The sequence below is a fragment of the Lathyrus oleraceus genome, chromosome 2 (genome assembly GCF_024323335.1).
Source record: "Lathyrus oleraceus cultivar Zhongwan6 chromosome 2, CAAS_Psat_ZW6_1.0, whole genome shotgun sequence".
In the NCBI taxonomy this organism is placed as follows: Eukaryota; Viridiplantae; Streptophyta; class Magnoliopsida; order Fabales; family Fabaceae; genus Lathyrus; species Lathyrus oleraceus.
Window position 1 is genome coordinate 91,350,571 of NC_066580.1, and position 72,089 is coordinate 91,422,659.

Below are 72,089 nucleotides of genomic sequence, written 5' to 3' on the forward strand. Positions count from 1 at the left end.
TGATTGAAACCCTAATTTTGGGTCAACATCCCAAGGACCCAACTTCTTCATTTTTTATGATTTTGAGGTGAGACCAAGTGCATTGGAAATCTTAAGGTGTCTAATTCAAATGTTATGTAGGACAAAATTTCATAATCCTAAAAGAAACACATGTGATAATACAAAACATTATAGGTCACTTTGGACCAAAACCATTGAATCTTGAAAAAGTCCAACTTCAACTGCCCATGACTTTCTCATAAAAAATCCAAATGATGAAAAATTTAAGCCTAAATTGATCATCTTAAAAATATATACAACTTTAATGTTGGAGGTTTTTCCATTTGAGGCTGGAATCATTGAAACATAAGGGCTTGAAGTTGGCAACTTTTGGCAAATTTCTCAAAGGCATGTTTTGTACCTCAAACTTCATGATCAGTTTTCACAATTTTCCAAACTCCAAATGGATTTCTGTCCAACATAGCTCTTTTTCCTTATGTCAAGACCTTTCCAACCATTACTCACATGCCTAAGTTTGGATTTTCTATATGGGACTTTCGAAGAGGGGAACATTTGTGACCAAATATGAAATTCACATGGAATCTTCATGCACAAGCAATTGCAATTCAAATTGCAGGTCCATTTCAATTTGGAATGATATCATCTTGCATTTGCACTTGCTTTTGGGCCTCACATGCGCCTGTACAGGCCCATGCATGGAGGACCCAAAGCTTCATGCACACGGATTCTACACTTGCTTGCTTGCAGTTCAGCTATAAATACATTGTCATGCCTCATTCAAATGCAACCTTAAGGCTACCTAAAGCTCTGCTGAATTGGAAACCCAACCATACGAAAGGAATTCTGATTTTATTTTTCTCAATTCAAGCTTGAATTTCAACAAAATCAGTTGATCTTCAAGACTTATTCCTTAGCCTTGCATTCATATCACACCTCAAGATCAAGTTGGAAGCAAAAGATTGAGTGGATCGTGCTGCACAAAGCCGCTCTTCAAAGGTAGATGCTCAAACTGTTTTGATCTAAATCTCCTCATACAATGTGATTTGCTTGTGTTCATTTGGTTTTCGGAAGTCCTCGTGTGAGAGGCAAGCCAATGGTGGCTTTGATTTGGTGAATTGAAGCATTTCAGTTTTCACACCTGGATTTTCAAGCTCATATTTCTCCTTCCATAGAAACTTTGAGCATAATACAAGGTTACAGGGGTGACGTACATCACCCCAACTTCATTTTGGTATAAGGCTCGTGCATTTTGGTTGAGGTTTGAAAACCTGCAACTGGTGGCCGGAATCAGTTAGTCCACCGAAGAAGACGGTGGTTTCCACCATCGTCCCCACATGGATGCCTTGTGTCCATTGAATCTCATATGCGTGTTATAATCTCAGCCGTGCATTGTGTTTACTTTTTTAAATCCATTGTGTCACGCGTTTGACTGATGCCTACCGTGGAAGCGCGCTTCTAGACCATTAGATTGTCCACGTCAATTAATGAGTTCCATCCAGCGCTCCCTGATTTTTCATATTTTCTAATTTCTGTTTTATTTTTCTTTTATTCCATTTATTTTCAAAAATTCATAACTATTTTATTTGGAATCACAAAAATATAAGACAAACACTAAAATTTTTCTTGAAAAATCTAGTTTCATAATCTGATTTTTAATTATTTTTGTGATTCCATTTAATATTTTTTGTGAATTATTTTGTTTTTAATAGTTTTTAATTCATTTTAAATACTTTTTGATATCCAAAAATTCCAAAAAAATATTTTCTTAACACATATGGATGATGATAAGTCTATGAAAAATATTCTCATCAATTTCTTAATTGATTTGAGATTTATTTGAGATTTCAATTCATTTGTGTTATTTTTCTTTGTTTTTAATTGTTTTAAAATAGTTTCTATTTTCAAAAAATATTGAGAGAATTTGTCAAACTTTGTTTGACCATGTTAGACTTATGATGATTCAATTGGACTTATTCAAGTTGATTTGAATTGAATTTGAAGTTTGACCATACTTTGTTCATTTTATTTTATGTATTATTTTAATTCCAAAAAATACCAAAAATATGTTTGACCTTTATTGACTTCTAATATTCATCTCTCTTCTGTTTACCATTGGTTGATGTTGATTTCATTCATATTTTGACCATTGTATTTTGAATATGTCATTTGAATTCTCATTTTGTCCATTTCATCTTCATCTCTTTTCTTCTTCTTTTTCTTTTGGCCAATGAGTTAATGATTTGTGGTTAGTCTAGACATATGAGAGGCTTAACCTTCTTTGATCCAAATCAAACTCAATTTGATCAAAGATCAAGTGAGTTGCTTTGTGTCCAAGATAGGTTGCTTCTTGGTCAAGCAAAAAACCTAAAATCCATACAAGACCTTCCTTCTTTTCTTTTGGCATGACAAGTTATAGGAGCTTGGCTTACTAGTCATGATCTCTAACTTGTGTTTATTTGCCTATAGTTTTATTGACCGGCCTCAGCTAGGTGTGACTACTACATTAGTCCACTTACGAGTGCTTAACATAGCGCTAAATTGTCTTATGACACACTAACACCAACTACTAATTACTAACTTTTAATTCAAGCATTTAATTTCTTGCAATTTACTTTAATGCAATTTAATTTCTCACTCATTTATTAATATTGCCTTTTCCTTTTGCTCACTTGAGCTCATATTTTATGTTTATGCCATTTTCCTTTTGCTCACTTGAGCTCATATTTTATGTTTATGCCATTTTCCTTTTGCTCACTTGAGCTCATTATTGTATATAAATATATGGTTGCTTTGTGCTTGTTTTGTCTTTGTTTGTGTGAACCAATGCAAAAAGGAGAAAGGACTTAGAATTAGGACCTTACCTATGCTTAATGGAGTTCAAGAGCAACTAGGCCTCATGCCTTTAGAATGCTAAATTTGTTGGAAGAGCAACTAGGCCTCATGCCTTTAGAATGCTAAATCTTGAAAGTTGACTTCCAAGGACCCCTATTCTAAACTCATTCTTTGTCCATTTCTCTTATTATGTTGTGAACCTTTTGATTGTTTGCTCTTGTGTGATAGGTATTCCAAACTTGAGATAGTAAGAAGGACCATTGTCATGAATAGCCAAGTTAAGAAGAGACAAGCCAAATGGAGATCCTAGGAGCTTGATTGAATATTTGTTTGATTGCTTGAGTTAATTGCTAAGTCCAAAGGAAAAGAGCATCTTGGATCATCTTTATGATCTCAAGAAAAGGAACTCCAAGGGTTTTATCTCTTCTCTCATCTTTGCATGTTTAGGACTAGCCCTTCTCTTCTTCTCTCCATTCTAACCCAAGTCAAACTCATTTTTGTGCAAACATTGACATTGTTTTCAAAACTAGAAACCTTGGCCATATACCTTTGATTTTTCAAACTCTTTTCATTAATACTTATTTTGAATGAACCTTAAGTCAACTTTGACTTCATTTTGTGAATACTTCTAATTTGTAAATACAACTCACTCAAGTTTTTTTTGTGGTTCCAATGGCCACCTTTGTTAAAACTTTTTTTCATAAACATTATCCATAGGTTTGAGTTATCATAGTGGTTGATGTAAACCTCACCTTATCCTTAGTGATTGGACTATAAGTCTTCCATACTTATTATAGGGTGGATCCCTCACTAGTATGTTGAAGCTCTCCTCACATGGTGGATTGTCGGTTTAGGTTGAGTTTTCTCCCTTTGATAACAAAAGACCTTAAGGCTTTTGATCAAATCAATTCACCAATATTTTGAGATTTTAACCCCGAACTACGAGGTTTTGATCATACCTTTGTGATGGTACGTAGGCAATGGGTTCATCCATTCAAACAACAAAGTTGTAAATAATATGTATATTCTTTTCTCATCCCTCCCCAATCTTGTTTGCACAAATCTTTTCAAATACCAACCTACAATACACACTTGCAAAAAGGGCTCCCTTAGAGTACTAAGGATGTTTTGGGTGCTTAAAACCTTCCCATTGCATAACCAACCCCCTTACCCAGATCTCTGACATTTTTATTAGTTTTTGATTTGATAAAACTTCTCGGTTTTTGTTCGTTTTCTAACCTTTCCTTTGGATAAATAGATGTGCGGTGGCGACTCGAATTGTATGATTTACTTTTGATTTAGTCAATAAATCTAAAGGTAATGAATACCCCGCTACACCTGGGAGGTGTGCACTGTGTAAAATAGATTAAATAACAGCTCGAGGGAAGACTTTCAAGACTTATACTCGGTACAAAACTAGAACTCCTTCATGTACGCCCCAGCCCCCGAATGAAGCTGGGAATGGGCAACCTTCAAATGCTTCAAGACGGCTACCTTAAAAACAGAAAAGGGAAATCGTAGTTCTATCCTTGTGAACATGCACTTATAAAGCAAGACCGCATAATTGTGGAAAAAGTTGCATATCTTCTTCTTTATACCTGCAGAAATAGCCTACCATTCTAGAGGGTCGTCGACCATGATACAAGCAACATATATTTCCGCTTAAATACTTAAAATGGACGAGGTACCCACAATTTATGCGTCTACCCAGTCGTACTTGACTGCATCGTCCAATTCCACTAATGTCACGCCTCTCTAAGCCGTGTAGTTGACTTTAGAATGCTCGTCGGGCATGATCCAAGAAACAATATTCGACCAACCCCGAAGCTCCAAGTGGATCCTCACTTCAGCATGGTGTAACACCTCAAAATTTGCCCTCCTCTTCTTGAGACTAGTTTGGGGCATTGCATTTCATGTTTTAGGGCATTAGGAATTTCATTTTGCATCTCATATGAAAATGAGAAGGTCATCCTCCAAAGTCTTTTCAAAAGATGGGGAAGTTAGGTGATTCAAGCCTGAGGGTCTCTATGAATTGATCATCAACCATCTGAGGGTATGGGCTCCAATTAGGGTTTCTTGATCCTTCAAAGGTCTTGAGCATCATCTTATCTGCAAGGATATATCACCATCATCATGGTTCTATCATCATCAAGGGTTTCAGAATTCATCCTCAAGTTCCTCTGGATTAGGGTTGTGACCTCTGGTCAACCCTAATCAATGCAGCTCTTCCAACTAGGGTTTCTCAAAGAGATGAGGTATTTTCTTGGGATGAGGATCACATGATTATTATAAAGAGCTTACATGAGCTAGGGTTTCATTTTGAAGCAATTTCACCAAGTGGTAGAGGCTCAAGTTGATCAAGACATTTCAAGGTCATCTGAGGACCAAAAGTCAACTGTGCAGTCAGCTGAGGGCTATGAGGTGGGGAAATGAGTTGAGACGCCTCAATCATGTTCAAATGGGGTATATTCGTCATTCTAAACATCCATCTTGAAGATTCAAAGGTCATGGCAAAAGTTACTAAAAATGGAAAATGACCTATAATTCAAAGTTTCCAAATTTGGAAAGTTTTTGGTCCATTTTCAACTTGACTTTTCAATATTAAATAAATTTCAAATGGATTTTTGGTGAACATGAAAGTTGTATATCTTTGTCTCCCCTTTCCAAAAAGTCCTAATTCATGTCCATATGATGAATGGTTGAGGAGTTATGGTCATTTAATCACAAAGTGTGCATGGAAATTCAAAATGGCATAACTTTTGATATAATGCTTCAAATTGGTTCATTCTTTTTGCAAAGTGCTTCTCATGTTCAAGGCATCTCAAAATGACATCATTTGACTCAATTTTGCAAACTAAGCCTCAAGGAATCATGGTCAAAAGTCACATTATTTCACATTTGTTCTAAGGATGGTATCATGCTACAAATCAAAATTCACAAAGAACCAAGGCAAGGCTTCACTTCAGCTTTCTTCATAGACCATATTTGGGTAAAAATGAGCCATTGTCATGCATGAAAGAGGCGCGTATGTTCCTTGTTTCACACATGTTCAAAATGAAGCAAATCTTCACCCTTCATTCTTTGCTTAAGATGCAAGCAAAACAACCTTCAAATCCTGACCCTTGGTTGCTCTTGAGTGGATTAAAATCCTAGCATGGGGCTGAGCACGTGCATTATGGCCATGGGAACTCAATTTGCATTTTTGCAATTTGCATAACAACTCACTAATCATGATTAGTAAATGGCTAAAATGATTATCAGTGTTATTAGCATAAAGTATAAGTAGAGAAACCCTAATCACAAGCCTCATAACTGCATTTTCAGATCTAGAATTCAAGAGAACTCTCTCAAAATTTCTCTCTTCGAATTTGTATTTTATTTACACAAATCTCAAAGATTATTGCAGATTCTTGATCCTCATACTTCACTGATCAAGAATCACCCATCGTTTGGTGTAATTCCTCAAGAAATCGAGCAGTTCAGGTGCATTATCATGATGATCAGATTTGGAAATTGAGGCACATTCAAGAGGTTTCAGACATTTCTTTTTGCATAAAGCTTCAAAGGAGGTTCAAAGGAGTTGATCTGGAGCAGCTGAGCTCGTGCGATCGTGATTCCAGAGATCTCCAGTTTCAGGGTTTTAATTGATGTGGTGAGCTCTTGAGCTCATTTGAGTGCTAGAGCACTTATGCATTGAATTGTGTAACTGTTAGAGGGTTTCACTGCTTGTCTTCTGGTTTTATGACTGAAGTACTAAATGCTTAGTCTTCGTACAGGTACCTTAGTTGCTTACTTGCTTTAGCTCTTGCTTGAGCATTGGATTGTAGTTGACACACCACTCAGGTAGTTAGCTTCTTACTTCATGTAGTCTGGAGTCCTGTCACCTTTTTGGCAAGCATTTTGCTGGCAAGTCCTCCTTCAGAGGCTCTGTTTGTGTTTGTTTAAAATTGTGCCCAAAGACCTCCAAGAAGAGGCATGTGTTATATTTTATAAGACCTCCAAGAGAAGAGGCAATTGACGGAAGGTAGGGATCTGTAACCGATTCCCCGTTATTCAGTGTGTCGTTCTTTATGCTCGCACTACGTGCTGATGCTTCTGAACATGTGCCCCAGATCTTTTGTCCAGAGTCTGTCAAGTGGAAAAGGATCCTACTTTCTGGATCCCCACGCTTTCTGTCTCATGAGCTCACCCTGGCCAGGGTTAAGAGCATGAGGTCTCATCCTCATTTAGACTTTGATCAGCTTCACCCTGACGTTCAATGTTAGTGGTTAAGAGCTACAGATTACCCCTTACAGTTTGGCTTGTTTGTCGAGGTTGAGCACTCCCTCTTGACTAAAGCCCACCCATTGTTTGAGCCTCTTGTATGGATATAGTGTGTGATGTTTGTTTACTTGCGTTGGTGTGTTTATTTGCTTTCCTCTTCTCGTCTCCATTTCTGTAGGAGTCGTACAATTAACTTCTGAGGAAGTTGAATGTATGTAGAGTTTAGACTTGAGTTGACTCGCTTCCAGGATGAGTTAAGTTCTTGTTAGAGACCTCAACTTAGGGATATTGATTGCATGACAACTATTAGGCTCGAGTCTTAGTCTCCCTACTAGTTTATTGTTTCCCTGGTCTCTGGTTAGGAGAGTGTTTTACCCCTGGTGAGGGGAACTACGTCACCCTGATTCTCATACCAGATGAGATACATAGGCAGGAGGTTGAGCGCAATCTCTCCGGGAACCCTTTTCTTTGTTTTGTGTGTGTTCACCCTTTAGTTGTTTTCTGTTATATTTGTGATGTTTCCTCTTTCCCTCTTCCATTGTTGAGTCTCTGTTTGTTCACCCTTAGTCCCAACTTGTGGTTACCGTTTCGTGTTTTGGTTTCTGGCATTTGTTTTCTTTGATGTGGGTACCTGGTTGTTCAGCGTGTGTGGGTGTTGTATGTTCATACCTTGGGGGATTTCTTCTATTATTATTCAGGGTTCACTAGTTGGGGTTCACTTTGGTTACCTGTTATTCGTTCGGGGTTCACCTATATTGACTTGGGGGATTTCTTCTATTATTACTTGGGGTTCATATTGGGGTTCATCTCGGGGCTCATTTATGATGATTGTTATTCACTTAGGGTTCATCTTTGGGGGGTCATTTGTGGTGACTGGTTATACATATTGGGAGTTTATTCTGGATACTTGGTTACTTTCTTGGGGTTCGTTCTGATAATCTTTTTCTTTGGTGTTTGTTGGTTAGCGTTTGTTATTGTTGGGAGTCGGGTGTAAGTCCATGTATTGGCATTCTGTTTCCTTTTGGATGTTTCTTTTGACGTCTCAGCGTCCCTGGGTGTCTTGTTTCAGCGTGCGTTAGCCGAGCTACGAGTGCTCTGATTCTCCGCTGGATAGAGAAGATACGTAGGCATAGGATGCGATGTCTTAGAGAGCATGTCTCCTTTCCCCGAACTACGTTGACTCTGATGTTTGTTTCTGACAAACTACGTAGGCCCAGGATGTAACATCCTGCCGAGTCCACTTCCTCTGTCTTCTTTCTCTCCCCCACTTGTTTATCGTTCCATTCTGTGCAGTTTCTTTGAGCAGTTTATTAGCAGCCCTTTCCTTTTCTTTGAGCTATCTTTTGAGCGTGGATCCCGTCGAGTACGGCGGACGTGAGGGGGTGCTAATCCTTCTCCTTGCGTAACCGACTCCCGTACCTTGTAATCTCTGGTCGTAAGACCGTTCCTTTCCCTTTCTTAGGTTAGTCCTGCGCTCCCTTTCCGTCATAGGATGAATAGCATCGGTGGAGGCTCTGTTTTTCCCCGCCGGTTGTTTTTCGCGTTGCGACAGCTGGCGACTCTGCTGGGGATTGAAGTTGACCTCTTGCTGGTCCATCTTCCCTAAGCGAGTCAATCCTAGCACTCTCTAGCGTAGTTTTTAGGGTAGTTTGGGTTGCTTTTACTGCTTTATTTATTGCATTTGTGATTATTATACTGTGATTATATGTATATTTGCATATATGTTTGCATGCATCATGTTATCACTGTGTTGGATTCTGGACAGGTGTGGTTCCTCTGATTTGGGGGTGGGTGTTCTGAGTGGGGCTAAAACCCAAGCCCGAGTATACACCTAGGATTAGCGTGGTCTCATGTCTCCTCTCATGTTAGATCAACATGTTGTTGCGACGTGACATACCACAACCGGACGAGGTTCTTTTGAAAGAGCTCTTCCTTATGGAGTTTCCACTATGGTTGGGTTATCTCTTTTGAGTTGTTGACTTCGGTGACTGTTCTTTCCTTTAGATGATCTTATGAGAGCTGCACGGCACTCCCGAAAGGGCAAACCCGTTGAGTATCTCATCCGATTGTCGAGACCGATTATCTGCCTTAGGATGACCTTAATAGAATTCACCAGTGAGGGGAGGGGTTTGGTTCCTACAGGTACAGGTTCTGTGGGTGACTCTTTGATGGTGACTTTGGTTCGGTTCGTGATCTGGTTTCTATTTATAAGTTGGATTTATGGATATTTATTTCTGACACGCCGGAGTTCTATCTGTGGTATTTATTAGAGGGTTCCGTTTATTTCGGATCCCCCGGGTTAGATTTGGGGGTTACTTGTTCAGATGATCTTGTTGCTATCCGTTCAGTGACTTTCTTGTGATGATGGTGATGTATCCTCCGGTTCCGTTTATTTCGGAACCCCCGAGTTGGATTTGTGGTTACTTAGTCCCTTGGATGGTTGTGATTAGTTCTGAGACCGGAATCCAGTACAGTTGATGTTTAGATGTCTTGGAGGATGGCACTATGAATTGCATTCATGCATCTGCATCATTCCCACTTTGCATTTATCCGCATCTAACTCATGTTTATCCATATGCAGGGTACATTCATGATTGAGATTATGTTTGAGAGACATCCTTGTTCCAGATATGAGGACCGACTTAAAAGATGATGTTGTCTACAGTTTCTTTGATCCAGAGATTAGCGTGTTGAAGGGCATGATAGCATTGATTACGCCTGACCATGTGGGGATGTTCCGTAAGGCTTATGGCAGTATTACGAAGATGGTTTTTAGGCTCATGGATGGGGATCGGGGTGCCATCCATACTCTTCTCCAGTTTTATGATCCGGGTTTGAGATGTTTTGTCTTCCCAGACTATTTGTTGGGACCTTTGATGGAGGATTATGCCGGTATTCTGGGCATTCGGGTCAGAAACCAGATTCCTTTTTATGTTACTAAGGAAGAACCTGATATTGTTGAGATTTCTCGTGCTCTTTATTTGATCCCGAAAGTGACTAAGAAAGGTTTGAAGGGGAAAGGAAAATTGCCCGGTTTTCATCTGAGTTTCTTGGAGGCCAAAGCCAAGGAACATGTTGTTTTGGGTAGTTGGAAGACTGTTTGTGCTTTGCTTGTCGTAAGCATTTATGGAATTGTTTTGTTCCCTAATCAGAAGAATTTTGTGGATATTAATGTCATCCGGGTGTTTTCTCAGAAGAATCCCATTCCTACCTTGATTGGGGATGTTTATTATTAGGTCCATAATCGGAACGAGAAGCGGCGTGGAGGATTGGTTAGATGTTGTGCTCAATTGTTATATAAGTGGTTCATGGGATATTTGCCTTCCAAGGGTGCCTTTGTCTTTCTTGACCATACTGTAAATTGGGCAACCAAGTTGATGGGTTTGCGAGCCAAGGACATAGCTTGGACTCACATTGATGTGGCTGGACGAGATTTTATTTACAGCTGCGGGAGTTTTCCCAATGTGCCCCTTATAGGAGTTCAAGGGTATATTAGTTATAACCCGACACTTCTTAAGAGACAAATGGGATTTGCTATGGAGGTTCCTCCCCTCGAGCGTGAGATTCAGGAGTCTTTCTACTTCCCGGTTGAGGGTAATCAGTCATTGTTGGGGCAAGTGTCTGGTGCATGGTGCAACATTCAAAGGAAAGGAAAGATTCCTTTTGGTAGAGCTAATAACAGGTCTTTTCCTCCATTTGATGATTGGCTCAGAAAGAGGGTTGAGCTCACTCGTCTGCCATTTCCTGTGGGTGATCTTTGGTATCCGTTGATTGAGGAGCCACGCTCTTCTGTCAGTATGGAAGAATTTCTTGAGATGAGGAGGGCAAGAGATCAACTGCAAGCAGAGAAGACTGAGTTAGAAATGAGTGTTGCTGGAATTCAACTGGCTAATCAGGAAGTCAAGGGGAAAGCAGAAGACTAGGCTAAGAGACATGCTCAGGAGGTGAAGCGTTTTGAGAAAGACACTGCCTATTATTGCAAGATCATCCAAGCTTTAGAGTCATCTACGAATGAGCACGACCTTACCAAAGAGCAGTTGGCTAGAGCTTTAAGGGTCATTGAAGATGAAAAGAAGAGACAAGTCCTTGTGAAGACTCAGAGGGAAGCTAGAGCCAAAGCCCTTACCACAGAGTGGGAAGCGAAGCTAAGGGTTAAGGAAGAAGAGAAAGCGAAGATTGTGGCTGAGAGAGATCACTATCTTGCTGAGAGGGAACATTATTTCCGTCAGATGAAGATTCATCAGAAAGAGATGGGAAGACTTCAGTAGGAGAACACTGAGCTCAGGTTCACTGTGAAGTTTATCGGGATGGTTGATGAGGCAGAGCCTTCTGTGGGACCTTCTTCGGATTAGACTTTTATTGCAGTTGTTATCATGTATTGGATTACCGTCAGGCATGTTGACGGAATTCACTTGCTCGTATTTCTTTCCGATTCTGGAAGATTGTAAAGATGATTTGTATTAGATGATATATGACTCTCGCACGTGTTGCGCACTTTTGCTATACAGTGGTTATTATCATTCAGTGATTGATCTCAAAGCTTTATTTTCTTTTCCGTGTTACACTTACTTAACACACACATGGTCGGGAGATATCTTTGTTGAAGCACAACTTTCTGTTCCGTACGGCAGAGCCGGATGATTGATGTCAGAATGTTGCTGTCGAATTGTTATCCGTCTCAATGAAGCCAGGATCGAAGGACAGAATGTTCCTTATACGGATAGACATTGCATTCATGCATGAATCATAATAACTTGTCCTCTATTTTCCAGGTGTCGGTTTCTAACGTGTTTGATTGTTACAGGAATCATTGCTCGTGCACGCAGAGTCATCCCTCTGCATGTAGCTCGTCCGCACAGATACTTTACCAGACGCAACAAACCCAGACTGATGGATCCATCCAACGCTGACATTCTTGAGCTGAAAGAGAAGATGAGTGAGTTGATCAACGCCATGCAAGGGTTCGCCCTGGGGAAGAAAGCACTCGCCGAGAAAGTGGAGAAGCTTGAGCTGGCTTCGATTGCCAATAATGGCAATAGTCAAGAGGGTAACTCCGACAATGGTCCTGGTGGTTCTAGGGGTGGTGGCGATCCCAGAAAGAAGGCAACTAATGGTGGTGTAGTCATCAACAATGGGGGTGGTCTTGGTTTTGCTGCAGGCAGTGGCCCAAGTTATGTTGGCAACACTCTGAAGGAAACTCAGTTTTCTCCGTTCTTTGGGGCTGTGGAGGATAAAGAAGAGGATCATTTCTCTATGCTGAATGAGCAATTCGGTCAGTATGGTGTTCAACCGCCGAACAAAGAGATTCAGGTACTAGCAGAAAAGATTAGGGCTCTGGAAAGCCATACCACTCCTGGGACTATTAACATGACAAATATGGGGCTGGTTGAGGGGATTGTGATCCCACAGAAGTTCAAGGTGCCCACGTTTGATAAGTACAATGGAAGTTCTTGCCCGGAAACTCATATTCAGGCCTTTGTTCGAAAGATATCTGCCTACACCATGGATCGGAAGCTCTGGATGTACTTTTTCCAGGATAGCTTATCTGGCGGGTCTCTTGAGTGGTACACCAAGCTGAGATCGTCAGATATAAAGAGCTGGCAGGATTTGGGGGATGCTTTCTTCAAACAGTACCAATTTAACGCTGACATGGCACCAAGCCGTACCCAGTTGCAGGGGATGTCTCAAAAGTCGAACGAGGGGTTTAAAGAGTATGCACAAAGGTGGAGAGAGTTGGCTGCCAGGGTTCAACCCCCATTAGTGGATCGGGAGATGTCAGACTTGTTCATGGGTACTCTTCAGGGGACTTTTGTTGAGAGGATGGTGGGATGTCCAGTTACTGGTTTTGCGGATATAGTAGTGGCTGGTGAGAGGATTGAAAGCTGGCTGAAAATGGGAAAAATACAAGGAAATGCTCCGTCGTCTGGAGTGAAGAAGCCCTTCGGAAATGGTCAGCGCAAGAAAGAGGGTGACTCGAGTGCTGTGTATGCCCAAAGAGGACACGGTAGGGGTCATTACCACCAGTATACTGCTGCAGTAACAATTCCTGCTGGTAATCAACCCGCACAACAGCAACAGCAATAACAGCCACCTCAGCAGAGAACACAAAGGGATGGGTACCAAGTTAGGGGAAGGATGGCAGATCGCCAGTTTGATAGGCCACCCATGACATATGCCCTTCTGTTGAAGAAGTTGAAGGATCTCAGGTTGGTACAGTTGAGGACGTTAGCTCCGTTAAGACCAGATCAGAGGCCTGCAAGTTATAATGAGAACGTCAAGTGTGAGTTCCATTCTGGTGCTCCCGGGCACAATATTGAGGGTTGTAAAGCCTTTAAGCATGTTGTTCAAGACTTGGTGGATTCCAAAGCCATCAATTTTGCACCAACGCCAAATGTTAATACTAATCCGATGCCGATGTATGGTCAGATGACGGTGAATGTAATTTCTGAGGATAAAAGTAAAATCGGGGTGACAGGTGTGGATCAGTTGAGGACCCCATTGTCTGTGGTCAAGGGTCATTTGTTAAAGAATGGAGTTTTTCCTGGTTGTGATAATTATTGTGCTGCTTGTACTGTAACTGCAAATGGGTGTGTAATGTTGAGGGAGACGGTTCAGAAAATGATGGATGAGGGGAGTCTCCGATTCGAGAAAGTTGCTTTGGAGAATGAGGATATTTCAACGATAACCATTTATTTCGATCCTGTCCACTTGTCAGTGCCGACAGATGTGGTTCCAATTTCCATCACGGTACCTGGACCTATTCCGTATGAAAGTGATGGTGATGTGCCTTGGGACTATGGTGGTGATGTGTATTGCAATGGGAAAAAGAAAGAAGACCATGATGCAGTTGATACCACCGTTTCAAAGGTGGACAATGCCGGGCTTAGTGGTTTCACTCGCAGCGGGAGGTTGTTTGCACCTAACACGTTGAGAGGTGGAGACGTAGAAAAAGAACAGAGAGATAAGGCCGAGGCTTTAGCCAGGGCAAAAGGAAAGCAGGTGGTGAATGAGGATACTCCTAGAACGGTACAGGCGCCTGTTGAGCCGGAAAGTGAGTTTGATGCTGAAGCCGAGGAGTTTTTGAGAATTATTAAGAAGTCTGAGTACAAACTTGTTGATCATTTGCAGCAGACTCTGTCCAAAATTTCGATCTTATCTTTGCTGTTGAGTTCAGAAGGTCATAGAGATGCTTTGTTGAAGATCTTGAAGAGGGCCTACGTCCCGCAGGAGATTACAGTCAATCAATTAAAGACAGTGGTATCGAGTGTTAATGCCAGCCATGGGTTGGGTTTCACTGATCTCGATCTTACTATGGACGGGCGCAATCACAATAAGGCACTACACATTTCGATGGAGTGTAAAGGAGCCGTGCTTTCGCATGTTTTGGTTGATACGGGCTCATCACTCAATGTGTTTCCTAAGAAGGCCTTGGCTAAATTGGATTGCGAGGGATTGATTTTGAGGCCTACTGATCTGGTGGTTAGAGCATTTGATGGCTCTAAAAGGGTTGTGTTCAGGGAAGTTGAGCTCCCCGTAAAGATTGGTCCTGAGGTGTTCAAATCTGTGTTTTGTGTCATGAACATTCAGCTGGCGTACAGCTGTTTGTTGGGCCGTCCATGGATACATGTTGCCGGGGCAGTAACATCGACTCTACATCAGTAGTTTAAGTATATCTTGGACGGGCAAGTCGTGACAGTTTGCGGTGAGGAGGATATTTTTGTCATCCAGTTGTCATCATTTAAGTGTGTGGAAATGGACGGTGAAATATTCGAAACACCAAGCCAGGCGTTTGAAACCGTCAAGGTGGAGAATGTCGTTTTCACGGAAAGAGAGAAGAAGCCATCCATTGCTTCTTATAAACAGGCTGTGGAGGTGGTGAAAAGTGGAGAGGCCCCAGGTTGGGGAAGAGTGATAGATGTTGCGGTGAAGAAGGATAAGTTTGGGATTGGTTATCAGTCAGGCCAAGGCTTGTCTGGACCAAATAAAGGTCGTCGCCAACCGTTCACATTCACCAGTGCTGGAATGCTAGATCCATGCCGTATCTGTGCTGTGGGTGAAGAGACTGACAATGACTGCGAGCTTGACTCATGGATAAAACCGTGCGTACCAGGGATGGAGATCCAGAACTGGAAAGCCGAAAAGGTCATCACTGTCACTCTGCGTGAAGAGTAATATTTCTGTTTGTTAATTCTGTTTACATGAAAGCCATACGTTTTTCCCGAAACGTAATGGTCCATTGTAAGGGCCACCTCATGTGTTTCATTTTGCAGTATTTGCATCATTAATAAACAGATGTTTTTCGCATTAAAAGCGGTGTTCTCTGTTTTTCATTTATTTTTGCAGTTAAAAAGAATAATAATAAAAATGGCAATGTTTATTTTCATTTTCCTTCCTTTTAATTTGTCTCGTTCCGAATCTGAAGCAACACATGAATCAACATTCATGCAGATGCAATTATTCTCCGGATCTCATTGATGACAATTCTGTTACATCCTTATATGACTTCGATAACCCGATCTGTCATGCCGAAGAAGAAGGCGAAGAAGATTGTGAATTGCCTGAAGAGTTAGCCAGGTTGTTGAAACAAGAGGAGAAGGTGATTCAACCGCACGAGGAGCAAGTTGAGATTGTTAATCTGGGAACCGAGGAGGTCAGAAAGGAAGTAAAAATTGGGGCCGCTTTGGAGATGAATGTCAAGAGCAGAATGGTAGCACTGTTGAAAGAATATGTTGATATCTTCGCCTGGTCTTATCAAGATATGCCAGGGTTGGATACCAATATTGTTGTACACAAGTTGCCATTGAGAGAAGACTGTCCTCCAGTAAAGCAGAAGTTGCGCAGAACTCGGCCCGAGATGGCCATGAAAATCAAAGAGGAGGTACAAAAGCAGTTGGATGCTGGTTTCCTAGCTGTCACTAATTATCCGCCTTGGGTCGCGAACATTGTGTCGGTACCGAAGAAGGATGGAAAGGTGAGGATGTGTATGGACTACCGGGATTTGAACAGAGCTAGCCCGAAAGATGATTTCCCATTACCTCACATCGATGTGTTGGTAGATAATACAGCTCAATTCTCGGTGTTTTCCTTCATGGATGGCTTTTCTGGCTATAATCAAAATAAAATGTCGCCAGATGATATGGAGAAAACAACGTTCATCACACCATGGGGCACTTTTTGTTATAAGGTGATGCCATTCGGTCTCAAGAACGTCGATGCCACGTATCAAAGAGCTATGGTGACCTTGTTTCATGATATGATTCATCATGAGATCGAATGCTATGTTGATGACATGATAGCAAAGTCACAAATAGAAGAGGGGCATCTGGTAGACTTGGCCAAGTTGTTTGACCGGTTGAGACAATTCAAATTGAGGTTGAATCCGAATAAATGCACTTTTGGAGTGCGGTCCGGCAAGTTACTGGGGTTTATCGTAAGTGAAAGAGGAATCGAGGTTGATCCTGCTAAAGCAAAAGCGATACAAGAAATGCCTGAACCGAGGACAGAAAAAGAGGTTCGTGGTTTCTTAGGTAGATTGAACTACATTTCACGGTTCATATCTCATCTAACAGCCACGTGTGAACCCATATTCAAGTTGTTGAGAAAAGATCAAACGGTCATGTGGAATGAGGATTGCCAAGCGGCATTTGAAAAAATAAAAGAATATTTGCAGGAGCCTCCGATTCTAATGCCTCCTGTGGAGGGGCGACCGTTAATCCTATACTTGACAGTCCTTGAGGGGTCTATGGGGTGTATACTGGGGCAGCATGACGAGTCTGGTCATAAAGAGCATGCAATCTACTACCTTAACAAAAAGTTTACCGACTGTGAAACAAGATATTCACTGCTCGAGAAAACTTGTTGCGCTTTGGCATGGGCTGCTCGCCGACTGAGACAGTATATGTTGGTTCATACCACTTTGTTGATTTCCAAGATGGATCCGATCAAGTATATATTTGAGAAGCCAGCATTGACTGGACAGGTTGCGAGATGGAAAATGATTTTGACTGAATACGATATCCAGTACACTTCTCAAAAAGCAATAAAGGGGAGTGTATTGTCGGATTACCTCGCCCAGCAACCCATTAAGGATTATCAACCGATGAAATTTGAGTTCCCCGATGAGGACATCATGTTTCTCAAATCAAAAGATTGTGAGGAACCTATCCCGAAAGAGGGGCCTGACCCTGAGTCCGAATGGATTCTGATGTTTGATGGGGCCGTTAACGTGAATGGTAGCGGAGTTGGTGTTGTTTTGGTTACGCCGAAGGGATCCCACATTCCTTTTGCTGCCCGACTAACATTTGAATGCACCAACAATGTGGCTGAATACGAAGCTTGTATCTTGGATGTCGAAGAGGCGATTGATTTGTGAATCAAGAACCTTGTTATTTATGGAGATTCGGCTTTGGTTGTGAACCAGGTTAACGGGAAATGGCTTACGCATCAATCCCACTTAATTCCATACCGGGATTATACGAGGAGATTGTTGACGTTCTTCACCAAGGTGGAATTACACCATGTGCCGAGGGAAGAAAATCCTTTAGCAGATGCCTTGGCTACTCTGGCTGCTTTGATTAAAGTGCAGTGGTGGAATCAAGTTCCTAGTGTTGAGGTGGGACGGCTGGATAGATCGGCTTATGTGTTTGTTGTTGAGACAGTGCCTGATGATGAAAAGCCGTGGTATTATGACATTAAGCGTTATCTAGAGACCCAAGAGTATCCCGAGGGAGCGTCTTGTAAGACCCCAATTTTGGCCCTAAGATCCCTCATGGCCCATATCATATCATATCATGGCCTCAAGGATCATTGCCTGCCTAGCTTCCCTCCTAGTGGGTAGATTGCCTTATGAGTTGGTTCTTGATCACCAAGCATGTTTTGCATTTGTATATCTTTGCTTTTTCATATGTTTACTAACCAAAAAGTACAAAAATATTGTCAGTCTAACCTTGTTGCTTGCAGTTGAAGCAATCATCAGCAATTAGGTCAAAGACAGTCAACAGTCAGTCAAAGCAATGGATGGTGGCCATTCTTGCAGAATTTGGGCACCATGATCAATAATCAAGAGTTCATATAACTTGGGACATCATGTGGAATCAAGTTCTCAAGTAATTAGGGTTTGGAATTCATCAGAAGTGGTTCAATCATGCAATACCCTAGAAAAGTCAACAGGAAGTCAAACTTGGTCAACTGTGGATTTAATCAGTGATTTGATGGATAGAATTGATTTGAAGGAGTTCATTCATGTCCATACAAGCCTCATGTATCATGCCAAACCTCATCATGGAAGAATTTGAAGTCAATCAGAAATTTCCCAAAATAGAAAGTGGACCTGTAATTTCAACTGCCAAAAATGGAAACTTCTTGATCTTAAACTTACATCATGATACAAGCTCCAAATGAATTTTTGCCCAACATAAAAGTTGAAGATCTTGTTCTCCCATTTCCAAAAAGTCCAAGAACTCTCAAATCCCATGCATGGTTGTCAAGATATGATCAATTCAATTTCAAAATTTTGTGAACTTCAAAGAGCCATATCTCATGAACCATAAGGCCAAATTTGATGGGGTTTTTTCCTACAAACCACATTTCATCTCCTCTTTCCTAAAATATAAATTTCATCCATCAAAACCTCACCATGCAAAATGGCAATTTTGGACTTGTTTCATTTAAATTCAAGTTTGACCAAAAGTTGACTTTTCAAATTAAAGGTTTTCAGCACATTTGGCCAATTGGGAATTGTTTGGAAGGCTATTTGCAACATGTTCCAAGCCCAAATTCGTGCTCATGCTACTATCATACCACCATTTTGGCCAAAGGTGCAAAATTAGCAATATGGCTTCATTAAAGTAAAACAAGCTTAGCACTTCATGAGCAGACATAAAACAGCAAATATAAGGGTCATTTGCAGCCTGTTTTGAAGCCCAAATTCGTGCACCAGCCACTACACCTCCACATGTGAACCAAAACCACTAATTAGCAAAACTTACCATTTATTCAAACTGTGTTTAGTTCTTAATAAGGCAACCTTAAACAGAGGTATTTAACCTTATTTTCTGTTCATTTCCAACCCTAGAGAGCAAGCCACAGCCTCCAAGCACAGAAAACACTTTCATTCTCTCATTTTGGAATTGGCATGATTTGGAATTTCTGGCCAAGGCTTCAAAGAACTCGAGGACTCTTTCATTGTTCCATGCTCTAGCCATCTTTGTGAGCCCTTTGCAACCATAAAATCCCAGCTGGAAGTCCATTATTGAGCTCTGTTTTTCAAAGGACCAACAATGGTGAATCGAGTTTTGGAAGTTTTCAAGCCTTGCTGAGCTCATTTCCTTCAAGTATCCATCATTCCAAAGCTTGGTGAACTTCTGTTTGAGCTTGCATCCTTCAAAGAACACCTGATTCTCCATTTGCTTCAAATTCAAGTAAGTGCTCGACCTTCTCTATTTACCAAATTGTGCCATGCTTTAGATAGGTCTTTAACTGCTGAATCCACTGCAACTTGTTTCGTGTGAAATGGTTATGCATTGAGTGAGAAATCTGCTTTGTAAGTTTCGTGTTCATACTTGTTTTGACTCGATGCTCTTTTAATAGTTTGATTTGTAGAAATTGAATGTCATATTATGCTTGTGCTTGGTTCGCTGATGAGAATAGTGTGCTTGTTTCCAATTTCTGGGTGTGTTGATTTTTTCGTTTGAATGTTGATGGTGAAGCTTACTGTAGTTTTCAAGAACCCTAACACTGTACGTTAAACCCTAAAAAATTTCCCAGAAAACCCTGTTTCGCGTGTGCATGTGGTTCGGCTACTGTTCCTTTCCATAACAACCAATCAAATTATTTGGTTTCTTTGGCTAAAACTGTGCGTTTTGATAAGTGATACGCTTAATTACTAAAATGCCATGCAGTCAACTTGTTTGACCATTAATCCATGTTCTTTGTTCATGTTTGTTCCCATTTGTTCATCATCTTCCAAAATCCATTTCTCATTCATTTCAACTCCAAAAATCATGGGATTTTTTGCATTATGACCTGTTGAATGTCTACTATTTTATCATGATTTTTGCTGAATTTTTGGTTGGCTGGATTTTAAATGGTATTAGGTTTCTTGACATGTATGCACATTTTACACCTTTTGCCAAAACCATTGTGAAATTGTGATGATGTATCCAATGCCCCTGAAATTTTTTGTGGTCAATCTACACTCATTCATGTTTGTTTTGATGTAGAGTTTGTGCATTTATCATATGTGGTTTGTGAGATATAATTTTTTGAAGTAGGGTGTGACAATTTGTGTCACACCAATGTTATGCTATTTCATGATTTTTGTTGACATGCTTCCTGACCTCCAATTAATGTGAAATTTTGCATGAACCATCTTTCATATGTCTAGTTTATGTGTGAATTTTCCTGGAATTAATCATGCCATTTCTTAATTGTTTGAGATTTTATCCCCTGTTTGACCAAAATGTTGACCTTGTGTGATACATCTTGCCATTTCCTTTGTGAAATTCTCATATCTTATTGGATGATCATGAAATTTTACATGTGCATACTAGACATCTTGAGCTTTGCATTGGTGTTGATCCCATTCATTTCTCATCTGTTTTCATTTTGTTATGATTTTTTGAAGATGACACATGATTTGTTGACTTCTTGGTGCATACTTGAAAATGTGTTGACTTCCTGATTTTCATTGACCATCTTCCCATGATCCAAATGAGCTGAAATTTTATATGTATGCCATATTATGGATTGTGATTGACCCTGAATTATTTCATAATTTTTGGAAATGTTTATGTTTGGTTTTGAGCAAAGTCTTTCTGTTGACTTCTATGTGCACCAATTTGCCATGTTTTGCCTTCTTTTGTCTATGAAATCATGATGATGAATGATATGCATGTGGGACCAATTGAGTTTGCTTCTTGAATGTTTAAACTTGATTTTGGTTGACTTTCATTTGCTGTTTTGACTTTCTCATTTATTTTTGACCCTAGGCTAGTCCTAGTGGTCCTTTTGGCTTATGATTGAGTTCATGTTTCAGGTTAAGCCACAAGTGCTTCAAGGAAACTTTTGCAAGTTGATTGGGTTTATCTGTTTATCATGTGCTAACCTTTGTTTTGTAGGTGGTTGGACTCATATGATTTGAGTCTTGTGCTTTGCACACTTGTCCCTCTGTGTTGACTATTGATTCCTTTCCTTTTGCTTTAAACTGTTGAACTGTGTACTGATTTGTTTGACTATTTCAGGTACCACTTAGTTGCTTAAGTTCTTTGAACTTGCTTTGCTTTGCTATTTAGCAATTCGCTTTGAGGTAATCCCTCTTTCTTCATGTAGTCTGGAGACCCGGCCTGTTATTTGGCCGGGCAAACTGTCTGAAGTCCTCCTTAAGAGGCAATGCTTGTGTGTGTTTAAATTTTGTCCCAAGCAGGAAAAGTCCTTCAAGTAAGGCAATTGGTAGATCAAAGGGGTAAGTAGCCTATCCCCTACTATTCAGTGAGTCTTCTCATTGCTCCCATTACATGGTTGTAGCATTGAGATCAAAACCCAAGATCAATCGAGTCAATAATGTGGAAAGAGTTCCTACTTTCTGAACTCCCACACTTTCTGATATGCTCTCCCTGATCAGGGATAAGAGCAATGAGGCACACCCCTCATCTCCTTTCATCTGCTTCACCTTAGCCTCTCAATGGCAAGGTTAAGAGCAACTTTTTACCCTATTCCAGTTGGCCTCAGTGCCTAACCCTCTTGTGTGAGCCTCCTTGTTTGGCTATAGAGTGTGCTGTTTGATATTGATTGATTGATTGATTGCTTCATATGCACATGCTTGCTTGTATGCTCTATGCATTTATCATCATTAATTGCTCATTAATGCATAATCATCTCATTTGTCTTTGCGATATTGTCATTGTTGCTTACCCATTGAGGACAATTGTAAGACCATTCATTGGCCATTGCTCCTATGATATGGAAGTGAGTATAAGACCATCACCTTGGCCACTCATCTTATCTTTGCCTGATGCATTTATTTGATTGTATGTGAGGTTGCAATTGTAAGTCCCTGTAAGCTGGCATTTGCTGTCCTATGATCATTGTTGCTTTTGTTCTTGTATGTGAGGATACAACTGTAAGTCCCTGCAAGTTGGCATTTGTATTCCTAGGACCATACTGTGGAGGTTAGAGTAAGCCCAGACAGATTGGCATCTGACCTCCATGTTTTGTTTTTCTTTGTATGTGAGGATGCAACTGTAAGTCCCTGCAGTTGGCATTTTCTTTCCTATGATCATATGTTGGATATTGGTGTAAGCCCAGACAGATTGGCATCCGGTATCCAAGTTTCATTTTGTTTTAGGAGATTAGTGTAAGTCCATTGAGTGGCATCTGATATCCATTTCTGTTTTAGGAGACTGGTGTAAATCCATCTATTGGTATCCGGTATCCACCTTTTATTTCTTTGTTTGAGGAGATTAGTGTAAGACCATTGAGTGGCATCTGATATCCAGTTTTATTTTAGGAGATTGGTATAAGCCCAGTGATTGGCATCCGATATCCGCTTTTGCTGACTTTCTTGTTTGTTTGTTATTATCCATTGCCCATTCCAAAGGACACACTTGAGTCATCTCCCATATGATTTCAAGAAGTGAACCTTCTAAGAAGTTTTACTATCCATACCCATCCATTCATCCATTATGTCCTAAACCTTTTCACACTTTGATTTCAAACTTGACATAGATATTGTGCAAACATCTTCACGCTTTTCTAACTAAAAACCTGGACCCCAAGTCCTTGACTTCTTTTTCAAACTCCATTTCATAATACTTCCTTAAATCAATCTTAATCATACTTTGACTCCATTTTCATAATCACAATCAATTAACTTCACTCATTCACTTGTTTTGGCTTTGTCCATTGTTAATCTTTTCATGCATTAGCCATAGGCTTCAATTATCATTGTGGTTGATGTAAATCTTGCCTATCCTTAGTGAGTCGACAGTAAGACTTCCGTACTGAAAACAGGGCTAACCCCTCTAGTACGTCGAAGCTATCCTCGCATGGTGGATGTTGTTTTTGGTCGAGTGTTCTCCCATTGATAATGAAAAGCCTCAGTGCTATTGTCTAAAACTGAATCCACCAACTTTCGGAAATCTTTTAGCCGAACTACGGCGTTTTGATCCTTACCTTTGATGGAAGGTACGTAGGCAGCGGGTTCATCCGTTCAAACCCGATAAAAAATTGTATATTCTTTTCTCATCATCCCAATCATGTTTGCACAATCTTTATGTCATAACAAATAACAATCTTTTACAACAAGTGTGAAAAGGGCTCCCTAGGAGTACCTAGGACGTAGTGGGTGCCTAACACCTTCCCATTGCGTAATTTACCCCTTACCCAGACTCTCTGATCTTTTATTAGTTTTCTACGTGTAAAACTTCTTAGGCTTTTGTTCGCTTTTTAGCCAGTCCTTTGGATAAATAAAAGTGCGGTGGCGACTCGAAATTTCATTGTATCCCTTGCTTATGGTTTAATCGATAGATCATATAGCGACGAATACACCGCTACAGAAAAGTGGCGACTCTGCTGGGGATCGAACCCAGAATCTCTGGTTGTATTGCCTACTTTTCACCCTTGTTGTGATATATATTGTCATTTGTTATTTGACATATTTTTGTACAATTTGGGATCACTGTATTGATTGTAATGTGTGAATTGCTTGATATACAATTGCTGTTTGCTTTGGTGATCTGTGAGATGAGTTCTGTACCCGAACTCGAGTGCACTCTAGGATAGGAGAATGGCATAGTCTTGTCGATTGGTGTGGAGTATTCCTTAGCCAGTTGACTTGCGAGTCCATTCACTTGGTGGAGGTCATGTTGAATTAATAATGTCACACAAGTTATTTGTGGTTAGGCATTATTCTTTCAATCATGTTCCGCAGAAGCCAAGGACCTTAGTTTACCAAACCCATCTGGGCCTATTTTTAGGACCGTAGTGCGGAGGTCGTTCAGATGTCAGTTCTGATACGATTGTTACGCGATGCTACACTCATAAGAGTTTCTCTTGAGAATATTCTTGGAATACGAGTATTCGTTCCTCCGATAATATTCGAAAGATGGAACGATGATTATGGGAACCTCTGATAGAACATGTCTGGCAGGTTTAAACCCTAGTACACTCCCTTTGGGTGGTTCTCAACCGAGACTTCATGCTCGTGACTCTCAACAAACCCGTGATTCGTGGTTGAGTCGTTCAAACATTGTTAATATCAATGGATCCCGGATCAGGTGTAAAACCTAAAATCCATCAAAGCGGCTGGTTGATATTAAGAATGTCTGAACCGGTTCATGTACCGTTAATATCAATGGAACTTGGGTATTGATAAGGTGAAAACCTAAATCCACCAAAATGGATGATTGATATTAGGGATACATAGAGCTTTCCCACGACCTTTGTTTGGTGTGCTTTGCTTGATCCTTGAGTGTGATTGTTGCATTCATGCATTCATGCATTCATCTGCATCCATATCATCAGAAAAAAGAAAATTTTCAAGGAACTCAAAGGAGTTTATTTGCAAAAATTCTCAAACATCAAAAAACCGGGAAAATTTTTTCACCTGATATATCTGATGAGATATTCTCATATAAGATCAAAATGCTTAAATATTTCAAAGTTTGCAAATAAAACTCTCGAGTTTCTTTGAAGAAAAACAAGCATATGCATAAACACTTCATGCATCATTTGCATAAGCAGGTGTTTTGTTCCGGTCTCCCGTCCTGTGGTCCGACCCTGCGATCTTCATTTATTTTGAAGACGCACTTTGCCGGTATTATACCAGAGCCAACTCTGCCAGATTGATGGATCATCTCGAGCAAGAGAGTTGTGAATTCAGAAAGGATTTTTGCCAGACTAAGTGCTTTTAATGGATTTATTCCTGTTGATGGATTTATTCCTGTTGATGGATTTATTCCTGGTTAATAGATCCCGGGCTGGCATTGGCTACTGTTCTGGGGCACTTAAGAAGCATGGTTTATTCAAGTGGATGATTCATCCATACTGATCAACCTGAAGAAGAGGCTGTTGCTATCTTGGAAGAAGACGCAGAAGATTTGAACAATTTCATCATTCCTGGTGGTGTCTTGCCACAATTGGGTCGCTGGGGATGTTCCTACGGTCATTCATAAGTCAGCGTGATTTGTTCACTTTGTTCAAAACCCTTCTCCCATGCCAAAAGGAGAAGGGATGACATTGTTGGCAGCATTTAATACAATGATGTTTTCATTCAATTAATGCATTGTCAAACATTTATTTTTCCATTTGTTTTCACTTTTTGCTTTTTTGCATGAAATCAGTGATCACAAAAAACCCTGAAAAACAAAAACAACATTTTTCATCTGCATAAATGATTTGCTTGTTTAAAATTCAAAAGCTTTTTATTATCTAGAATCATTATGCAGGGATTTCTAAACCCATTGAACATGATGATCTAACGCCATCTCCCAATCTTGAATTCCTTGTATTTGAGGCAGAGGAAGATGATGTTGAAGGGGATTCCTGACGAGATTACCCGCCTTCTTGAGCACCAAAAGGAGCTCATTCAGCTGTATCATGAGAATCAGCAAAACAGTCAAACTGGGGCATTGCAAATGCAATCAATCAAAAAAAAAAAAAAAAAAAAAAAAAAAAAAAAGCGAGGAGGGTGAAAAAGAATGAAAAAATCAAAAATCAGGAAAAAAATTTCAAAATTTTTCCGAAGGAAAAAGGAAAAATTATACCCTCAAGTCCCTAGTTGACTGATGTTGAATGAATTCAGAGTCGTTATGACCAACTGAATTTGATCGAAGAGAAGCGATTGACTGCCATGTGTCATGGTCAGTTATATCAGCAGAGAATGAAGAAAGCATTCGACAAGAAGGTCAAGCCTCGTGTGTTCCGAGAAGGTGACCTCGTGCTCAAGAAAGTTTTGTCTTTCGCGCCCGATTCCAGGGGCAAGTGGACTCCAAACTACGAGGGTCCATATGTTGTTAAGAGAGCCTTTTCAGGCGGTGCTTTGATGCTTACAACAATGGATGGGGAGGATTTCACTCGTCCTGTGAATTCAGATGCAGTTAAGAGATACTTTGCCTAGAAAAAAAAAGTATATGCAAATGAAAAAAGAATGGAAAAACAGAATAGCTCGCTAAGTTGAAAACCCGAAAGGGCGGCTTAGGCAAAAATGAGCGTCTCGGTGGAGAACCCGCAAGGGTAATCCAGGCAAAAATTAGAGACTTGGAAAAAAGAGAATATTTGCATCCCGCTAGATTGAGTACCTCACCCTGGGGCAATCTAGGCAAAAATTAGGGATTCGGCAAGTAACTGCATCCTGACAAGACTTTCTGTTCATCAGTCGTCATTTCGTCAGAAGATTCTCGATTCGTCGTCAACTGAAGCTTCGGATACATCGAGATTCAAATTGGTAGAGAAAGGATCATTATGTTCAATGTAGCCCTCTTCCAATATATATCACTGATTTCAAATTTGTACAGATCTATGGAGTCTTGCCATTTGCAGGCTACCATTCCATCAAATCAATTTGAGCTTTTTATCCAATTATTTGCACTCTTATTTGTTTCAATTCAACAAATGTTTTGCATGTTTTAAATTGATAAAATGTCATTGTTTTAAACAAATCAAATCTTTCAAAATTTTTTGTTTTAAACAAAGTGAACATTCACAAGATTGAAAGGATACTCAAGAATATCTCAGTGCTCTCCCGAGGGTGGCATGATTTCCAACAGGTAAGACATTTGTTCATATTCCTGGTTTGGTTGTATCTTCTTTCTTCAGATCTTTGTTGAGGTTGTTCCTCAAACAGAGTTGTTGTTGGGGTTGTTCCCCAGTACAGTCGCAGGCAGAGTGTTGTTGAAGACTTCATTTTCTCCAGCAGCAGTTTTCCCCAGCATGGGTGTTTCCTTATAGAAGTTTCGGCGGTTGATGGTTTGTCATCCTGGTGCCCCGTCACTTTCTCAGTGGGTCGCCTGCCCCAGACTTTATCTGTCTCCTCAACACAGTCATGAGTAGAGCTGTTATTGATATCCCCATCGGATTTGCGAGTAGAGTTGTTATCACTCTTCCCAGCGTAGTTGCCAGCGGAATTGTCTGTTTCCTCAGCACGATCGCTTTCTTTTGAAGACCCGGTAAGTCAGCGGTTTGATACCCGGTACTTTACCTTTTCCCCGGCGAAGTCGTCTGCGGAATTGTTGCTATCTCTCCATCAGAGTTTCTCTCCTCAGCAGAGTAGGATTTATTTTCCTATTCAGTGGTTGATTGGGTTGATATCCCAGTATATTTCATCCATCTTTTCCTCAGCATAGTCTGCAGAGTGTTTGTTGTGGCAGTTTCGCCCGTTGAATACTCCTTCAATCCTCAGTATAGTCGGATGATGGCTTTGGCCTCCAGAGAACGGATTAATTTCCTGACTGTTTGTGATCCCCAGTAGAGTGGCTTATATTGCAGAATCTACTTGTTGTGATCAGTTGGTTGTGTATTCTCCCCAAGTGGAGTGGTCTGTTGCAGAATCTACTTGTTTGATCTGTCCTCCCTCAGTGGTTTGTTCCCCAAGAGAATAGCCGACAGTTTTCCCCAATAGAGTTGCTTATGCAGTTAGATTCTATTTGGATGATATCATTCTCCCTCAGTGGGTTGTTCCCCAGTGGAGTTATGTGGAGTTTGCTTCTACAGCAGTTCGTGCCAATGCACTTTTTGTTTCTCAGTTAACACTGGGATCCCCCGCAGATATCTTTGGGACTTCTCTTGTTCCCCTACAGACTTGTCTTGGTGGCTGTTTTTGCCCGTTGTGACTTTCTGTACCCTGATTGGGTCGTTTCCTGATATCTCCGACTCGCTGCTTCTTCAGCAGTACCTGCAGATCTTTGCTTTACAGCATATAGATCTCCGCAGATTGGCTCTCCAGCTGGTTGTCCCCCTGGAAGTATAATACCGGACGTTTGGTTCCTGAACCTGGTTGTGTTAGAATTGTCTGTTTTGTCAACATTCATCAAACATAAATCACGCATATTCATGCATATTCATAAAACATTCAGATATTCATGTCGCATTTCTCGCCATATATCTTTTGTTTGTCGTGTCTCCTGCTATGGTGATATAGATCTCTTTACAGATCTCCCCAAGCAGATGTCGGGTGTTATAAATCTCTCCATATAGAGTCAGCCCCATAAGCAGAAAATGTTGTCTTTCCTTCTGCAGTTCCCCACTGAGATATATCCTCGTGGATGACGGTTTCTTCCGTTTCCTCCCAACACATATATTGGGATGGATTTTCCTATTGGAGTTACATCCTCATTAGGACATGTCTTGATTCAGTCCGTCTTTTCGGATCATTCCCGAATTGACTATTTGTCAAATGTCTTGTGCTTCCCAGTGGGTTGTTCCCCAGCGGAATCTTTTTGGGCCTCTACCCTCATACCGGTAGTTATAAGTCCTATTCTTCCTGGCTTTCTTAACAGAATTTGTGGTTATACACCTTTTATTCTCCAGCCAGAGTTTTTGGTTTTCTACCTCATACCGGTAGTTGTAAATCCTATTTTCCTGCTCTTCAGCAGTTTGTGGTTTGTTATAAACCCTATTTTGGTTTCCCGTGCGGATTTGTGATTTATTCTATCCCCACGCGGAGTTTTTGGTCTTCTACCCCGTATTCGGTAGATGTAAACCCTAATCTTGTGGTTATCTTCATCTAGTCCTTGATGTTGATTTTCCTTTGCTTGGATAAGTTGCTCAGATCAGCACTTATATCCCTAGCAAGTCTTTTGTGGATAATTGTCGTATGCTAGCAATTTTATCCCCAGTGGGTCCTTTCACCGTTTGCTAGTGATTTGTTCCCCAGATCATTGGTTGTATACCAATGTATCCCCAGCTAGTCCCTGTAGATAATTGCCGGATGCTTGCAAATTATCCTCAGCAGATCGCCTTTCATTTACCCTTTTGTTGGTAATGTCTGTTGCTCCTTTTGATTGGCCATCATTATATACCTAGTTTGGTATCCCGATGCCTTTCTTTTCGGATTTTATCCTATAAACAACCCAGTAACCGGTTCAGGATAATCTTCCTTGCGAGTGTATTATTCACGGTCTGCCGGTAATGAATAATATATCTCATGCGCTCTTTAGTTGGAATCCTTTGTTGATTTTCCCAGCTGAGCAAGATTCGTATTCTTTGTAGAATCGAATATCCATCCTTTAACCAGTTTGTGTTTTGGATGATGAGTGTTTTGGAAGTGAAATCCAATTCACGTTTCGGTAGATCACCTATTATATACCCAGTAACCGGTATCTCTGGTGTTTCTTACCATGCGAGTATATTATTCACGGTCTGCCGGTAATGGATATTATATCTCATGCACTCTTTGGGTTTGTGTCCCCAGTTGAGTAAGATTCGTTTTCCCGTTGTGGATTCGAATGCCCATCCTATAAGTCGATTTGCTTTTTCAAGCCCTCCTTTCGGATGATGAGTGTTTTGGAAGTGAAATCCAATTCACGTTTCGGTAGATCACCTATTATATACCCAGTAACCGGTATCCCTGGTGTTTCTTACCATGCGAGTATATTATTCACGGTCTGCCGGTAATGAATAATATATCTCATGCGCTCTTTAGTTGGAATCCTTTGTTGATTTTCCCCAACTGAGCAAGATTCGTATCCTTTGTAGAATCGAATATCCATCCTTTAACCAGTTTGTGTTTTGGATGATGTGTGTTTTGGCATATATACCAATTCACGTTTTCGGTAGATCACCTATTATATACCCAGTAACCGGTATCTCTGGTGTTTCTTACCATGCGAGTTTATTATCTACGTTCTGACGGTAATAGATAATATATCTCATGCGAGTATTCTTATCCACGGTCTGCCGGTAATGGATATTATATCTCATGCACTCTTTGGGTTTGTGTCCCCAGTTGAGTAAGATTCGTATTCCTTGTGGAATCGAATGTCCATCCTTTAAACAAGTCTGCTGTTCTAGCTTTCTTCAGGGTGATGAGTGTTTTGGAACACACACCAATTCACGCTTTTTTTGTCCATCCTATAAACAAGTCTGCTGTTCTAGCTTTCTTCAGGGTGATGAGTGTTTTGGAACACACACCAATTCACGTTTTTTTGTCCATCCTATAAACAAGTCTGCTGTTCTAGCTTTCTTCAGGGTGATAAGTGTTTTGGAACACACACCAATTCACGCTTTTTTGTCCATCCTTAAACAAGTCTGCTGTTCTAGCTTTCTTCAGGGTGATGAGTGTTTTGGAACACACACCAATTCACGTTTTTTGTCCATCCTTAAACAAGTCTGCTGTTCTAGCTTTCTTCAGGGTGATGAGTGTTTTGGAACACACACCAATTCACGCTTTTTTGTCCATCCTTAAACAAGTCTGCTGTTCTAGCTTTCTTCGGGGTGATGAGTGTTTTGGAACACACACCAATTCACGTTTTTTTGTTCATCCTTAAACAAGTCTGCTGTTCTAGCTTTCTTCAGGGTGATGAGTGTTTTGGAACACACACCAATTCACGTTTTTTTGTCCATCCTTAAACAAGTCTACTGTTCTAGCTTTCTTCAGGGTGATGAGTGTTTTGGAACACACACCAATTCACGCTTTTTTGTCCATCCTTTAAACAAGTCTGCTGTTCTAGCTTTCTTCAGGGTGATGAGTGTTTTGGAACACACACCAATTCACGTTTTTTGTCCATCCTTAAACAAGTCTGTTGTTCTAGCTTTCTTCAGGGTGATGAGTGTTTTGGAACACACACCAATTCACGTTTTTTTGTCCATCCTTAAACAAGTCTGCTGTTCTAGCTTTCTTCAGGGTGATGAGTGTCTTGGAACACAAACCAATTCACGATTTCGGATCTTATCCTATAAACAACCTACAACCCGGTTCAGGATAACTTTCCATGCGAGTACATTATCTACGTTTTGACGGCTATAGATAATATATCTCATGCGCTCTTTTGTCGAACACTTTGTTTGTTTCCCCAACTGAGTAAGATTTGCATTCTTTACAGAATCAAGTATCCATCCTATAACCAAGTTTGCTTTCGCTCTCTTCAGGATGATGAGTGTTTTGGAACACACACCAATTCACGTCTTTGGTCGGTCACCTGTTACATACCTACAACCCGGTATCCCTGGTGTTCCTTCCTGTTTTTTTGTTACCCTTATACCCGGTAACACCTCATTTCTTTGGTGCTTCCTCAGTGAAGTTTTCTGTTGCTTCTCCCCAGGAGTCAGCTTGTGTCTCTCCAATGGATTTATTTTCCTTTGGAATTCTTTTCCCCAGTGTGAGTCCTTCACTCCCCAGTGAGTTCTCCAGTCTGTTTTCTGTTATTTCTTAATCAGAGTCGTGTCTTGTTCACGCTGTGTCAGTTTTGTTTATCCCCAACTAGAGTCTTGTTAGAGTCTCTGTTCCTGGTGAGTGTGTTACTCCGAGGGATCGTCTTTTATTCTGTGTGAATCATTTTCCCCACAGAATTTGTGTCTTTTGCATGCATACATTTGCATCATGAGGTCTCTTAGGGACCAAAATTTGTCTCATTATTGTTATTTAAGCCCATTCTACCGCGTCGAGATGAAGATTTCTAAACTTCACTTCTCCGGCTAGAATGACCTTAAATAGGGGCATCTGTAAGACCCCAATTTTGGCCCTAAGATCCCTCATGGCCCATATCATATCATATCATGGCCTCAAGGATCATTGCATGCCTAGCTTCCCTCCTAGTGGGTAGATTGCCTTATGAGTTGGTTCTTGATCACCAAGCATGTTTTGCATTTGTATATCTTTGCTTTTTCATATGTTTACTAACCAAAAAGTACAAAAATATTGTCAGTCTAACCTTGTTGCTTGCAGTTGAAGCAATCATCAGCAATTAGGTCAAAGACAGTCAACAGTCCGTCAAAGCAATGGATGGTGGCCATTCTTGCAAAATTTGGGCACCATGATCAATAATCAAGAGTTCATATAACTTGGGACATCATGTGGAATCAAGTTCTCAAGTAATTAGGGTTTGGAATTCATCAGAAGTGGTTCAATCATGCAAAACCCTAGAAAAGTCAACAGGAAGTCAAACTTGGTCAACTGTGGATTTAATCAGTGATTTGATGGATAGAATTGATTTGAAGGAGTTCATTCATGTCCATACAAGCCTCATGTATCATGCCAAACCTCATCATGGAAGAATTTGAAGTCAATCAGAAATTTCCCAAAATAGAAAGTGGACCTGTAATTTCAACTGCCAAAAATGGAAACTTCTTGATCTTAAACTTACATCATGATACAAGCTCCAAATGAATTTTTGCCCAACATAAAAGTTGAAGATCTTGTTCTCCCATTTCCAAAAAGTCCAAGAACTCTCAAATCCCATGCATGGTTGTCAAGATATGATCAATTCAATTTCAAAAATTTGTGAACTTCAAAGAGCCATATCTCATGAACCATAAGGCCAAATTTGATGGGGTTTTTTCCTACAAACCACATTTCATCTCCTCTTTCCTAAAATATAAATTTCATCCATCAAAACCTCACCATACAAAATGGCAATTTTGGACTTGTTTCATTTAAATTCAAGTTTGACCAAAAGTTGACTTTTCAAATTAAAGGTTTTCAGCACATTTGGCCAATTGGGAATTGTTTGGAAGGCTATTTGCAACATGTTCCAAGCCCAAATTCGTGCTCATGCTACTATCATACCACCATTTTGGCCAAAGGTGCAAAATTAGCAATATGGCTTCATTAAAGTAAAACAAGCTTAGCACTTCATGAGCAGACATAAAACAGCAAATATAAGGGTCATTTGCAGCCTGTTTTGAAGCCCAAATTCGTGCACCAGCCACTACACCTCCACATGTGAACCAAAACCACTAATTAGCAAAACTTACCATTTATTCAAACTGTGTTTAGTTCTTAATAAGGCAACCTTAAACAGAGGTATTTAACCTTATTTTCTGTTCATTTCCAACCCTAGAGAGCAAGCCACAGCCTCCAAGCACAGAAAACACTTTCATTCTCTCATTTTGGAATTGGCACGATTTGGAATTTCTGGCCAAGGCTTCAAAGAACTCGAGGACTCTTTCATTGTTCCATGCTCTAGCCATCTTTGTGAGCCCTTTGCAACCATAAAATCCCAGCTGGAAGTCCATTATTGAGCTCTGTTTTTCAAAGGACCAACAATGGTGAATCGAGTTTTGGAAGTTTTCAAGCCTTGCTGAGCTCATTTCCTTCAAGTATCCATCATTCCAAAGCTTGGTGAACTTCTGTTTGAGCTTGCATCCTTCAAAGAACACCTGATTCTCCATTTGCTTCAAATTCAAGTAAGTGCTCGACCTTCTCTATTTACCAAATTGTGCCATGCTTTAGATAGGTCTTTAACTGCTGAATCCACTGCAACTTGTTTCGTGTGAAATGGTTATGCATTGAGTGAGAAATCTGCTTTGTAAGTTTCGTGTTCATACTTGTTTTGACTCGATGCTCTTTTAATAGTTTGATTTGTAGAAATTGAATGTCATATTATGCTTGTGCTTGGTTCGCTGATGAGAATAGTGTGCTTGTTTCCAATTTCTGGGTGTGTTGATTTTTTCGTTTGAATGTTGATGGTGAAGCTTACTGTAGTTTTCAAGAACCCTAACACTGTACGTTAAACCCTAAAAAATTTCCCAGAAAACCCTGTTTCGCGTGTGCATGTGGTTCGGCTACTGTTCCTTTCCATAACAACCAATCAAATTATTTGGTTTCTTTGGCTAAAACTGTGCGTTTTGATAAGTGATACGCTTAATTACTAAAATGCCATGCAGTCAACTTGTTTGACCATTAATCCATGTTCTTTGTTCATGTTTGTTCCCATTTGTTCATCATCTTCCAAAATCCATTTCTCATTCATTTCAACTCCAAAAATCATGGGATTTTTTGCATTATGACCTGTTGAATGTCTACTATTTTATCATGATTTTTGCTGAATTTTTGGTTGGCTGGATTTTAAATGGTATTAGGTTTCTTGACATGTATGCATATTTTACACCTTTTGCCAAAACCATTGTGAAATTGTGATGATGTATCCAATGCCCCTGAAATTTTTTGTGGTCAATCTACACTCATTCATGTTTGTTTTGATGTAGAGTTTGTGCATTTATCATATGTGGTTTGTGAGATATAATTTTTTGAAGTAGGGTGTGACAATTTGTGTCACACCAATGTTATGCTATTTCATGATTTTTGTTGACATGCTTCCTGACCTCCAATTAATGTGAAATTTTGCATGAACCATCTTTCATATGTCTAGTTTATGTGTGAATTTTCCTGGAATTAATCATACCATTTCTTAATTGTTTGAGATTTTATCCCCTGTTTGACCAAAATGTTGACCTTGTGTGATACATCTTGCCATTTCCTTTGTGAAATTCTCATATCTTATTGGATGATCATGAAATTTTACATGTGCATACTAGACATCTTGAGCTTTGCATTGGTGTTGATCCCATTCATTTCTCATCTGTTTTCATTTTGTTATGATTTTTTGAAGATGACACATGATTTGTTGACTTCTTGGTGCATACTTGAAAATGTGTTGACTTCCTGATTTTCATTGACCATCTTCCCATGATCCAAATGAGCTGAAATTTTATATGTATGCCATATTATGGATTGTGATTGACCCTGAATTATTTCATAATTTTTGGAAATGTTTATGTTTGGTTTTGAGCAAAGTCTTTCTGTTGACTTCTATGTGCACCAATTTGCCATGTTTTGCCTTCTTTTGTCTATGAAATCATGATGATGAATGATATGCATGTGGGACCAATTGAGTTTGCTTCTTGAATGTTTAAACTTGATTTTGGTTGACTTTCATTTGCTGTTTTGACTTTCTCATTTATTTTTGACCCTAGGCTAGTCCTAGTGGTCCTTTTGGCTTATGATTGAGTTCATGTTTCAGGTTAAGCCACAAGTGCTTCAAGGAAACTTTTGCAAGTTGATTGGGTTTATCTGTTTATCATGTGCTAACCTTTGTTTTGTAGGTGGTTGGACTCATATGATTTGAGTCTTGTGCTTTGCACACTTGTCCCTCTGTGTTGACTATTGATTCCTTTCCTTTTGCTTTAAACTGTTGAACTGTGTACTGATTTGTTTGACTATTTCAGGTACCACTTAGTTGCTTAAGTTCTTTGAACTTGCTTTGCTTTGCTATTTAGCAATTCGCTTTGAGGTAATCCCTCTTTCTTCATGTAGTCTGGAGACCCGGCCTGTTATTTGGCCGGGCAAACTGTCTGAAGTCCTCCTTAAGAGGCAATGCTTGTGTGTGTTTAAATTTTGTCCCAAGCAGGAAAAGTCCTTCAAGTAAGGCAATTGGTAGATCAAAGGGGTAAGTAGCCTATCCCCTACTATTCAGTGAGTCTTCTCATTGCTCCCATTACATGGTTGTAGCATTGAGATCAAAACCCAAGATCAATCGAGTCAATAATGTGGAAAGAGTTCCTACTTTCTGAACTCCCACACTTTCTGATATGCTCTCCCTGATCAGGGATAAGAGCAATGAGGCACACCCCTCATCTCCTTTCATCTGCTTCACCTTAGCCTCTCAATGGCAAGGTTAAGAGCAACTTTTTACCCTATTCCAGTTGGCCTCAGTGCCTAACCCTCTTGTGTGAGCCTCCTTGTTTGGCTATAGAGTGTGCTGTTTGATATTGATTGATTGATTGATTGCTTCATATGCACATGCTTGCTTGTATGCTCTATGCATTTATCATCATTAATTGCTCATTAATGCATAATCATCTCATTTGTCTTTGCGATATTGTCATTGTTGCTTACCCATTGAGGACAATTGTAAGACCATTCATTGGCCATTGCTCCTATGATATGGAAGTGAGTATAAGACCATCACCTTGGCCACTCATCTTATCTTTGCCTGATGCATTTATTTGATTGTATGTGAGGTTGCAATTGTAAGTCCCTGTAAGCTGGCATTTGCTGTCCTATGATCATTGTTGCTTTTGTTCTTGTATGTGAGGATACAACTGTAAGTCCCTGCAAGTTGGCATTTGTATTCCTAGGACCATACTGTGGAGGTTAGAGTAAGCCCAGACAGATTGGCATCTGACCTCCATGTTTTGTTTTTCTTTGTATGTGAGGATGCAACTGTAAGTCCCTGCAAGTTGGCATTTGCTTTCCTATGATCATATGTTGGATATTGGTGTAAGCCCAGACAGATTGGCATCCGGTATCCAAGTTTCATTTTGTTTTAGGAGATTAGTGTAAGTCCATTGAGTGGCATCTGATATCCATTTCTGTTTTAGGAGACTGGTGTAAATCCATCTATTGGTATCCGGTATCCACCTTTTATTTCTTTGTTTGAGGAGATTAGTGTAAGACCATTGAGTGGCATCTGATATCCAGTTTTATTTTAGGAGATTGGTATAAGCCCAGTGATTGGCATCCGATATCCGCTTTTGCTGACTTTCTTGTTTGTTTGTTATTATCCATTGCCCATTCCAAAGGACACACTTGAGTCATCTCCCATATGATTTCAAGAAGTGAACCTTCTAAGAAGTTTTACTATCCATACCCATCCATTCATCCATTATGTCATAAACCTTTTCACACTTTGATTTCAAACTTGACATAGATATTGTGCAAACATCTTCACGCTTTTCTAACTAAAAACCTGGACCCCAAGTCCTTGACTTCTTTTTCAAACTCCATTTCATAATACTTCCTTAAATCAATCTTAATCATACTTTGACTCCATTTTCATAATCACAATCAATTAACTTCACTCATTCACTTGTTTTGGCTTTGTCCATTGTTAATCTTTTCATGCATTAGCCATAGGCTTCAATTATCATTGTGGTTGATGTAAATCTTGCCTATCCTTAGTGAGTCGACAGTAAGACTTCCGTACTGAAAACAGGGCTAACCCCTCTAGTACGTCGAAGCTATCCTCGCATGGTGGATGTTGTTTTTGGTCGAGTGTTCTCCCATTGATAATGAAAAGCCTCAGTGCTATTGTCTAAAACTGAATCCACCAACTTTCGGAAATCTTTTAGCCGAACTACGGCGTTTTGATCCTTACCTTTGATGGAAGGTACGTAGGCAGCGGGTTCATCCGTTCAAACCCGATAAAAAATTGTATATTCTTTTCTCATCATCCCAATCATGTTTGCACAATCTTTATGTCATAACAAATAACAATCTTTTACAACAAGTGTGAAAAGGGCTCCCTAGGAGTACCTAGGACGTAGTGGGTGCCTAACACCTTCCCATTGCGTAATTTACCCCTTACCCAGACTCTCTGATCTTTTATTAGTTTTCTACGTGTAAAACTTCTTAGGCTTTTGTTCGCTTTTTAGCCAGTCCTTTGGATAAATAAAAGTGCGGTGGCGACTCGAAATTTCATTGTATCCCTTGCTTATGGTTTAATCGATAGATCATATAGCGACGAATACACCGCTACAGAAAAGTGGCGACTCTGCTGGGGATCGAACCCAGAATCTCTGGTTGTATTGCCTACTTTTCACCCTTGTTGTGATATATATTGTCATTTGTTATTTGACATATTTTTGTACAATTTGGGATCACTGTATTGATTGTAATGTGTGAATTGCTTGATATACAATTGCTGTTTGCTTTGGTGATCTGTGAGATGAGTTCTGTACCCGAACTCGAGTGCACTCTAGGATAGGAGAATGGCATAGTCTTGTCGATTGGTGTGGAGTATTCCTTAGCCAGTTGACTTGCGAGTCCATTCACTTGGTGGAGGTCATGTTGAATTAATAATGTCACACAAGTTATTTGTGGTTAGGCATTATTCTTTCAATCATGTTCCGCAGAAGCCAAGGACCTTAGTTTACCAAACCCATCTGGGCCTATTTTTAGGACCGTAGTGCGGAGGTCGTTCAGATGTCAGTTCTGATACGATTGTTACGCGATGCTACACTCATAAGAGTTTCTCTTGAGAATATTCTTGGAATACGAGTATTCGTTCCTCCGATAATATTCGAAAGATGGAACGATGATTATGGGAACCTCTGATAGAACATGTCTGGCAGGTTTAAACCCTAGTACACTCCCTTTGGGTGGTTCTCAACCGAGACTTCATGCTCGTGACTCTCAACAAACCCGTGATTCGTGGTTGAGTCGTTCAAACATTGTTAATATCAATGGATCCCGGATCAGGTGTAAAACCTAAAATCCACCAAAGCGGCTGGTTGATATTAAGAATGTCTGAACCGGTTCATGTACCGTTAATATCAATGGAACTTGGGTATTGATAAGGTGAAAACCTAAATCCACCAAAATGGATGATTGATATTAGGGATACATAGAGCTTTCCCACGACCTTTGTTTGGTGTGCTTTGCTTGATCCTTGAGTGTGATTGTTGCATTCATGCATTCATGCATTCATCTGCATCCATATCATCAGAAAAAAGAAAATTTTCAAGGAACTCAAAGGAGTTTATTTGCAAAAATTCTCAAACATCAAAAAACCGGGAAAAAATTTTCACCTGATATATCTGATGAGATATTCTCATATAAGATCAAAATGCTTAAATATTTCAAAGTTTGCAAATAAAACTCTCGAGTTTCTTTGAAGAAAAACAAGCATATGCATAAACACTTCATGCATCATTTGCATAAGCAGGTGTTTTGTTCCGGTCTCCCGTCCTGTGGTCCGACCCTGCGATCTTCATTTATTTTAAAGACGCACTTTGCCGGTATTTTGATTGAAACCCTAATTTTGGGTCAACATCCCAAGGACCCAACTTCTTCATTTTTTATGATTTTGAGGTGAGACCAAGTGCATTGGAAATCTTAAGGTGTCTAATTCAAATGTTATGTAGGACAAAATTTCATAATCCTAAAAGAAACACATGTGATAATACAAAACATTATAGGTCACTTTGGACCAAAACCATTGAATCTTGAAAAAGTCCAACTTCAACTGCCCATGACTTTCTCATAAAAAATCCAAATGATGAAAAATTTAAGCCTAAATTGATCATCTTAAAAATATATACAACTTTAATGTTGGAGGTTTTTCCATTTGAGGCTTGAATCATTGAAACATAAGGGCTTGAAGTTGGCAACTTTTGGCAAATTTCTCAAAGGCATGTTTTGTACCTCAAACTTCATGATCAGTTTTCACAATTTTCCAAACTCCAAATGGATTTCTGTCCAACATAGCTCTTTTTCCTTATGTCAAGACCTTTCCAACCATTAATCACATGCCTAAGTTTGGATTTTCTATATGGGACTTTCGAAGAGGGGAACATTTGTGACCAAATATGAAATTCACATGGAATCTTCATGCACAAGCAATTGCAATTCAAATTGCAGGTCCATTTCAATTTGGAATGATATCATCTTGCATTTGCACTTGCTTTTGGGCCTCACATGCGCCTGTACAGGCCCATGCATGGAGGACCCAAAGCTTCATGCACACGGATTCTACACTTGCTTGCTTGCAGTTCAGCTATAAATACATTGTCATGCCTCATTCAAATGCAACCTTAAGGCTACCTAAAGCTCTGCTGAATTGGAAACCCAACCATACGAAAGGAATTCTGATTTTATTTTTCTCAATTCAAGCTTGAATTTCAACAAAATCAGTTGATCTTCAAGACTTATTCCTTAGCCTTGCATTCATATCACACCTCAAGATCAAGTTGGAAGCAAAAGATTGAGTGGATCGTGCTGCACAAAGCCGCTCTTCAAAGGTAGATGCTCAAACTGTTTTGATCTAAATCTCCTCATACAATGTGATTTGCTTGTGTTCATTTGGTTTTCGGAAGTCCTCGTGTGAGAGGCAAGCCAATGGTGGCTTTGATTTGGTGAATTGAAGCATTTCAGTTTTCACACCTGGATTTTCAAGCTCATATTTCTCCTTCCATAGAAACTTTGAGCATAATACAAGGTTAAAGGGGTGACGTACATCACCCCAGCTTCATTTTGGTATAAGGCTCGTGCATTTTGGTTGAGGTTTGAAAACCTGCAACTGGTGGCCGGAATCAGTTAGTCCACCGAAGAAGACGGTGGTTTCCACCATCGTCCCCACATGGATGCCTTGTGTCCATTGAATCTCATATGCGTGTTATAATCTCAGCCGTGCATTGTGTTTACTTTTTTAAATCCATTGTGTCACGCGTTTGACTGATGCCTACCGTGGAAGCGCGCTTCTAGACCATTAGATTGTCCACGTCAATTAATGAGTTCCATCCAGCGCTCCCTGATTTTTCATATTTTCTAATTTCTGTTTTATTTTTCTTTTATTCCATTTATTTTCAAAAATTCATAACTATTTTATTTGGAATCACAAAAATATAAGACAAACACTAAAATTTTTCTTGAAAAATCTAGTTTCATAATCTGATTTTTAATTATTTTTGTGATTCCATTTAATATTTTTTGTGAATTATTTTGTTTTTAATAGTTTTTAATTCATTTTAAATACTTTTTGATATCCAAAAATTCCAAAAAAAATATTTTCTTAACACATATGGATGATGATAAGTCTATGAAAAATATTCTCATCAATTTCTTAATTGATTTGAGATTTATTTGAGATTTCAATTCATTTGTGTTATTTTTCTTTGTTTTTAATTGTTTTAAAATAGTTTCTATTTTCAAAAAATATTGAGAGAATTTGTCAAACTTTGTTTGACCATGTTAGACTTATGATGATTCAATTGGACTTATTCAAGTTGATTTGAATTGAATTTGAAGTTTGACCATACTTTGTTCATTTTATTTTATGTATTATTTTAATTCCAAAAAATACCAAAAATATGTTTGACCTTTATTGACTTCTAATATTCATCTCTCTTCTGTTTACCATTGGTTGATGTTGATTTCATTCATATTTTGACCATTGTATTTTGAATATGTCATTTGAATTCTCATTTTGTCCATTTCATCTTCATCTCTTTTCTTCTTCTTTTTCTTTTGGCCAATGAGTTAATGATTTGTGGTTAGTCTAGACATATGAGAGGCTTAACCTTCTTTGATCCAAATCAAACTCAATTTGATCAAAGATCAAGTGAGTTGCTTTGTGTCCAAGATAGGTTGCTTCTTGGTCAAGCAAAAAACCTAAAATCCATACAAGACCTTCCTTCTTTTCTTTTGGCATGACAAGTTATAGGAGCTTGGCTTACTAGTCATGATCTCTAACTTGTGTTTATTTGCCTATAGTTTTATTGACCGGCCTCAGCTAGGTGTGACTACTACATTAGTCCACTTACGAGTGCTTAACATAGCGCTAAATTGTCTTATGACACACTAACACCAACTACTAATTACTAACTTTTAATTCAAGCATTTAATTTCTTGCAATTTACTTTAATGCAATTTAATTTCTCACTCATTTATTAATATTGCCTTTTCCTTTTGCTCACTTGAGCTCATATTTTATGTTTATGCCATTTTCCTTTTGCTCACTTGAGCTCATATTTTATGTTTATGCCATTTTCCTTTTGCTCACTTGAGCTCATTATTGTATATAAATATATGGTTGCTTTGTGCTTGTTTTGTCTTTGTTTGTGTGAACCAATGCAAAAAGGAGAAAGGACTTAGAATTAGGACCTTACCTATGCTTAATGGAGTTCAAGAGCAACTAGGCCTCATGCCTTTAGAATGCTAAATTTGTTGAAGAGCAACTAGGCCTCATGCCTTTAGAATGCTAAATCTTGAAAGTTGACTTCCAAGGACCCCTATTCTAAACTCATTCTTTGTCCATTTCTCTTATTATATTGTGAACCTTTTGATTGTTTGCTCTTGTGTGATAGGTATTCCAAACTTGAGATAGTAAGAAGGACCATTGTCATGAATAGCCAAGTTAAGAAGAGACAAGCCAAATGGAGATCCTAGGAGCTTAATTGAATATTTGTTTGATTGCTTGAGTTAATTGCTAAGTCCAAAGGAAAAGAGCATCTTGGATCATCTTTATGATCTCAAGAAAAGGAACTCCAAGGGTTTTATCTCTTCTCTCATCTTTGCATGTTTAGGACTAGCCCTTCTCTTCTTCTCTCCATTCTAACCCAAGTCAAACTCATTTTTGTGCAAACATTGACATTGTTTTCAAAACTAGAAACCTTGGCCATATACCTTTGATTTTTCAAACTCTTTTCATTAATACTTATTTTGAATGAACCTTAAGTCAACTTTGACTTCATTTTGTGAATACTTCTAATTTGTAAATACAACTCACTCAAGTTTTTTTTGTGGTTCCAATGGCCACCTTTGTTAAAACTTTTTTTCATAAACATTATCCATAGGTTTGAGTTATCATAGTGGTTGATGTAAACCTCACCTTATCCTTAGTGATTGGACTATAAGTCTTCCATACTTATTATAGGGTGGATCCCTCACTAGTATGTTGAAGCTCTCCTCACATGGTGGATTGTCGGTTTAGGTTGAGTTTTCTCCCTTTGATAACAAAAGACCTTAAGGCTTTTGATCAAATCAATTCACCAATATTTTGAGATTTTAACCCCGAACTACGAGGTTTTGATCATACCTTTGTGATGGTACGTAGGCAATGGGTTCATCCATTCAAACAACAAAGTTGTAAATAATATGTATATTCTTTTCTCATCCCTCCCCAATCTTGTTTGCACAAATCTTTTCAAATACCAACCTACAATACACACTTGCAAAAAGGGCTCCCTTAGAGTACTAAGGATGTTTTGGGTGCTTAAAACCTTCCCATTGCATAACCAACCCCCTTACCCAGATCTCTGACATTTTTATTAGTTTTTGATTTGATAAAACTTCTCGGTTTTTGTTCGTTTTCTAACCTTTCCTTTGGATAAATAGATGTGCGGTGGCGACTCGAATTGTATGATTTACTTTTGATTTAGTCAATAAATCTAAAGGTAATGAATACCCCGCTACACCTGGGAGGTGTGCACTGTGTAAAATAGATTAAATAACAGCTCGAGGGAAGACTTTCAAGACTTATACTCGGTACAAAACTAGAACTCCTTCATGTACGCCCCAGCCCCCGAATGAAGCTGGGAATGGGCAACCTTCAAATGCTTCAAGACGGCTACCTTAAAAACAGAAAAGGGAAATCGTAGTTCTATCCTTGTGAACATGCACTTATAAAGCAAGACCGCATAATTGTGGAAAAAGTTGCATATCTTCTTCTCTATACCTGCAGAAATAGCCTACCATTCTAGAGGGTCGTCGACCATGATACAAGCAACATATATTTCCGCTTAAATACTTAAAATGGACGAGGTACCCACAATTTATGCGTCTACCCAGTCGTACTTGACTGCATCGTCCAATTCCACTAATGTCACGCCTCTCTAAGCCGTGTAGTTGACTTTAGAATGCTCGTCGGGCATGATCCAAGAAACAATATTCGACCAACCCCGAAGCTCCAAGTGGATCCTCACTTCAGCATGGTGTAACACCTCAAAATTTGCCCTCCTCTTCTTGAGACTAGTTTGGGGCATTGCATTTCATGTTTTAGGGCATTAGGAATTTCATTTTGCATCTCATATGAAAATGAGAAGGTCATCCTCCAAAGTCTTTTCAAAAGATGGGGAAGTTAGGTGATTCAAGCCTGAGGGTCTCTATGAATTGATCATCAACCATCTGAGGGTATGGGCTCCAATTAGGGTTTCTTGATCCTTCAAAGGTCTTGAGCATCATCTTATCTGCAAGGATATATCACCATCATCATGGTTCTATCATCATCAAGGGTTTCAGAATTCATCCTCAAGTTCCTCTGGATTAGGGTTGTGACCTCTGGTCAACCCTAATCAATGCAGCTCTTCCAACTAGGGTTTCTCAAAGAGATGAGGTATTTTCTTGGGATGAGGATCACATGATTATTATAAAGAGCTTACATGAGCTAGGGTTTCATTTTGAAGCAATTTCACCAAGTGGTAGAGGCTCAAGTTGATCAAGACATTTCAAGGTCATCTGAGGACCAAAAGTCAACTGTGCAGTCAGCTGAGGGCTATGAGGTGGGGAAATGAGTTGAGACGCCTCAATCATGTTCAAATGGGGTATATTCGTCATTCTAAACATCCATCTTGAAGATTCAAAGGTCATGGCAAAAGTTACTAAAAATGGAAAATGACCTATAATTCAAAGTTTCCAAATTTGGAAAGTTTTTGGTCCACTTTCAACTTGACTTTTCAATATTAAATAAATTTCAAATGGATTTTTGGTGAACATGAAAGTTGTATATCTTTGTCTCCCCTTTCCAAAAAGTCCTAATTCATGTCCATATGATGAATGGTTGAGGAGTTATGGTCATTTAATCACAAAGTGTGCATGGAAATTCAAAATGGCATAACTTTTGATATAATGCTTCAAATTGGTTCATTCTTTTTGCAAAGTGCTTCTCATGTTCAAGGCATCTCAAAATGACATCATTTGACTCAATTTTGCAAACTAAGCCTCAAGGAATCATGGTCAAAAGTCACATTATTTCACATTTGTTCTAAGGATGGTATCATGCTACAAATCAAAATTCACAAAGAACCAAGGCAAGGCTTCACTTCAGCTTTCTTCATAGACCATATTTGGGTAAAAATGAGCCCTTGTCATGCATGAAAGAGGCGCGTATGTTCCTTGTTTCACACATGTTCAAAATGAAGCAAATCTTCACCCTTCATTCTTTGCTTAAGATGCAAGCAAAACAACCTTCAAATCCTGACCCTTGGTTGCTCTTGAGTGGATTAAAATCCTAGCATGGGGCTGAGCACGTGCATTATGGCCATGGGAACTCAATTTGCATTTTTGCAATTTGCATAACAACTCACTAATCATGATTAGTAAATGGCTAAAATGATTATCAGTGTTATTAGCATAAAGTATAAGTAGAGAAACCCTAATCACAAGCCTCATAACTGCATTTTCAGATCTAGAATTCAAGAGAACTCTCTCAAAATTTCTCTCTTCGAATTTGTATTTTATTTACACAAATCTCAAAGATTATTGCAGATTCTTGATCCTCATACTTCACTGATCAAGAATCACCCATCGTTTGGTGTAATTCCTCAAGAAATCGAGCAGTTCAGGTGCATTATCATGATGATCAGATTTGGAAATTGAGGCACATTCAAGAGGTTTCAGCCATTTCTTTTTGCATAAAGCTTCAAAGGAGGTTCAAAGGAGTTGATCTGGAGCAGCTGAGCTCGTGCGATCGTGATTCCAGAGATCTCCAGTTTCAGGGTTTTAATTGATGTGGTGAGCTCTTGAGCTCATTTGAGTGCTAGAGCACTTATGCATTGAATTGTGTAACTGTTAGAGGGTTTCACTGCTTGTCTTCTGGTTTTATGACTGAAGTACTAAATGCTTAGTCTTCGTACAGGTACCTTAGTTGCTTACTTGCTTTAGCTCTTGCTTGAGCATTGGATTATAGTTGACACACCACTCAGGTAGTTAGCTTCTTACTTCATGTAGTCTGGAGTCCTGTCACCTTTTTGGCAAGCATTTTGCTGGCAAGTCCTCCTTCAGAGGCTCTGTTTGTGTTTGTTTAAAATTGTGCCCAAAGACCTCCAAGAAGAGGCATGTGTTATATTTTATAAGACCTCCAAGAGAAGAGGCAATTGACGGAAGGTAGGGATCTGTAACCGATTCCCCGTTATTCAGTGTGTCGTTCTTTATGCTCGCACTACGTGCTGATGCTTCTGAACATGTGCCCCAGATCTTTTGTCCAGAGTCTGTCAAGTGGAAAAGGATCCTACTTTCTGGATCCCCACGCTTTCTGTCTCATGAGCTCACCCTGGCCAGGGTTAAGAGCATGAGGTCTCATCCTCATTTAGACTTTGATCAGCTTCACCCTGACGTTCAATGTTAGTGGTTAAGAGCTACAGATTACCCCTTACAGTTTGGCTTGTTTGTCGAGGTTGAGCACTCCCTCTTGACTAAAGCCCGCCCATTGTTTGAGCCTTTTGTATGGATATAGTGTGTGATGTTTGTTTACTTGCGTTGGTGTGTTTATTTGCTTTCCTCTTCTCGTCTCCATTTCTGTAGGAGTCGTACAATTAACTTCTGAGGAAGTTGAATGTATGTAGAGTTTAGACTTGAGTTGACTCGCTTCCAGGATGAGTTAAGTTCTTGTTAGAGACCTCAACTTAGGGATATTGATTGCATGACAACTATTAGGCTTGAGTCTTAGTCTCCCTATTAGTTTATTGTTTCCCTGGTCTCTGGTTAGGAGAGTGTTTTACCCCTGGTGAGGGGAACTACGTCACCCTGATTCTCATACCAGATGAGATACATAGGCAGGAGGTTGAGCGCAATCTCTCCGGGAACCCTTTTCTTTGTTTTGTGTGTGTTCACCCTTTAGTTGTTTTCTGTTATATTTGTGATGTTTCCTCTTTCCCTCTTCCATTGTTGAGTCTCTGTTTGTTCACCCTTAGTCCCAACTTGTGGTTACCGTTTCGTGTTTTGGTTTCTGGCATTTGTTTTCTTTGATGTGGGTACCTGGTTGTTCAGCGTGTGTGGGTGTTGTATGTTCATACCTTGGGGGATTTCTTCTATTATTATTCAGGGTTCACTAGTTGGGGTTCACTTTGGTTACCTGTTATTCGTTCGGGGTTCACCTATATTGACTTGGGGGATTTCTTCTATTATTACTTGGGGTTCATATTGGGGTTCATCTCGGGGCTCATTTATGATGATTGTTATTCACTTAGGGTTCATCTTTGGGGGGTCATTTGTGGTGACTGGTTATACATATTGGGAGTTTATTCTGGATACTTGGTTACTTTCTTGGGGTTCGTTCTGATAATCTTTTTCTTTGGTGTTTGTTGGTTAGCGTTTGTTATTGTTGGGAGTCGGGTGTAAGTCCATGTATTGGCATTCTGTTTCCTTTTGGATGTTTCTTTTGACGTCTCAGCGTCCCTGGGTGTCTTGTTTCAGCGTGCGTTAGCCGAGCTACGAGTGCTCTGATTCTCCGCTGGATAGAGAAGATACGTAGGCATAGGATGCGATGTCTTAGAGAGCATGTCTCCTTTCCCCGAACTACGTTGACTCTGATGTTTGTTTCTGACAAACTACGTAGGCCCAGGATGTAACATCCTGCCGAGTCCACTTCCTCTGTCTTCTTTCTCTCCCCCACTTGTTTATCGTTCCATTCTGTGCAGTTTCTTTGAGCAGTTTATTAGCATCCCTTTCCTTTTCTTTGAGCTATCTTTTGAGCGTGGATCCCGTCGAGTACGGCGGACGTGAGGGGGTGCTAATCCTTCTCCTTGCGTAACCGACTCCCGTACCTTGTAATCTCTGGTCGTAAGACCGTTCCTTTCCCTTTCTTAGGTTAGTCCTGCGCTCCCTTTCCGTCATAGGATGAATAGCATCGGTGGAGGCTCTGTTTTTCCCCGCCGGTTGTTTTTCGCGTTGCGACAGCTGGCGACTCTGTTGGGGATTGAAGTTGACCTCTTGCTGGTCCATCTTCCCTAAGCGAGTCAATCCTAGCACTCTCTAGCGTAGTTTTTAGGGTAGTTTGGGTTGCTTTTACTACTTTATTTATTGCATTTGTGATTATTATACTGTGATTATATGTATATTTGCATATATGTTTGCATGCATCATGTTATCACTGTGTTGGATTCTGGACAGGTGTGGTTCCTCTGATTTGGGGGTGGGTGTTCTGAGTGGGGCTAAAACCCAAGCCCGAGTATACACCTAGGATTAGCGTGGTCTCATGTCTCCTCTCATGTTAGATCAACATGTTGTTGCGACGTGACATACCACAACCGGACGAGGTTCTTTTGAAAGAGCTCTTCCTTATGGAGTTTCCACTATGGTTGGGTTATCTCTTTTGAGTTGTTGACTTCGGTGACTGTTCTTTCCTTTAGATGATCTTATGAGAGCTGCACGACACTCCCGAAAGGGCAAACCCGTTGAGTATCTCATCCGATTGTCGAGACCGATTATCTGCCTTAGGATGACCTTAATAGAATTCACCTGTGAGGGGAGGGGTTTGGTTCCTACAGGTACAGGTTCTGTGGGTGACTCTTTGATGGTGACTTTGGTTCGGTTCGTGATCTGGTTTCTATTTATAAGTTGGATTTATGGATATTTATTTCTGACACGCCGGAGTTCTATCTGTGGTATTTATTAGAGGGTTCCGTTTATTTCGGATCCCCCGGGTTAGATTTGGGGGTTACTTGTTCAGATGATCTTGTTGCTATCCGTTCAGTGACTTTCTTGTGATGATGGTGATGTATCCTCCGGTTCCGTTTATTTCGGAACCCCCGAGTTGGATTTGTGGTTACTTAGTCCCTTGGATGGTTGTGATTAGTTCTGAGACCGGAATCCAGTACAGTTGATGTTTAGATGTCTTGGAGGATGGCACTATGAATTGCATTCATGCATCTGCATCATTCCCACTTTGCATTTATCCGCATCTAACTCATGTTTATCCATATGCAGGGTACATTCATGATTGAGATTCTGTTTGAGAGACATCCTTGTTCCAGATATGAGGACCGACTTAAAAGATGATGTTGTCTACAGTTTCTTTGATCCAGAGATTAGCATGTTGAAGGGCATGATAGCATTGATTACGCCTGACCATGTGGGGATGTTCCGTAAGGCTTATGGCAGTATTACGAAGATGGTTTTTAGGCTCATGGATGGGGATCGGGGTGCCATCCATACTCTTCTCCAGTTTTATGATCCGGGTTTGAGATGTTTTGTCTTCCCAGACTATTTGTTGGGACCTTTGATGGAGGATTATGCCGGTATTCTGGGCATTCGGGTCAGAAACCAGATTCCTTTTTATGTTACTAAGGAAGAACCTGATATTGTTGAGATTTCTCGTGCTCTTTATTTGATCCCGAAAGTGACTAAGAAAGGTTTGAAGGGGAAAGGAAAATTGCCCGGTTTTCATCTGAGTTTCTTGGAGGCCAAAGCCAAGGAACATGTTGTTTTGGGTAGTTGGAAGACTGTTTGTGCTTTGCTTGTCGTAAGCATTTATGGAATTGTTTTGTTCCCTAATCAGAAGAATTTTGTGGATATTAATGTCATCCGGGTGTTTTCTCAGAAGAATCCCATTCCTACCTTGATTGGGGATGTTTATTATTAGGTCCATAATCGGAACGAGAAGCGGCGTGGAGGATTGGTTAGATGTTGTGCTCAATTGTTATATAAGTGGTTCATGGGATATTTGCCTTCCAAGGGTGCCTTTGTCTTTCTTGACCATACTGTAAATTGGGCAACCAAGTTGATGGGTTTGCGAGCCAAGGACATAGCTTGGACTCACATTGATGTGGCTGGACGAGATTTTATTTACAGCTGCGGGAGTTTTCCCAATGTGCCCCTTATAGGAGTTCAAGGGTATATTAGTTATAACCCGACACTTCTTAAGAGACAAATGGGATTTGCTATGGAGGTTCCTCCCCTCGAGCGTGAGATTCAGGAGTCTTTCTACTTCCCGGTTGAGGGTAATCAGTCATTGTTGGGGCAAGTGTCTGGTGCATGGTGCAACATTCAAAGGAAAGGAAAGATTCCTTTTGGTAGAGCTAATAACAGGTCTTTTCCTCCATTTGATGATTGGCTCAGAAAGAGGGTTGAGCTCACTCGTCTGCCATTTCCTGTGGGTGATCTTTGGTATCCGTTGATTGAGGAGCCACGCTCTTCTGTCAGTATGGAAGAATTTCTTGAGATGAGGAGGGCAAGAGATCAACTGCAAGCAGAGAAGACTGAGTTAGAAATGAGTGTTGCTGGAATTCAACTGGCTAATCAGGAAGTCAAGGGGAAAGCAGAAGACTAGGCTAAGAGACATGCTCAGGAGGTGAAGCGTTTTGAGAAAGACACTGCCTATTATTGCAAGATCATCCAAGCTTTAGAGTCATCTACGAATGAGCACGACCTTACCAAAGAGCAGTTGGCTAGAGCTTTAAGGGTCATTGAAGATGAAAAGAAGAGACAAGTCCTTGTGAAGACTCAGAGGGAAGCTAGAGCCAAAGCCCTTACCACAGAGTGGGAAGCGAAGCTAAGGGTTAAGGAAGAAGAGAAAGCGAAGATTGTGGCTGAGAGAGATCACTATCTTGCTGAGAGGGAACATTATTTCCGTCAGATGAAGATTCATCAGAAAGAGATGGGAAGACTTCAGTAGGAGAACACTGAGCTCAGGTTCACTGTGAAGTTTATCGGGATGGTTGATGAGGCAGAGCCTTCTGTGGGACCTTCTTCGGATTAGACTTTTATTGCAGTTGTTATCATGTATTGGATTACCGTCAGGCATGTTGACGGAATTCACTTGCTCGTATTTCTTTCCGATTCTGGAAGATTGTAAAGATGATTTGTATTAGATGATATATGACTCTCGCACGTGTTGCGCACTTTTGCTATACAGTGGTTATTATCATTCAGTGATTGATCTCAAAGCTTTATTTTCTTTTCCGTGTTACACTTACTTAACACACACATGGTCGAGAGATATCTTTGTTGAAGCACAACTTTCTGTTCCGTACGGCAGAGCCGGATGATTGATGTCAGAATGTTGCTGTCGAATTGTTATCCGTCTCAATGAAGCCAGGATCGAAGGACAGAATGTTCCTTATACGGATAGACATTGCATTCATGCATGAATCATAATAACTTGTCCTCTATTTTCCAGGTGTCGGTTTCTAACGTGTTTGATTGTTACAGGAATCATTGCTCGTGCACGCAGAGTCATCCCTCTGCATGTAGCTCGTCCGCACAGATACTTTACCAGATGCAACAAACCCAGACTGATGGATCCATCCAACGCTGACATTCTTGAGCTGAAAGAGAAGATGAGTGAGTTGATCAACGCCATGCAAGGGTTCGCCCTGGGGAAGAAAGCACTCGCCGAGAAAGTGGAGAAGCTTGAGCTGGCTTCGATTGCCAATAATGGCAATAGTCAAGAGGGTAACTCCGACAATGGTCCTGGTGGTTCTAGGGGTGGTGGCGATCCCAGAAAGAAGGCAACTAATGGTGGTGTAGTCATCAACAATGGGGGTGGTCTTGGTTTTGCTGCAGGCAGTGGCCCAAGTTATGTTGGCAACACTCTGAAGGAAACTCAGTTTTCTCCGTTCTTTGGGGCTGTGGAGGATAAAGAAGAGGATCAGTTCTCTATGCTGAATGAGCAATTCGGTCAGTATGGTGTTCAACCGCCGAACAAAGAGATTCAGGTACTAGCAGAAAAGATTAGGGCTCTGGAAAGCCATACCACTCCTGGGACTATTAACATGACAAATATGGGGCTGGTTGAGGGGATTGTGATCCCACAGAAGTTCAAGGTGCCCACGTTTGATAAGTACAATGGAAGTTCTTGCCCGGAAACTCATATTCAGGCCTTTGTTCGAAAGATATCTGCCTACACCATGGATCGGAAGCTCTGGATGTACTTTTTCCAGGATAGCTTATCTGGCGGGTCTCTTGAGTGGTACACCAAGCTGAGATCGTCAGATATAAAGAGCTGGCAGGATTTGGGGGATGCTTTCTTCAAACAGTACCAATTTAACGCTGACATGGCACCAAGCCGTACCCAGTTGCAGGGTATGTCTCAAAAGCCGAACGAGGGGTTTAAAGAGTATGCACAAAGGTGGAGAGAGTTGGCTGCCAGGGTTCAACCCCCATTAGTGGATCGGGAGATGTCAGACTTGTTCATGGGTACTCTTCAGGGGACTTTTGTTGAGAGGATGGTGGGATGTCCAGTTACTGGTTTTGCGGATATAGTAGTGGCTAGTGAGAGGATTGAAAGCTGGCTGAAAATGGGAAAAATACAAGGAAATGCTCCGTCGTCTGGAGTGAAGAAGCCCTTCGGAAATGGTCAGCGCAAGAAAGAGGGTGACTCGAGTGCTGTGTATGCCCAAAGAGGACACGGTAGGGGTCATTACCACCAGTATACTGCTGCAGTAACAATTCCTGCTGGTAATCAACCCGCACAACAGCAACAGCAATAACAGCCACCTCAGCAGAGAACACAAAGGGATGGGTACCAAGTTAGGGGAAGGATGGCAGATCGCCAGTTTGATAGGCCACCCATGACATATGCCCTTCTGTTGAAGAAGTTGAAGGATCTCAGGTTGGTACAGTTGAGGACGTTAGCTCCGTTAAGACCAGATCAGAGGCCTGCAAGTTATAATGAGAACGTCAAGTGTGAGTTCCATTCTGGTGCTCCCGGGCACAATATTGAGGGTTGTAAAGCCTTTAAGCATGTTGTTCAAGACTTGGTGGATTCCAAAGCCATCAATTTTGCACCAACGCCAAATGTTAATACTAATCCCATGTCGACGTATGGTCAGATGACGGTGAATGTAATTTCTGAGGATAAAAGTAAAATCGGGGTGACAGGTGTGGATCAGTTGAGGACCCCATTGTCTGTGGTCAAGGGTCATTTGTTAAAGAATGGAGTTTTTCCTGGTTGTGATAATTATTGTGCTGCTTGTACTGTAACTGCAAATGGGTGTGTAATGTTGAGGGAGACGGTTCAGAAAATGATGGATGAGGGGAGTCTCCGATTCGAGAAAGTTGCTTTGGAGAATGAGGATATTTCAACGATAACCATTTATTTCGATCCTGTCCACTTGTCAGTGCCGACAGATGTGGTTCCAATTTCCATCACGGTACCTGGACCTATTCCGTATGAAAGTGATGGTGATGTGCCTTGGGACTATGGTGGTGATGTGTATTGCAATGGGAAAAAGAAAGAAGACCATGATGCAGTTGATACCACCGTTTCAAAGGTGGACAATGCCGGGCTTAGTGGTTTCACTCGCAGCGGGAGGTTGTTTGCACCTAACACGTTGAGAGGTGGAGATGTAGAAAAAGAACAGAGAGATAAGGCCGAGGCTTTAGCCAGGGCAAAAGGAAAGCAGGTGGTGAATGAGGATACTCCTAGAACGGTACAGGCGCCTGTTGAGCCGGAAAGTGAGTTTGATGCTGAAGCCGAGGAGTTTTTGAGAATTATTAAGAAGTCTGAGTACAAACTTGTTGATCATTTGCAGCAGACTCTGTCCAAAATTTCGATCTTATCTTTGCTGTTGAGTTCAGAAGGTCATAGAGATGCTTTGTTGAAGATCTTGAAGAGGGCCTACGTCCCGCAGGAGATTACAGTCAATCAATTAAAGACAGTGGTATCGAGTGTTAATGCCAACCATGGGTTGGGTTTCACTGATCTCGATCTTACTATGGACGGGCGCAATCACAATAAGGCACTACACATTTCGATGGAGTGTAAAGGAGCCGTGCTTTCGCATGTTTTGGTTGATACGGGCTCATCACTCAATGTGTTGCCTAAGAAGGCCTTGGCTAAATTGGATTGCGAGGGATTGATTTTGAGGCCTACTGATCTGGTGGTTAGAGCATTTGATGGCTCTAAAAGGGTTGTGTTCAGGGAAGTTGAGCTCCCCGTAAAGATTGGTCCTGAGGTGTTCAAATCTGTGTTTTGTGTCATGGACATTCAGCTGGCGTACAGCTGTTTGTTGGGCCGTCCATGGATACATGTTGCCGGGGCAGTAACATCGACTATACATCAGTAGTTTAAGTATATCTTGGACGGGCAAGTCGTGACAGTTTGCGGTGAGGAGGATATTTTTGTCATCCAGTTGTCATCATTTAAGTATGTGGAAATGGACGGTGAAATATTCGAAACACCAAGCCAGGCGTTTGAAACCGTCAAGGTGGAGAATGTCGTTTTCGCGGAAAGAGAGAAGAAGCCATCCATTGCTTCTTATAAACAGGCTGTGGAGGTGGTGAAAAATGGAGAGGCCCCAGGTTGGGGAAGAGTGATAGATGTTGCGGTGAAGAAGGATAAGTTTGGGATTGGTTATCAGTCAGGCCAAGGCTTGTCTGGACCAAATAAAGGTCGTCGCCAACCGTTCACATTCACCAGTGCTGGAATGCTAGATCCATGCCGTATCTGTGCTGTGGGTGAAGAGACTGACAATGACTGCGAGCTTGACTCATGGATAAAACCGTGCGTACCAGGGATGGAGATCCAGAACTGGAAAGCCGAAAAGGTCATCACTGTCACTCTGCGTGAAGAGTAATATTTCTGTTTGTTAATTCTGTTTACATGAAAGCCATACGTTTTTCCCGAAACGTAATGGTCCATTGTAAGGGCCACCTCATGTGTTTCATTTTGCAGTATTTGCATCATTAATAAACAGATGTTTTTCGCATTAAAAGCGGTGTTCTCTGTTTTTCATTTATTTTTGCAGTTAAAAAGAATAATAATAAAAATGGCAATGTTTATTTTCATTTTCCTTCCTTTTAATTTGTCTCGTTCCGAATCTGAAGCAACACATGAATCAACATTCATGCAGATGCAATTATTCTCCGGATCTCATTGATGACAATTCTGTTACATCCTTATATGACTTCGATAACCCGATCTGTCATGCCGAAGAAGAAGGCGAAGAAGATTGTGAATTGCCTGAAGAGTTAGCCAGGTTGTTGAAACAAGAGGAGAAGGTGATTCAACCGCACGAGGAGCAAGTTGAGATTGTTAATCTGGGAACCGAGGAGGTCAGAAAGGAAGTAAAAATTGGGGCCGCTTTGGAGATGAATGTCAAGAGCAGAATGGTAGCACTGTTGAAAGAATATGTTGATATCTTCGCCTGGTCTTATCAAGATATGCCAGGGTTGGATACCAATATTGTTGTACACAAGTTGCCATTGAGAGAAGACTGTCCTCCAGTAAAGCAGAAGTTGCGCAGAACTCGGCCCGAGATGGCCATGAAAATCAAAGAGGAGGTACAAAAGCAGTTGGATGCTGGTTTCCTAGCTGTCACTAATTATCCGCCTTGGGTCGCGAACATTGTGTCGGTACCGAAGAAGGATGGAAAGGTGAGGATGTGTGTGGACTACCGGGATTTGAACAGAGCTAGCCCGAAAGATGATTTCCCATTACCTCACATCGATGTGTTGGTAGATAATACAGCTCAATTCTCGGTGTTTTCCTTCATGGATGGCTTTTCTGGCTATAATCAAAATAAAATGTCGCCAGATGATATGGAGAAAACAACGTTCATCACACCATGGGGCACTTTTTGTTATAAGGTGATGCCATTCGGTCTCAAGAACGTCGATGCCACGTATCAAAGAGCTATGGTGACCTTGTTTCATGATATGATTCATCATGAGATCGAATGCTATGTTGATGACATGATAGCAAAGTCACAAATAGAAGAGGGGCATCTGGTAGACTTGGCCAAGTTGTTTGACCGGTTGAGACAATTCAAATTGAGGTTGAATCCGAATAAATGCACTTTTGGAGTGCGGTCCGGCAAGTTACTGGGGTTTATCGTAAGTGAAAGAGGAATCGAGGTTGATCCTGCTAAAGCAAAAGCGATACAAGAAATGCCTGAACCGAGGACAGAAAAAGAGGTTCGTGGTTTCTTAGGTAGATTGAACTACATTTCACGGTTCATATCTCATCTAACAGCCACGTGTGAACCCATATTCAAGTTGTTGAGAAAAGATCAAACGGTCATGTGGAATGAGGATTGCCAAGCGGCATTTGAAAAAATAAAAGAATATTTGCAAGAGCCTCCGATTCTAATGCCTCCTGTGGAGGGGCGACCGTTAATCCTATACTTGACAGTCCTTGAGGGGTCTATGGGGTGTGTACTGGGGCAGCATGACGAGTCTGGTCATAAAGAGCATGCAATCTACTACCTTAACAAAAAGTTTACCGACTGTGAAACAAGATATTCACTGCTCGAGAAAACTTGTTGCGCTTTGGCATGGGCTGCTCGCCGACTGAGACAGTATATGTTGGTTCATACCACTTTGTTGATTTCCAAGATGGATCCGATCAAGTATATATTTGAGAAGCCAGCATTGACTGGACAGGTTGCGAGATGGAAAATGATTTTGACTGAATACGATATCCAATACACTTCTCAAAAAGCAATAAAGGGGAGTGTATTGTCGGATTACCTCGCCCAGCAACCCATTAAGGATTATCAACCGATGAAATTTGAGTTCCCCGATGAGGACATCATGTTTCTCAAATCAAAAGATTGTGAGGAACCTATCCCGAAAGAGGGGCCTGACCCTGAGTCCGAATGGATTCTGATGTTTGATGGGGCCGTTAACGTGAATGGTAGTGGAGTTGGTGTTGTTTTGGTTACGCCGAAGGGATCCCACATTCCTTTTGCTGCCCGACTAACATTTGAATGCACCAACAATGTGGCTGAATACGAAGCTTGTATCTTGGATGTCGAAGAGGCGATTGATTTGTGAATCAAGAACCTTGTTATTTATGGAGATTCGGCTTTGGTTGTGAACCAGGTTAACGGGAAATGGCTTACGCATCAATCCCACTTAATTCCATACCGGGATTATACGAGGAGATTGTTGACGTTCTTCACCAAGGTGGAATTACACCATGTGCCGAGGGAAGAAAATCCTTTAGCAGATGCCTTGGCTACTCTGGCTGCTTTGATTAAAGTGCAGTGGTGGAATCAAGTTCCTAGTGTTGAGGTGGGACGGCTGGATAGATCGGCTTATGTGTTTGTTGTTGAGACAGTGCCTGATGATGAAAAGCCGTGGTATTATGACATTAAGCGTTATCTAGAGACCCAAGAGTATCCCGAGGGAGCGTCTAAGAAGGACCGAAAGACTCTGAGGAGGTTGGCTATGGCGTTCTATCTGAATAAAGATGGGGTTTTGTACAAGAGGAATTTTGATTGGGTTTTGCTCAGATGTGTTGATAACAAAGAAGCAAGCCAATTGATGAAAGAGGTGTACGAGGAATCGTCTGGTACCCACGCCAGTGGGAATGCGATGGTGAAAAGGTTGCTAAGGGCTGGATATTATTGGATGACAATGGAAGCTCAATGTTTCAACTTCATACGGAAATGTCATAAATGCTAGATTTATGCTGACAAGGTGCACGTGCCTCCAAATTCGTTGAGTTTGATGTCGTCTCCGTGGCCGTTTGCTATGTGGGGCATCGATATGATCGAGAAGATTGAGCCTACGGCTTTGAATGGGCACCGGTTCATATTAGTGGTTATTGATTACTTCACCAAGTGGGTGGAAGCGGCGTCTTATGAAAACGTGACGAAACAGGTCGTGGCCAGGTTCCTGAAAAGAGACATCATTTGCAGATATGGGGTTCCCGAAAGAATCATCACTGATAATGGTTCTAATCTCAACAACAAGATGATGGTAGAACTGTGTCGGGAGTTCAAGATCGAGCATCACAATTCTTCTCCTTATCGTCCAAAGATGAATGGGGCGGTCGAGGCGGCTAATAAGAATATTAAGAAGATTGTGCAAAAAATGGTCGTGACCTATAAGGATTGGCACGAGATGTTGTCGTTTGCATTGCATGGGTATCGAATCTCAGTGCGTACATCTACTGGGGCAACGCCTTTCTCGCTTGTGTATGGGATGGAAGTTGTGCTACCAGTTGAGATCCAGATTCCGTCATTGAGAGTCCTGATGGATGTGAAATTGGAAGAGGCTGAATGGGTAAGGACTCGGTATGAAGAGTTAAGCCTGATTGAGGAAAAGAGGTTGGCGGCCATTTGTCATGGGCAGTTGTACCAGCAGCGAATGAAGCGTGCTTTTGACCGAAGGGTGCGACCTCGTGTGTACCATGTGGGAGATATGGTGTTAAAAAGGATCCTTTCTCCTCAGAACGATCGTCGGGGCAAGTGGACACCCAATTATGAAGGTCCATTCGTGGTCAAGAAGGTTTTCTCTGGCGGAGCCTTGTTGTTGACGACCATGGATGGTGAGGATTTTCCATCCCCTGTGAATGCGGACGCAGTTAAAAAATACTTCGTATAAGAGACCCGTTGGACGGAAAGAATAAAATAGTCCAGGCAAAAATGGGTTTCCCGGCGAACCAAAAAAAATGAAAATGAAAAGGGTTCGGGCAAAAATTAGGGATAAGAAGAAAAACTGTACACCCGGCAGGTCGAAAACCCCACAAGGGCGACTTGGGCAAAAAAGGGTATCCCGGTGGACTGAAAACCCGAAAGGGCGGTCCAGGCAAAAGAGGGAGTGAAACGAACAACTGCGTCTAGCATGGTCATTTGTACTTTGGATTTGACACATGGGTAATCTAAAAGCGGAGATCGGTCGGAAGCGTCTTGTTTCGGAAGGCAGAAAGCGCGGAGAGTCTTGAGGACATATGGGTTGTAACCGGGTTGGAACTTGATGAGATCACGGGTTCACATTGCCATTAGGATAGATTTTCCTTTTGTGCGCAATTACCTCTTTTCAGGGATTGCTTCCTGTGTACTGCTCAGTTACGAGCCACCTTTTTCAATCAATAAAATGCATATTCAGTCAAATAATTTTGTTTTTGTTCTCATTACCGCTTTGATTGCAAAAACATCTGTTTATTTTGATAAGAATCTTTCCATTTTGAGATGTAGGGGTCTCTTCCAATGCATGTTTAGAGGATTGAAACTTGAAATCTTATTTGGAAGGTTGAGTGACCTGGGTGTTGAAATTTTGGCGCGCCTGGGGCACGTTTTATCTGACGGTCTCTTTTGCAGGTGCTGTTGGTTATTTTCACTCACTTGCAGGTTGTGGTGCGAAGCGTTTCTTTTTGACAAAAGATTCCTTTGAGGTCCAATCAGGGACGAGAAATTGAAGAATGGTGTAGAGACGGAGAAAGAATTGTGACGATCCTAGAGGGTTAATCAAGAAGACTCTTCAAAGTCTGAGGACTGGAGAGTTGGCACGAATCTAAGGAGGTCAATTTTCTTGAAGTAGGGAGAAGTCGAGAGTACAAGGTGATGAATCGGAAAAGACCGGATGAGTCTGGGAGCTCTCAAAAGTGGAAAATTGACACTGTGGTTAGATGGTGAATACCAGTGTTCGACGAGTCGACGGGTGTTCCGTGTCAAATATTATGTATCTCCCCAGTGGGTTCGAGGTCGGTGTTTCCTCAGCAGCCAGGCCTGAAGGTTGCTGTTCCCCCGGCTAGGGTGTGCGTTGGTAGATTTTATTCCCCAAGCAGATCGAGTTCAGTGGAGGTCATCCCCAGTGAGGGTTACTCTTTCCTCGGCATCAGTGTTATCCCAAGCAGGGTTGGAGATTGGAGCGATATCGAGTTCCTCAACAGAGTTGCTCGTGCCGTCCCCTGAGGGGGATACTTTTTATGCATTCATCATTTAGAGAAGCATAGCATATTGCATAACTAATTGCGTAGCATTTCCATGGTTATGGAGCATTACGCTGTAAGACTCATGCATCGGCATTGCAAGCATAAGCTAGTCTCGAGCCGTGGTTACCATTTGAGAGTTGGTTTAGCTGGTTGGTGAAGATGTTACTCTGAGGAGTTTGGCATTGTGATTTTGAATCAACAGTATTCCCCAGTAGCGCGATATTGGAGGAAGAGATTTCGTCGTTCGGAGATGGAAATGAAGATTGGAGAACATTACGCGATCAGCGCGGAGATTGGGGTCCACCAGGAGAAAAGGAAGTATCGGGCATTTTCTGAAGAACGGGGTTCAACTGGAGATGGAGATTGGAATTGAAGATTGTATCTGGGATGAGGTCCTCAGGATTGTCTTCTGATCATGTGTCACCTTAGACTTTGGCGAGGCCAAGAGAAGCCGTTATGGGTGTCTTCAAGGGAAGAAATGCACATATTACCTTCCTTTTGTGAAGGTGTACCCTCTGGTATGTCGCCATCAGAGTGATGGTTGATGTTATTTCCGACGTTGCCAACGGAATTAGCACAGGAGAATGGAGAACGGGGTTCAAGTGGAGAAAAGAAGACACAGGGTGTCTTCTGGAGAATGGGGTTCACAATGACGATCGATAGTTATTGTCAGGCGACTGGGGTTCAAATGGAGAACGGGGTTCATTGTTTGGCAGCAAGAGTGACAAGAAGTTTTTTAGGGTTCAAGAAAAGTAAAAAATAATAACAAAGAGAAAATTTCCAGTGGAGCGCAAATTGTTCGTTTGTTCTTGGTATTCAACCACTCTTCACCCTGATCATCTGAAAGTCGAGGTTGTTCATATCGACAGGTTCACAGTGGATTGAATAGGGGCAACTGTAACACCTCAAAATTTGCCCTCCTCTTCTTGAGACTAGTTTGGGGCATTGCATTTCATGTTTTAGGGCATTAGGCATTGCATTTTGCATCTCATATGAAAATGAGAAGGTCATCCTCCAAAGTCTTTTCAAAAGATGGGGAGATTAGGTGATTCAAGCCTAAGGGTCTCTATGAATTGATCATCAACCATATGAGGTTATGGGCTCCAATTAGGGTTTCTTGATCCTTCAAAGGTCTTAAGCATCATCTTATCTGCAAGGATATATCACCATCATCATGGTTCTATCATCATCAAGGGTTTCAGAGTTCATTTTCAAGTTCCTCTGGATTAGGGTTGTGACCTCTGGTCAACCCTAATCAATGCAGTTCTTCCAACTAGGGTTTCTCAAAGAGATGAGGTATTTTCTTGGGATGAGGATCACATTATTATTATAAAGAGCTTACATGAGCTAGGGTTTCATTTTGAAGCAATTTCACCAAGTGGTAGAGGCTCAAGTTGATCAAGACATTTCAAGGTCATCTGAGGACCAAAAGTCAACTGTGCAGTCAACTGAGGGCTATGAGGTGGGGAAATGAGTTGAGACGCCTCAATCATGTTCAAATGGGGTCTATTCATCATTCTAAACATCCATCTTGAAGATTCAAAGGTCATGGCAAAAGTTACTAAAAATGGAAAATGACCTATAATTCAAAGTTTCCAAATTTGGTAAGTTTTTGGTCCACTTTCAACTTGACTTTTCAATATTAAATAAATTTCAAATGGATTTTTGGTGAACATGAAAGTTGTAGATCTTTTTCTCCCCTTTCCAAAAAGTCCTAATTCATGTCCATATGATGAATGGTTGAGGAGTTATGGTCATTTAATCACAAAGTGTGCATGGAAATTCAAAATGGCATAACTTTTGATATAATGCTTCAAATTGGTTCATTCTTTTTGCAAATTGATTCTCATGTTCAAGGCATCTCAAAATGACATCATTTGACTCAATTGTGCAAACTAAGCCTCAAGGAATCATGGTCAAAAGTCACATTATTTCATATTTGTTCTAAGGATGGTATCATGCTACAAATCAAAATTCACAAAGAACCAAGGCAAGGCTTCACTTCAGCTTTCTTCATAGACCATATTTGGGTAAAAATGAGCCCTTGCCATGCATGAAAGAGGCGCGTATGTTCCTTGTTTCACATATGTTCAAAATGAAGCAAATCTTCACCATTCATTCTTGGCTTAAGATGCAAGCAAAACAACCTTCAAATCCTGACCCTTGGTTGCTCTTGAGTGGATTAAAAAAAAATCCTAGCATGGGGCTGAGCACGTGCATTATGGCCATGGGAACTCAATTTGCATTTTTGCAATTTGCATAACAACTCACTAATCATGATTAGTAAATGGCTAAAATGATTATCAGTGTTATTAGCAAGAAGTATAAGTAGGGAAACCCTAATCACAAGCCTCATAACTGCATTTTCAGATCTAGAATTCAAGAGAACTCTCTCAAAATTTCTCTCTTCGAATTTGTATTTTCTTTACACAAATCTCAAAGATTATTGCAGATTCTTGATCCTCATACTTCGCTAATCAAGAATCACCCATCGTTTGGTGTAAATCCTCAAGAAATCGAGCAGTTCAGGTGCATTATCATGATGACCAGATTTGGAAATTGAGGCACATTCAAGAGGTTTCAGCCATTTCTTTTTGCATAAAGCTTCAAAGGAGGTTCAAAGGAGTTGATCTGGAGCAGCTGAGCTCGTGCGATCGTGATTCCAGAGATCTCCGGTTTCAGGGTTTTAATTGATGTGGTAAGCTCTTGAGCTCATTTGAGTGCTAGAGCACTTATGCATTGAATTGTGTAACTGTTAGAGGGTTTCACTGCTTGTCTTCTGGTTTTATGACTGAAGTACTAACTGCTTAGTCTTTGTACAGGTACCTTAGTTTCTTACTTGCTTTAGCTCTTGCTTGAGCATTGGATTGTGGTTGACACACCACTCAGGTAGTTAGCTTCTTACTTCATGTAGTCTGGAGTCCTGTCACCTTTTTGGCAGGCATTTTGCTGGCAAGTCCTCCTTCAGAGGCTCTGTTTGTGTTTGTTTAAAATTGTGCCCAAAGACCTCCAAGAAGAGGCATGTGTTATATTTTATAAGACCTCCAAGAGAAGAGGCAATTGACGGAAGGTAGGGATCTGTAACCGATTCCCCGTTATTCAGTGTGTCGTTCTTTATGCTCGCACTACGTGCTGATGCTTCTGAACATGTGCCCCAGATCTTTTGTCCAGAGTCTGTCAAGTGGAAAAGGATCCCACTTTCTGGATCCCCACGCTTTCTGTGTCATGAGCTCACCCTGGCCAGGGTTAAGAGCATGAGGTCTCATCCTCATTTAGACTTTGATCAGCTTCACCCTGACGTTCAATGTTAGTGGTTAAGAGCTACAGATTACCCCTTACAGTTTGGCTTATTTGTCGAGGTTGAGCACTCCCTCTTGACTAAAGCCCACCCATTGTTTGAGCCTCTTGTATGGATATAGTGTGTCATGTTTGTTTACTTGCGTTGGTGTGTTTATTTGCTTTCCTCTTCTCATCTCCATTTCTGTAGGAGTCGTACGATTAACTTCTGAGGAAGTTGAACGTATGTAGAGTTTAGACTTGAGTTGACTCGCTTCCAGGATGAGTTAAGTTCTTGTTAGAGACCTCAACTTAGGGATATTGATTGGATGACAACTATTAGGCTCGAGTCTTAGTCTCCCTATTAGTTTGTTGTTTCCCCGGTCTCTGGTTAGGAGAGTGTTTTACCCCTGGTGAGGGGAACTACGTCGCCCTGATTCTCATACCAGATGAGATACGTAGGCAGGAGGTTGAGCGCAATCTCTCCGGGCACCCTTTTCTTTGTTTTCGCGTGTGTTCACCCTTTAGTTGTTTTCGGTTATATTTGTGATGTTTCCTCTTTCCCTCTTCCATTGTTGAGTCTCTGTTTGTTCACCCTTAGTCCCAACTTGTGGTTACCGTTTCGTGTTTTGGTTTCTGGCATTTGTTTTCTTTTATGTGGGTACCTGTTTGTTCAGCGTGTGTGGGTGTTATATGTTCATACCTTGGGGGATTTCTTCTGTTATTATTCGGGGTTCACTAGTTGGGGTTCACTTTGGTTACTTGTTATCCGTTCGGGGTTCACCTATATTGACTTGGGGGATTTCTTCTGTTATTACTTGGGGTTCATATTGGGGTTCATCTCGGGGCTCATTTATGATGATTGTTATTCACTTAGGGTTCATCTTTGGGGGTCATTTGTGGTGACTGGTTATACATATTGGGAGTTTATTCTGGATATTTGGTTACTTTGTTGGGGTTCGTTCTGATAATCTTTTTCTTTGGTGTTCGCTGGTTAGCGTTTGTTATTGTTGGGAGTCGGGTGTAAGTCCATGTATTGGCATTCTATTTCCTTTTGGGTGTTTCTTTTGACGTCTCAGCGTCCCTTTTTGGTGTCTTGTTTCAGCGTGCGTTAGCCGAGCTACGAGTGCTCCGATTCTCCTCTGGATAGAGAAGATACGTAGGCATAGGATGCGATGTCTTAGCGAGCATGTCTCCTTTCCCCGAACTACGTTGACTCTGATGTTTGTTTCTGACAAACTACGTAGGCCCAGGATGCAACATCCTGCCGAGTCCACTTCCTCTGTCTTCTTTCTCTCCCCCACTTGTTTATCGTTCCAATTTGTGTAGTTTCTTTGAGCAATTTATTACCAGCCCTTTCCTTTTCTTTGAGCTATCTTTTGAGCGTGGATCCCGTCAAGTACGGCGGACGTGAGGGGGTGCTAATCCTTCTCCTTGCGTAACCGACTCCCGTACCTTGTAATCTCTGGTTGTAAGACCGTTCCTTTCCCTTTCTTAGGTTAGTCCTGCGCTCCCTTTCCGTCATAGGATGAATAGTGTCGGTGGCGGCTCTGTTTTTCCCCGCCGGTTGTTTTTCGCGTTGCGACACATGGCTAGGTTCACGGTAATTGGTTCTCAAGTAAAGTTGGACGGAATCATTAGTGAGTTCTCTCGTCCATTTGTTAGCTTTTATTTCCTCCTCGGTCAAAATGTGGAGGGCATAGGGACTTCAGTACAATTTCCCTTTTTGTTGTCATATGATAAAAGGGCTTCAAAATTGTCGAATGAAGAAGCTCCTTCATCAAGGGAATTTCCATATACCCTTTTCGAATTAGAATCGTCAGACGGGGATATAATTTCTTGGCCTAGACGGTCGCAAGTAAGAGATTGAAGATGATAGTCAGGGGATACCCCCATTACTGCAATAGAAAAAATATCGCTCTAAGAATCACTCACTATGTGAACAGTACTATCACTCATCTTGGCTAGGAAACAGAAAATGTTGAAGGTAAAAGTTTGAGTTGAGAAAGGTACCTGATTATATGAGATTTATGAAGCGAAGTAAATGCCGAAAATAAGAGACTTTGATCAAAAAGCTACAGTCATTGATGAACGCTTTTAGAAAGGAAGAGAAGAATATGTTTTCTAAATGAGAATGGATATAATTGAACTTGAATGCCATGGATTGCGAAAGTTTCCTCGACACTTAACTCCCCATATTTATAAGCAAGGATGATTGAACGATCCAAATCAGCGGTGTGAAGGAGTTATAGAATCAACGGTGGGATTTCACATGGGAGACGCAATAAAACTCAAGTGCACTCAAGTGAACTATAAGTGACACCCTATGTAACACCCTTCTAAAATACCCCAATAATTAATTAAAACAACAAAATATAAATCAGAGTAGATATGCAATTTCAGGGTGTCACACTTGACACTTCACACCATTCACCAAAATATCTGGTCATGCTCATTTATTAATCAAAATAAAACATTGCACAATTCGCAGCGGATAGAAATCTAACAACATGCAACCATGTAACACATTACATGTAAAATTGTTCAACAACTAACAATAAAACAAAGTAAAACATCCCGTCCCGATGTTACATATACCAGAGCATGACCCACTAAGGAACTACACTAGACTCCAAGCACTAGCTTCTACTCAATCACTGCTCGTTACCTGAAACATAGTTGTAAGGGTGAGTTCCTCAATCGATATAATAAGCATTATAAAATATCATGTAATGCTAAGTAAATTAACACATTCATCACCCTAATCAGATCACACATTCAGCAACGGCAACATCCACTCATAATCATGCTCAACACAAACACACAACACACGTATAATATTGGAATACATCCATTCATATTATACGCCATACATACATTATGAAATGAGACTCCATGCATGCGGTACCGACTATTCGTGAACACATAGTTCAACCTCACCGATCAAACCCAGATACGGCTACCAAGCTCACTAGTCCCACTCATTTGAGACCTAGTGACTCACTCACTAATTCCTCACCATGGGAATTAGCTACCACCATAAAGGCCATGCTATGCACGCTAAATCACCTAGCATGCAAACTACAACAACAATCCACAATGGACATATGCTCACACTCTAAGCCATAAACAACTCACTAATTCCTCACCATGGGAATTAGCTACCACCATAAAGGCCATGTTATGCACGCTAAATCACCTAGCATGCAAACATCAACAACAATCCACAATGCATACATAATAGATATATTCACAGCATTATGCATACCATCTTACATCATCAGCATATTTCTCACAGAATCATATCATGTCATGCCAAATAATAAATCACAGTATTAGCACACTCTACTAATACTTATACTGCTCAAAACAACGGGAAATGATCCCTACTATATCACACATCAGCTAAATTACATCGCTCAGCTGAAACGACCAAACTGCACAACAACAGCTCAGAAAAAATCAAACTTCTGCCCATACGCGTATGCCTCATGCCCATACGCGTATGGCACATTTCCTAGCCAAGCCCATACGCGTATGGCCTGTCTCATACGCGTATGATACGCGTACCTCTTCTCGCATACGCGTACCAACAGAGACAAAACTACGTTTAGAACATCATCTTCTTCATCCATACGCGTATGGCCTCACCCCATACGCGTACCACTCACAGGCTACGCGTAAGTACACGCGTATGGCGCGTATCAGCACCAGCCTCCTCCCCTCCAGGCCATCTCATACGCGTATGGCCTAGTGTCATACGCGTATGACCAGAACCAAAATTCCAGATCTGCTATGGGTTTTCTCTGCTACGAGATTTCTCAAATCCAACCTCCCACAGTCCAATTTTTACACAGCATTCGTTCATATTATCTAACACAGATCATACCCATTCAATTTCACAATTTCTAACCTTATTACGTCTAATTCCTACGAATTTTCTTCAATTATAACCCATACCTCATTCATCCGTAAGTTCACAATTTGCAACATTCATCATCCTGATTAGAGTCGATTCAATGGCTTATTACTACCCATTACATGTTAACCCATAATACCCATTAAACGACGATAAACCCCCCTTACCTGAGTTGATCCGGCAAATCCTTTAACTTCAAGCTTTTCCCTTCTTCAACTCTTTTTCTCTTGCTCTTCCTCTTTGCCCTTTTTTCCACTTTTTAGTCGCTTCTCTCCTTTCACGTGAAAAAACCCTTTTTACCAAATGGGACTCTTTACTGATTCCAAAAATCGTTCCAATAATAATAATCCAATAATATTCCAATTATTTAATTAAATTAATAAATATACTAATAATAATATATATGAAGGGTTTATCTTTTATTTTGAAAAATAATACCCTCTCATTCATATTATCATCATAATATACTATTAAACTTAAATTAAATAATTATCATATTTTATCGGGGTGTTACAACTCTCCCCCACTAAAAGAGTTTTCGTCCTCGAAAACATACCTCAAGCGAATAACTCTGGATAAGACTCCCTCATCTGACTCTCAAGTTCCCAAGTCACATTGCCACCTGCTGGTCCTCCCCAAGCTACCTTTACCAAAGCAATCTCTTTACCTCGCAACTGCTTCAACTCTCGATCCTCGATCCTCATAGGTGATGTTTCAACAGTCAGGTTATCTCTCACCTGTACATCATCTACTTGGACTACATGCGACGGATCAGGAATGTACCTCCTCAACTGAGACACATGAAAAACCTCATGCAAATTCGCAAGTGACGGCGGTAAAGCGATACGATAGGCTACCTCCCCTATCCTCTCCAAAATCTGATAAGGACCAATAAATCGAGGTGTCAACTTCTTCGACTTCAAAGCTCGACCAACCCCAGTTATCGGAGTAACACGAAGAAACACATGATCTCCCTCTTGAAACTCAAGTGACTTCCTCCTCTTGTCGTGATAACTCTTCTGACGACTCTGAGCAATCCTCATCTTCTCCTGAATCATCTTAATCTTTTCCGTAGTTTGTTGAACAATCTCCGGTCCAACCACCGCACTCTCACCGGACTCATACCAACATAAAGGTGTCCGACATCTCCTACCATACAAAGCATCAAATGGTGCCATACCAATGCTCGAATGAAAACTATTGTTGTAGGTAAACTCAATCAAAGGTAAATAACAATCCCAAGCACCTCCCTTTTCCAAAACACAAGCCCTCAAAAGATCCTCCAGTGACTGAATCGTCCTCTCAGTCTGACCATCAGTCTGCGAATGATATGCAGAACTCAATCTCAGCTTAGTTCCCAAAGCCCTCTGCAAACCTTCCCAGAACTTCGATGTAAATCTAGGATCTCTGTCCGAAACAATACTCGACGGAATACCATGCAAACTTACAATTTTCTCAATATACAACTCAGTTAATCTCTCTAACGGATAATCCATTCTGATCAAAATGAAATGAGCTGATTTTGTCAATCTGTCAACAATCACCCAAATAGCTTCAAAATTCTTAATTGTCCTCGGTAAACCAGAAACAAAATCCATACTGATACTATCCCACTTCCACTCTGGAATATCCAACGGTTGCATTAGCCCAGACGGCTTCTGATGCTCAATCTTTGACTTCTGACAAGTCAAACAAGAATAAACAAAACTCGCAATTTCTCTTTTCATTCCCGGCCACCAAAATAACTTTTTCAAATCATGATACATCTTCGTAGCCCCAGGACGAATACTCAGGCCACTACGATGTCCTTCCTCAAGAATACTCTTCTTAAGTTCGGTAACATCCGGAATACACACCCGATTACCAAATTTCAAAACACCATTCTCATCAACTCTGAATTCACCACCTTGACCTTGATTCACTAGAGTCAACTTATCAACCAAAAGCACATCGACTTTCTGACCCTCTCTAATCTCATCCAGAATACCACTCGTTAACTTCAACATCCCAATTTAACACTATTGTGAGTACTCTCACACACCAAACTCAAGTCTCTAAATTGCTCAATTAAATCCAATTCCTTAACCATCAACATAGACATATGCAATGATTTCCGACTCAATGCATCAGCCACTACATTTGCTTTACCCGGATGGTAATTCAAACCAAAGTCATAATCCTTCAGAAACTCTAACCATCTCCTCTGTCTCATATTCAGCTCTTTCTGATCAAACAAATACTTTAAACTTTTATGGTCACTGAAAACCTCAAATCTTGACTCGTACAAGTAATGCCTCCATAACTTCAGAACAAATACCACAGCTGCCAACTCTAAATCGTGTGTCGGATAGTTCCTCTCATGAACCTTCAGTTGTCTCGAAGCATAAGCTACAACCTGCTTATTCTGCATCAAAACACCACCCAAACCCAACAATGAAGCATCACAGTAAACCTCAAATGGTTCCGACGGACTTGGTAATATCAGAATAGGAGCAGTAGTTAACCTTCTCTTTAACTCTTGGAAACCTTCTTCACATTTTGAGTCCCAAACGAACGCTTGCCCCTTTCTAGTCAACATCGTCAACGGTAACGCCAACTTAGAAAATCCCTCAATGAATTTCCTATAATAACCTGCAAGTCCAAGAAAACTCCTTATCTCAGAAACTGACTTCGGAGCTTCCCACTTAGATACCGCTTCTATCTTAGAAGGATCAACAGCAACACCACCTCTTGAAACCACATGACCAAGAAAACTAACCTCTTCTAACCAAAATTCACACTTGGACAGTTTAGCAAATAACTTCTTTTCTCGTAGAACTCCTAAAACCACTCTCAAATGTTCAACACGCTCTTCTTCAGATTTCGAATACACCAAAATATCGTCAATAAACACCACAACAAACTTGTCTAGGTACGGATGGAAAATCCTATTCATATACTCCATAAATACCCTAGGCGCATTAGTCACACCAAAAGGCATTACAGAATACTCATAATGTCCATACCTTGTTCTAAAAGCAGTCTTCTGAATATCCTCAGTTTTCACACGTATCTGATGATACCCCGATCTCAAATCTATTTTGCTGAACACACTCGCACCAACCAACTGATCCATCAAATCATCAATCCTCGGCAAAGGATACCGATTCTTGATCGTCACTTTATTCAGTTGCCTGTAGTCCACACATAACCTCATAGTACCTTCTTTCTTCTTAACCAATAACACTGGTGCGCCCCACGGTGACACACTCGGACGAATAAATTTCTTATCCAACAGATCTTCCAGCTGACTCTTCAATTCAGTTAACTCAACAGCAGACATACGGTACGGAGCCATCGATATCGGCCTAGTACCAGGTACCAAATCAATCGAGAACTCAACTTCACGCTCTGGCGGTAATTCATTCACTTCTTCAGGAAACACATCAGGAAAATCACACACCACGGCTAGATCGCAAATCACCAGTTTATCTTTAGCCTCCAAAGTCGCTAACAGCATAAACAACTCTGCCCCATCTGCTACTGCCTCATTCACCTGCCTTGCTGATAGAAACGAACTCTTTCCTTCCTCAATCTCAGGAAAGATCACAGTCTTATCAAAACAGTTGATATAAACTCGGTTAAACACCAACCAGTTCATACCCAGGATAACATCAATCTGCACTAGTGGAAGACATACGAGGTCCATCCCAAAGTCTCTACCAAAAATACTCAAAGGACAATTTAAACAAACTGAAGTAGTAGTCACTGAACCCTTCGCAGGAGTATCAATCACCATACTCCCATGCATCTCAGATATCTCTAATTTAAGTTTCACAGCACAATCCAAAGATATAAAGGAATGAGTCGCACCTGTGTCAATAATAGCTGCAAGAGGAAAGCCATTAATATAACACGTACCTCGGATCAAACGATCATCTGCAGAAGTCTCAGAACCCGATAAAGCAAAGACCTTGCCTCCCGACTGGTTCTCTTTCTTCGGCTTAGGACACTGTGGACTGATATGACCCACCTCTCCACGGTTGAAACAAGTCATAGTCTTCAACCGGCACTCTGCAGCCAAGTGACCACCTTTGCCACACTTGAAACACTTCTTCTCAGTACTGGTACACTCATGGATACGATGTCCAGCCTGACCACATCTGTAACACTTAGCAGGGGCACTGGAGTCTCCCCCACTAGGTCTCTTCATCCCACTCTGTCTCTGGAAACCTTTGCCAGCTGCATACGGCTTCCCACGATCATTCTGATTCTTGCCTTTCCTATCAACCCTCTGTTGATAGCTCTCCGCTCTGGCCTTGGTATCCTGTTCAAAGATCCTGCAACATTCAACCAAGTCAGAAAACACTCTAATCCGCTGATACCCAATAGCCTGCTTGATCTCGGGACGTAACCCGTTCTCAAACTTCACACATTTTGAAAGTTCCCCAGTAGCCTCATCATAGGGAGTGTAATACTTCGACAACTCTGTGAACTTAGCAGCATACTCAGTAACAGACCGGTTGCCCTGCTTCAATTCTAAGAACTCTATCTCTTTCTTTCCTCTGACATCCTCTGGAAAGTACTTCCTCAGGAATCTCTCTCTGAACACCGCCCAAGTGATCTCAGCACTCCCAGCAGCTTCCAACTCAGTGCGGGCAGCAACCCACCAATCATCTGCTTCCTCTGACAGCATATGCGTACCGAACCTGACCTTCTGGTTATCGACACACTCAGTCACTCGGAAGATCCTCTCGATCTCCTTCAACCACTTCTGAGCACCATCTGGATCGTATGCTCCCTTGAACATTGGAGGATTGTTCTTCTGGAACTCACTCAGTTGACGAGCAGCTCCCAATCCCACGACATTCGGATTCCCTCCAAGTACTCCAGCTAGCATACCCAGAGCCTCAGCAATCGCAGCATCGTCTCTACCTCTTCCAGCCATCTCTATTCTGAGAACCCAACAAGCTAAAACAATAAGTACTAACAGGGTTACACAACACCTATCACATACAGGGAAACAGAATAATTACGACTCGACTCGACCGACTATGCTCTGATACCACTAATGTAACACCCTTCTAAAATACCCCAATAATTAATTAAAACAACAAAATATAAATCAGAGTAGATATGCAATTTCAGGGTGTCACACTTGACACTTCACACCATTCACCAAAATATCTGGTCATGCTCATTTATTAATCAAAATAAAACATTGCACAATTCGCAGCGGATAGAAATCTAACAACATGCAACCATGTAACACATTACATGTAAAATTGTTCAACAACTAACAATAAAACAAAGTAAAACATCCCGTCCCGATGTTACATATACCAGAGCATGACCCACTAAGGAACTACACTAGACTCCAAGCACTAGCTTCTACTCAATCACTGCTCGTTACCTGAAACATAGTTGTAAGGGTGAGTTCCTCAATCGATATAATAAGCATTATAAAATATCATGTAATGCTAAGTAAATTAACACATTCATCACCCTAATCAGATCACACATTCAGCAACGGCAACATCCACTCATAATCATGCTCAACACAAACACACAACACACGTATAATATTGGAATACATCCATTCATATTATACGCCATACATACATTATGAAATGAGACTCCATGCATGCGGTACCGACTATTCGTGAACACATAGTTCAACCTCACCGATCAAACCCAGATACGGCTACCAAGCTCACTAGTCCCACTCA

General features: G+C 40.8%; 1 protein-coding gene across 1 annotated transcript; it reads left to right on the plus strand.

Moving 5' to 3' along the window:
* The first annotated feature begins 12,048 nt into the window (after positions 1–12,048).
* LOC127122062 (uncharacterized) lies at positions 12,049–50,773 on the plus strand. The gene is made up of 5 exons (XM_051052469.1): positions 12,049–12,318; positions 13,522–14,430; positions 14,521–14,695; positions 14,792–15,144; positions 50,732–50,773. Exons 1-5 carry the CDS (start codon positions 12,049–12,051, stop codon positions 50,771–50,773), a joined length of 1,749 nt encoding a protein of 582 aa, XP_050908426.1.
* Positions 50,774–72,089: the final 21,316 nt, after the last annotated feature.

Bases quoted from the DNA above. Each gene is read 5' to 3' on its own strand.
- LOC127122062 (XM_051052469.1), top strand. From the start codon at position 12,049: ATGCAAGGGTTCGCCCTGGGGAAGAAAGCACTCGCCGAGAAAGTGGAG. The intron at 12,319-13,521 runs GTGGAGGATAAA...ATGTATGGTCAG, and splicing joins TTTCTCCGTTCTTTGGGGCT to ATGACGGTGAATGTAATTTC. The intron at 15,145-50,731 runs GTGGGTGAAGAG...TGATTGTTACAG, and splicing joins ATCCATGCCGTATCTGTGCT to GAATCATTGCTCGTGCACGC.